The sequence below is a fragment of the Physcomitrium patens genome, chromosome 3, assembly GCF_059467195.1.
Source record: "Physcomitrium patens ecotype Gransden chromosome 3, ASM5946719v1, whole genome shotgun sequence".
NCBI lineage: Eukaryota > Viridiplantae > Streptophyta > Bryopsida > Funariales > Funariaceae > Physcomitrium > Physcomitrium patens.
In genome coordinates, this window is record NC_143412.1 from 1,224,202 (window position 1) to 1,289,269 (window position 65,068).

General features: G+C 35.7%; 7 protein-coding genes and 1 long non-coding RNA gene across 19 annotated transcripts; 2 read left to right on the top strand and 6 right to left on the bottom strand.

The window, feature by feature from the left end:
- Window positions 1-13,120: 13,120 nt before the first annotated feature.
- On the top strand, window positions 13,121-16,730 carry LOC141045133 (uncharacterized). The gene is made up of 2 exons (XM_073532433.2): window positions 13,121-13,432; window positions 13,546-16,730. Exons 1-2 carry the CDS (start codon window positions 13,171-13,173, stop codon window positions 13,653-13,655), a joined length of 372 nt encoding a protein of 123 aa, XP_073388534.1. The 5' UTR covers window positions 13,121-13,170; the 3' UTR covers window positions 13,656-16,730.
- On the bottom strand, window positions 14,737-19,353 carry LOC112279446 (uncharacterized). 8 transcript variants are annotated; one of them, XM_024513887.3, is made up of 3 exons: window positions 19,137-19,353; window positions 15,602-17,039; window positions 14,737-15,197 (listed from the first exon to the last, which is right to left on the bottom strand). In XM_024513887.3, the coding sequence occupies exons 2-3, from the start codon at window positions 16,687-16,689 to the stop codon at window positions 15,074-15,076; spliced, it is 1,212 nt and encodes a 403-aa protein (XP_024369655.1). In that variant the 5' UTR covers window positions 16,690-17,039; window positions 19,137-19,353; the 3' UTR covers window positions 14,737-15,073. The 8 variants fall into 8 exon arrangements, with proteins under 8 accessions (XP_024369655.1, XP_024369651.1, XP_024369650.1 ...); XM_024513883.3 differs by having other exon boundaries at window positions 18,889-19,148; XM_024513882.3 differs by having other exon boundaries at window positions 18,877-19,139.
- Window positions 19,354-23,712: 4,359 nt separating this feature from the next.
- LOC112279318 (nudix hydrolase 19, chloroplastic) lies at window positions 23,713-26,928 on the bottom strand. The gene is made up of 6 exons (XM_090248505.1): window positions 25,991-26,928; window positions 25,575-25,715; window positions 25,138-25,242; window positions 24,919-25,018; window positions 24,614-24,706; window positions 23,713-24,459 (listed from the first exon to the last, which is right to left on the bottom strand). Exons 1-6 carry the CDS (start codon window positions 26,441-26,443, stop codon window positions 24,185-24,187), a joined length of 1,167 nt encoding a protein of 388 aa, XP_090104631.1. The 5' UTR covers window positions 26,444-26,928; the 3' UTR covers window positions 23,713-24,184.
- Window positions 26,929-28,386: 1,458 nt separating this feature from the next.
- Window positions 28,387-32,877, bottom strand: LOC112280267 (uncharacterized). 2 transcript variants are annotated; one of them, XM_024515573.3, is made up of 6 exons: window positions 32,737-32,877; window positions 31,496-31,767; window positions 31,073-31,309; window positions 29,927-30,927; window positions 29,462-29,648; window positions 28,387-29,206 (listed from the first exon to the last, which is right to left on the bottom strand). In XM_024515573.3, the coding sequence occupies exons 2-6, from the start codon at window positions 31,676-31,678 to the stop codon at window positions 28,580-28,582; spliced, it is 2,235 nt and encodes a 744-aa protein (XP_024371341.1). In that variant the 5' UTR covers window positions 31,679-31,767; window positions 32,737-32,877; the 3' UTR covers window positions 28,387-28,579. The 2 variants fall into 2 exon arrangements, with proteins under 2 accessions (XP_024371341.1, XP_024371340.1); XM_024515572.3 differs by lacking the exon at window positions 32,737-32,877 and adding an exon at window positions 32,509-32,649.
- Window positions 32,878-34,366: 1,489 nt separating this feature from the next.
- Window positions 34,367-36,108, bottom strand: LOC149989458 (uncharacterized). The gene is made up of 2 exons (XR_016501959.1): window positions 35,771-36,108; window positions 34,367-35,440 (listed from the first exon to the last, which is right to left on the bottom strand). It is a non-coding gene; the product is annotated as an uncharacterized LOC149989458 (long non-coding RNA).
- A 6,521-nt stretch (window positions 36,109-42,629) lies between these two features.
- LOC112280418 (putative 12-oxophytodienoate reductase 11) lies at window positions 42,630-45,677 on the top strand. 4 transcript variants are annotated; one of them, XM_024515889.3, is made up of 5 exons: window positions 42,630-42,681; window positions 42,803-43,040; window positions 43,312-43,583; window positions 44,201-44,380; window positions 44,580-45,677. In XM_024515889.3, exons 2-5 carry the CDS (start codon window positions 42,913-42,915, stop codon window positions 45,182-45,184), a joined length of 1,185 nt encoding a protein of 394 aa, XP_024371657.1. In that variant the 5' UTR covers window positions 42,630-42,681; window positions 42,803-42,912; the 3' UTR covers window positions 45,185-45,677. The 4 variants fall into 4 exon arrangements, with proteins under 4 accessions (XP_024371657.1, XP_024371658.1, XP_024371655.1 ...); XM_024515890.3 differs by having other exon boundaries at window positions 42,813-43,040; XM_024515887.3 differs by having other exon boundaries at window positions 42,874-43,040.
- Window positions 45,678-49,070: 3,393 nt separating this feature from the next.
- Window positions 49,071-51,833, bottom strand: LOC112280419 (uncharacterized). Its single transcript, XM_024515892.3, has 2 exons — window positions 49,796-51,833; window positions 49,071-49,579 (listed from the first exon to the last, which is right to left on the bottom strand). The coding sequence occupies exons 1-2, from the start codon at window positions 50,506-50,508 to the stop codon at window positions 49,507-49,509; spliced, it is 786 nt and encodes a 261-aa protein (XP_024371660.1). The 5' UTR covers window positions 50,509-51,833; the 3' UTR covers window positions 49,071-49,506.
- Window positions 51,834-57,793: 5,960 nt separating this feature from the next.
- On the bottom strand, window positions 57,794-60,518 carry LOC112279612 (uncharacterized). The gene is made up of 2 exons (XM_024514229.3): window positions 59,656-60,518; window positions 57,794-58,971 (listed from the first exon to the last, which is right to left on the bottom strand). The coding sequence occupies exon 2, from the start codon at window positions 58,808-58,810 to the stop codon at window positions 58,064-58,066; it is 747 nt and encodes a 248-aa protein (XP_024369997.1). The 5' UTR covers window positions 58,811-58,971; window positions 59,656-60,518; the 3' UTR covers window positions 57,794-58,063.
- Window positions 60,519-65,068: the final 4,550 nt, after the last annotated feature.

Consider the following 65,068-nt stretch of genomic DNA (forward strand, 5'->3'; position numbering starts at 1 on the left):
TGCAAGTCCTAAGGTAACAATATTCGAGCATACTACGGCCAAGTGTAATTGCTTTGAGAGTTGATCCACAAAAACGACAACCGCAGTATGATTATAAGGCATTTGCAAAAAATACGTAATGAGATCTATACTCACTTACTCCTACCATGGTATAGATAATGAAATTGGATGTAATAGTCCATGAGACATTGTATTACATGCTTTATTACGTTGACATGACTTGTAGGAGTATACAAAAGTTCAAACATTACAATCCAAACTTACCCAAAATTATGTCCTTGAAAATCGTTCTAGAATCTTTTCTTGTCTCAAATGTCCAGATATTGGAATGTCATGTGCCTCTTGAAGTATACATGTCAAAAGTATAGCATTATTAGGTACATAAATCTACTTCTTAAAATAGACCAAGCCATGATTAAAACTATAAACTTGGTATTATATATTACCTATCTTTAGCCAATTGCTAACCATCTTGAAATAAGCATCCTAATGAATAGCTTCCTTCCATTCTACTTCTTTGGTTAGATTTGAAATAATACTATTAATGGTAGTGACTTCTACCTTATCTCCTAATTTGTCTTTCAAGTCTAGTCTTTGTGATAAGCTGTCTAGTACAATATGTTGTCACCTTTGCTTGTACTCAAGTTGGATATTAAAAAGCTATAACTATTCTTTTCAATGATAATGTCATGATTTCATATTTTTCAAATGCAAATTGTGTAGTAAGGATTGATGGTCAGTCCAAACAACCACTAGTTTTTCTGATAGATAGTATCACCACATCTTTCACCTTATCTTAGTCCACATGCACCCCTTCAAAAGACACCACATACCCTAAAAAGATGACTTTCAACTTCCAAAGTTTTATTTTGATTGCTTGTAATAGTAGCGATTATCTTGTAGCCAATGCAACACTTTTGGAAGGTTTTGTTCATGCTTTTTAGAAATTTTATTATATATGAGGATGTCATCAATGAAAATAAGTGCATATTTTTCCAAAAGATCCCAAAACAATTTATTCATGTGATCCATGAAAGAGACTAAAGTATTGGTGATACCAAAAGGTAAAATCAACCATTTGAAATATCCATAGCATATTCAAAATGCCATCTTTTTTACATCCTCTCTTGTAGTAGGTATCCGCCAATAGTTGCTCCAAAGATCCAATTTACTAAAGATAGTCACACCTCAAAGTTAGTCAAGAAAATTATCCATGCATAGAAGTTGATATGCATTCTTTAAAATCTACTTTTTGAAGTCTTGATAGTCAATATAAAGTCAAATTCCACCATCTTTCTTAGGTGCAAAGAGTATAGGTGCTTCCTATAGTGATGTATTTTCTTGAATGAGGCCTTTTTTAAGAGTTCATCTGATAACTTTTGCAACTTTTCAAGTTCTTTTGGTGCTAGGTAATAAATTGGTTGACTTGTTGATTTGATTCTAAGTAATAGTTTTATTTAAAAGGCATCACCTTGATCAAGAAACATGCCACTAAATAGATTGGTTGAAAAGATATCTTGATATTCTTGTAAAAATTGATTTGCTCGTTCTACTCCTTCGGTTGTCTTTCCTACTATTAATGCAAGATTTGGAACTACTATAGATATTGGTTGCTTATGTTGTATTTGCTTCTTCATAAAAGTCATTCCTACGAATAAATCTTTGATTACGGATTGTCTTTCTTCTTCAGTTGATATAGAGGTACAAAGAGTCACCTTGCATCCACCATCTTTAAAGGAAATTGTCCTTGCTATCCAATCAACTTACTTATTTCTCATCTTTAGCCATGGTATACCAAGGACAATATCATTTATTAGCTTTGTCGCCTTGAACTTCTCTTTTAAGATGTAAGTGTCACTCAACCTCAAGGTTTCTTCTTCTTAAGTCTCACTCAATACATTCTTTCGGTCATCTATAAAGTATATACTTCTTTCCTTGATTCTTTAAGTTTTAATTCCAAATTAATCAATAATTTTAATTAAAATATAATTTTTAAAGAGCCACAATCTACAAGCACTCGATATGGTTGTCGTCTTAGTAGTCCTATCACATGCACCAATTGACTCTTTTTATAGTTATCTAAGGCCATGTCATTTGTCTCTAAGAAACAATAGCTATTTTCAATATTAGCCTTCGGCACCTTTACTAAGAAGACTCATTTTTCTATTCTATCTTATTATCAACTTGGTGAATTTTAAAACTATAAAATTTTCTTCTTTTATTGGTACTTGAATTTTGATGTTTTAGACAACCTCCAATCTAATGGCCTACCTCTCGAAAATAGAAATACAATCTCTTTTGTATCAATATTTGTTATCTTTGTAGTATCAATGATTCTTGCTAGGCATCAATCTCCATTGGTATTGGTTGTTGTACCATGGTATTAGATAGCGGCATAGAACTTTGTGCTATAAGTCATGCTCTACAATTTTTGAAATCTATAGCATCGACCTTCTCTGCAATCCAAATTACCTCTTCAAATGTTTGTGGATCCTTTGGTTTTACCCCTCACTAGATCCTACATTTCAAACTTCATAAGAATCGACTACCATCTCTACCTCCAAAACATTGACAATTTCAAGACATAACGACTTGAATTGGAAGATATAATCTTGCACTGACCTAGATTGTGTAAGATTTGCCAATTGATTGCATGCTATCTTCTCTGCATTGATGGGCTGAAATTGATTCCTAAACTCAGTCTCAAACTCTTCTTAATCACAAAATCCACCTTCAGCTCTATAGCTTTGAATTCGATGTTGCCACCAAATGGCTGTCGCATCTCTCAATTAACTCACTACATATATAATTCCTTCAGTGGTATTTGCCCTAGATAGTTGGAGGTATTGTCGCATATTGATGAGCCATTGATAAATATCTTCTTATCTTGAAGTCCTAGAATATGTACTATGCTTATTCAATTTCAGCCTACCAAATGTCGTCTCCCTTGTCCTTGAGGCTTCTATTTGCCCTTGTAATGTAGCTATTTAGCCTGAGAGGTGGTATATTTGAGCCTCCATCTAGGATTGCTTTGTCATATCTCTCATTCTATAATATCTTTGTTGGACACCACTATTATAATGTAATTTTATCTTCCAGTTGATTTTTTTAAGAGTAGTTCCTTATAGCTTCAACTTATTATCTAATATGATAATAACGATTGACTTTGGATTAGATAATGATTAGCAATATATTACAAAAGAATAATCTAACACTTGTTCTAATACAAATGAAACAAAATTGGTCTATCTCAAGTGTCTAAAATCTTTTTAATCCAAAGCAATATAAAATCTAATAACAAGGTAGGACAAAATAGACCAAAACAAAACTAAATAGAACTAAAAAAAATAGGACACAAAAGATAAAACTGAGCAAACAAAAATAAAACAAAACTGAATTGAATTAAAAGATACAAAACCAAATTTTATTAAAAAAAAAAAAGATTTGAAGCTATATCTAATTAGATACCTCAAAAGGCCTTAGCCAGTTCTATTTATACTTTGTTCTACTACCCTGGACTTTCTAGAGTATTCTTAGATGATAGATCCTACTTAGATAACTACCTTAAATTCCTTCTAGAAGGTTCTATGGTGGATCCTACCTAAGTAACTGTTCTAAATTCTTTCAAAAATGTTCTACGATGGATCCTATCTAGTCCACTAACCTAATTCCAATTCTAGAAACTTCCATAACTTTTCAAACATGGTTTTAACTATCTATTCATATGTATCAATAATATAAATATCTTATCTATACCTTGTTACATTTTTCAATTGAATTCAATTAAGTATGTCTTTAGATCTTCTTATTCATGATATTAAAAATAATTCTTTTAAGTCTCATGATACTTCCAAATTTGAGTTCAAGAATAATTTATCATATTTCGAAGGTTGCTAATATGTTTCAGAAGGTGAAGCAAGATAATATATTATCCAAGCTTGTCATAATTTTCCAAAAATTATATATTTTAAGTACAATAAGTCTTTAGAACTTATATTCAAAGATTTTTTTTTTCTCAAATATGAAAGGTAGTTAAAGATCAAAAACTTGTTGTTATTAATCTTATGGACTTTTCAATCACTTCTTTTTTTAAAATAACCATGGTCTTCTGTTTCTATAGATTTTATTATAAATCTTATAATCTCAATTTCTTATAATTTTATATTTTTGATAGTAGATTCATCCACTAAGATGTGATATTTTGTACCATGTATAAAATCTATTATAAGTAAAAAAATAATTAAGCTTTTCTTTGATAATATTTATTATAATTATCGATTGTCAAGAAATATTATATTAGAGAGAGGGATTCAATTTGTCTCAAGATTTTTGAAAATTCTTTTTAAGATTCTAAAGATAGACATAAAACTATCTTTTACTTTTTATCCTCAAATTAATGGACAAATGAAGCAAATGAATCAAGTTTTAAAGTAGTATTTGAAGAACACTATCAATTATCAATAAGATGATTGTACAACTTATCTACTATTAGCAAAGTTTGTTTATAATAAAATAATATATTTTTCTACTTAATATATTTTTTTTCAATTATAATTATTCATGATTTAATAGATTTGACTTTTCAAAAGTTGATATTCTTATGACAAAAGATTTGGAAAATTATTTTTTAGAGTTACATGCAACAATGAAGGCACAACTGATAGAAGCTTAAGAATGACCAAAGATCAATACAAATGCCTATTCTTAAGGAATATCCTTAATTCCATGTTGGCAACAAAGTATGGTTATTTTGTTGTAATATTAAGATTATTTTTTCTTATAATAAGTTGGATTATTATAGACTTAGATCATTTTTTGTTTGTGAATAGATTAATTTAATTGCTTATTGATTATATCTACAAGAGTCTATGAAAATCCATCTTATATTCCATGTGTCTTTTTTTGAGCCATAAAAGATTATAGATATACCAAGTAGATGATAAATGCCACTTCTTCCAATACAAATGGACAATAATCAAGTGTATAAAGTTAAAGAAGTTTTAACTCAAGCTGGCATCAATATAGATAGGAGTATCTTCTTCATTGGTAGAAATATGATATTAATACATATACATAGAAGTTAGCTAAATTTTTTATAAATATAGTTAAAAAGGTTGATACTTTTTATTAACAACATCCATCAAAAGCAAGGTGAAGAATAATAAATCTTTTTTATAAAAAAAAATAAGATTTAAAAAATATTGTATTCTATTTTTTATTCTTGTTTGTAATTTTTTTGTATTTTTAGGGCTAAAGAAATAAAAAATCAACAACCAATATATTCAATTGAAGAGCTATTTTTTATTAAGTTATTGGACAAGACATTGCAACTATTACAACCTTTAAGACAACACAATAGAAATGAAGATCCTCCAGAACAATAAGTTTTTCATTGAATAGATGATCAAATACAACACGTTTGATATTACAACTTAAGAAGAGACTTTTAATGCTTGGTAATATTATTAGAAATAGAAATTATCTTCAACAATAATTCAAATATTTTATTTGAAAGAAATTATAAAGACCTTAATAATGATCAAATAATAGGGCACTCTTCTAGTTTTAATATAAGATACCATCAATGGCTGAGAAGACCTATCAACTACCTTCAAAGGGAATAAAAAACAAAATATGTAGCAAATACAATTCATTGTATGTTGAACTATCTCAACATATAAGTGCCACTGTTCATAGAACTTGTTCCTAGAAGGGAGATAATATCACAAACATATATATTTACTTAAATAAAAAATATTAAATAAAAAATAAATATTAATAGATTTGATATTATCTTATGGCATAGCTACTTAGAAGTTTCATAAGCAAAGATTTGACTTTAAACATATTTGTAATTAATTAATAGATTAAAAACTCAGTCAATAAGTTAAACATGTGTCTTATAAGTTAGACACATATTATAGGTCCTATAGAATGTTGCCACATAGGTCCTAGTTAGATAATATATATAGAAGCAAGAGTGAAGCGTTCTCCACTCTTGTCAATGTCTTTCTTATTCTTAGTCTTTTTTTAAGAAATTTTAGTTTTCTTGCCTTTGATAATAGCCATTTTAATTCAATATTATATTATCTTTGAGTGATTATTTAGTCTTTTGAAGTCATACAAGAGTGAATTGATCTTTTGATTCTTTGAGATTTATGTCCTTGACAAACTGTCTATTTGAATCCTATTAAGACTACCTCAATTTTTCAATATCATAAGAAAATTTCAATTCCAACATCAATACCATCAAGAAAATTAAAATTTATACTTTAGTCCATTATTCTACTCTTATAACTAGCTACACCTACAACATCACCACCAACAGATTTTTCATTGTAGCCTATACTTCTACCTTTGATGTTATCTATTTTATTACATAATCTATCTTTTACGTTCATAATATCCAATTTATTTTTGAAACCTCACTCATTTTTTTTATATACAATACAATCTCCTCGAATACACATATATCAATAATATGAACAAGCTTTATTTTTACAATTTATTATCTAAAGATATTCATCACTTTGACAATTTATTTATCTCTACAAATCTTCTATATTCTTATATAATTATATTACCAACATCAAGGACAATGTTTCATTATCAGAAGGATTTTAGGATCTCTTTAGTAATACCACCATAGAAGATGCAAATTTGGATATTAATCAAACTTTTACCTAGTGCTAAAAGTACTTCTTCTACTTGAGTCATTTGCAAGAAACCAATACAATGTTAGATTTTATGTAAAAGATGGTAAAAAAATGCCGTAGTATATATATTAACAAGATATTTGGACATGTAGCAAAATTCAGTAGTATGAAAGCCATCAATATCTTAACTGGATAAGTATGTTGAAAAATTTATCATCATAATGTCAAAATTGTATTTTTCAATAATGAAATTTGAAAAACTACTTAAATAAAATAACCCCTTAGCTTTGTAGTTCCAAGCAAAAAAGACCATATTTATCAAGTTCCTTATTCTATTCACAAGCTCAAACAATCAACAATTTTCTTGAATCAAAAACTATGCCATTTTTAATACAAACATTTCATGTGACTCTCAAGATGGTAATTTCTACTATCTTTATGACAACAATCAAATAGTTTTTTTATCTTATATATAAAAAATCTATTTATAATTAAAAATTATACCTCCAAAATCTACTAGCTACAAGCACTATATAATAAATTTGAAATGACATATTGTGGTCTTTACTCCAAATATCTAGACATAAAATTTAAATATTACAATGACAAATTCAAGCTCCATCAAGTTGATTATATCAAAAGCATCATGGAAGAATTCAAGCTAAGTGATTACAATTTTTTTGCTATTCTACTTCTAGCTAGCCTTTAATTGAATAGAAACATCCAAATATTATTAATTAATAATACTCTCTATCAATGCATGATAGTATTAGCAACAATCATTGTTAAGTTTTCTAGTTCTACTTTAAAGAATTTACTAGTTCTCTAATTCATATCATCATTGGCTTTCTTGTACACTAAGTTGGCAAAACAACAATCAACTCTTTAAATAGAGATTTAAGCAAACATGATCTCCTAGTGTCCATTAATGTTTGTGTTAAGGATACAAAGAAGATGCTGAAATTCTTCATCTACAATGAGCAACATGGTGGATGAAGAGTGACAACATAAATACATTGTGATATTGGCTCTATGTAAATACAAGTGAGCCCACCATAGAAAAATACTTATTGCCAAGAAGTAAAATAATGATGAGGTTGATAAAGAGGATTTGTATTCCATTCTTCATTTCTTATCTTGCTTTGAAGATTCCAAATAATTGGTCTTCTTACACAAGACTCCAAGTTACAACATTCTAAAAAAATGTTGCTATGAAACCTTAATATGTTTCTATTACATCTCTAATATACTCCAAAGTTTTTTCTTTAATAAGTGATGATGTCAATCATGTGTTCACTTTTTTCTTATTTTATTAAAAAACTTACAAAGGTGTCTTATGCATTGAGTCAAAGTAAAGAAATCAACAACATGATTCTTTTTGATTGGCTTCATTAATAAGAAATATAAGTGGCGTGCATCAATTTAGAAGTCAAACTTCTTTAATTATTTTTCTTGTTTTAGTACATTTCTACTCCAAATCAATAGTAATAAGAAGCTTAGATGGCACAAAAAACAGCCATTTACAATGACACAAGCTCAATGTTGCTACAAGACCTTTGCTACTAAAATCTACTTTGTCCAACACTAGCTCTTATTTTACAAGTCTTTCTTTTGTCAACCTATTTTGCAACAACTTCTTTTTTATGGATTGATGATTACATTGTTAGTTCAAGCCTAACTTCTTTGAACAATTTGAAGCATCCTTATAAGAATAGGACAAAAATTCTTTACCATAAAATCCATTCACTCTCTATTCTACAATTCTATTTACATTCATGAAGAAACAAAAATTCATCACCAAAAAAACATAATCCAATTTTGTTTTAATAAACATGCATGCTTAGAATAGATTTTAGAAACAACTAATTCAGGCATACAATATAATCAATTAAAACCATATTTACCTTATTTTTGAGTAAATACCAAATAGATTTATTTTTATTTCTACCTTTTTTTTATTTTCTATTTCTATAACTCTCATCCTCTCTTCATCCCTCATGATCCATTTTTTTCCACTACCCCATATCAATGCTTCAAATCAAAGTCCTGGTATATATTCAATTCTTGATAAACATAGAGATCATTTTTTAAGTATATACACTCTTCTCCTTGGAATCATTTATATTCTATCAATGCAAAATTGTATATTTCAAAATATGCACTAAAGATCTATTGAAATACAAAAAATTAGTCTTCATAATAGTGTATCTCTTGTTCAATTGCACTTTCACATATTCCACATTGTCTTCACTGTAATTTTGCAAAAAAAAAATTATTTCTCAAAAATTTCAATTGTTTAGAATCATTAAGACTCTCTATTACTTCTAATATATATTCAAAAATAGAATCATGGTTGAAAAAAAATCAAATAAATATAAAGGTGAAAATCTAAGAAAAGTCAATTGAAAGATATATTTTATTATATTCTAAAGTAAAAGATATGAAAAAAAAAGTTTCACAGAAATAAAAGAAAAATAAAATAAAAGATCAATCAAAAAAATAAAATGTAATAATAGAAGAATAAATTTTAAAATTAGTAAAATCTTAATTTTAGAATCAAAAGAATTTTAAAAATAAAAACGAATTAAAATATAAAATATAAGTAATCTAAATCTTTGGCAAAAAAAAAATACAACCTTATTACACACATAAAATATTTTCACATTACAACAACACAATAAAAAGGAGGTGTTTACTTATCAATTTTTAAATTTAAATCCTATTTAATTACCAAAGGCTTTATATAGGTAATTGACTTTTCTATATAAATTTATTTTTTCTAGTCTTGAAATTGACTTCAATTAGATTGTTATTTAGTCACTTAATACAATTTTAAAGCCTATTAATTGGGCTATAAAATTATTTTTTTCAATGACAATATAACTATATATATATATATATATATATATATATATAATTTAGATAATATGACCATTTTTCCTTCCAAATCAAATGATACACTTTTTTATTTCTTAAACAAATCTTTGTTAGATTTAAAACTATCCTTGCATGCATGATTTGTAGAACTATATAATTTTTATTTTATTTTATGTATTTCTTTCCATTAAAATAAATTCCAATATCTGCATAAAATTTAACAACATACATTTTGTTATAATAGTCATATATGTAGATGACTATATAATTTTAAGTAATAAATCTATATCTATTATTTTTTTAAAGACTTTTTTGTAAATAATTTAAAATAAAAAAAAGAAGAAATTTTAAATTATATTATTTATTTACAACTATATTGTGATTAATTTAATAAAATTCTTATATTAAATTTTAAAATATATTAAATTAGCAATCTATATTTAAAAGATATTATAAAAATACTTATAATAGAATTTCTACACTTCTTGAAGTTGGTACATTAATTATTTCACAAAGATTGTTTAACTAATTAATTTGTAAAAGATCAAATAGTAAGAATTCTTTATTTTGAATTAGTTGGTATTTAAATTTATTCTTTAATATGTTATTGAGTTAAAATAACATTTAGTGTTAATAATTTATTATAATATTTATTTAATCTTAGAATTATCCAATAAGAAGGAATTAAAAAATATTATGCAATATGTTAAGAAAATAATAATTTATAGTTTTACTTATAAAAAATCATCAAATGACCGTCTTTTATACGGTTAATCTAATGTCAATTCGGTCCATAATCAAGATACTTAGTCCTCCAGTAATCTCTTAGACTAGTAGCAAATCCAAAAAAATAGAATTGAAAGATGTAGAGATTTCTATTACCAAATTAAAATATATTGAAGCTCTATGGTTACAAAGATTATTAAATGATTTAGGATTTTCTCAAAAGAAATCTACTCCAATTTATATTGACAACCAAAGTATAATATCTTTATATCTTAAACTAAATTTCTATCTTTTAATCAAATCCATAAAAATACAATATTATTTTACTTATGAGGTTGTACAATTGAGACAAGTCTAGCTCTAGTATTTATCTACAAGTGAAATGATAGTAGATACTTTCACCATGAGTGTACATTGGCAAAAACATCATTAATTTTTAAATAATCTTGGTTTATATTCTTTTGATGATATTCAAGTTTTCTTAAAGCATTGAATTCACTGCTAAGACTTAATAACTACAAATTATTTGAGTTAGATATTTTCTATATTTTATTAATTAATAGCTTCAATTCTTTCATCAGAAAAGAAATTTTATCGTATATCATTGATCTAATATTAAGATTTAGAATATACAAAAAATAGGTAATATATAGTTTATATAATAATAAAATATTCTAAAAATATATCAATTAACTAAATACTTAACTTGTAGAAATATTAGGCATATATATATATATATATATATATATATAGTGTCTAATAATTAATTGTGTATTTAGTAAATAGTATAATAATGTGCTTCTTGGCAGAAGAGTATGATCCTTGATTATGTATTTAAGGTATTTCATCTTGTAGAAATTTAATTCAATCTTTTTTAATAGTATTATACTGATAAATAGCTCATATAAATAAAATTAAAAAATTTAGAAGTTTCTTAAAACACAAGATGTTCCTTGAATTATATATATTTTTAAAGTGCAAGGCATACTGTTAAGTTTAAATTTCTAAGCATGACAAACAATATTCATAAAAAAATATTCATGATCAATATTCATAAACAAGATGAGCTGCGAAGTAAAGTCTAAATTTCAAAACACATTTTGTAACAACTTAGTGGTAAAAAAAATAGTTTTTCTCTTTTTGATCAAAAAAGTTCAGCAATATATTTGAAAACTTTTTAGATAAGTAAATGAGTATTAGTTGTTAATCATTAGAACTCTCACACGTTAATAAAGCTGGTTGAATGACCATGTGTACAGAAATTTTAAAAAATAAAATGAAATAAAAATGAAATGTGATTTTTTTGATGTGATGGGTCACAACAACTGAAATTATATATTTAAATCGATGCTTAAATGATTCAAGCATGTTAAGTTACATCACAATGGTCTGAAGAAATGAAATAGTAGAGTTCAATTGATATAAAAATATCACCAAATGAATCTGCCCCTAGAGTCGAAGTTTACTCTAAAACCTAAAACAAGCTAAATACACAAGTTGTAAGTAGTAGAATTCCACTAAACAGTGTTAAAATCCATGACATTATGACATGAAAATCTGCTGTTCTACTGCAAGGCATGGATATAGTCACCTCGATATAGTTCTCATTTATCCAGTTTAATCAAAATCAATGGAAATATCCAACTTGACAAAAATAAAACAGACTGAAACTAAAGAACATTGCAATGAAAATTTAGATGAGCACTCATTCAAGAACCTGATCACAGAAATGTAACATTTCGCAAAAGCTTTTTCTATGCTAGATAAGAACGACGATTGTTGCCCACAAGTTACAAGCAAATAGTCAAGTCGATCATCAGCAATCAGCATACACAATAACAATGAATGCATTGGCAGCGTTGTGCTTGGAGTCCATGGCTTGCAAGGCAAAGTGCCGTTCTGGAGGTCATTCAGACCAGCCATGCTCGGGAAGAGCTGCAAAGCATTCATTCATCTGAGTTCTAACTTGTGGGTGGAGTAATACCTGCAAAATAAGGCTAGTTCATTGAGTTGTTTGTAGCTTGTGAAGGCTCCTATTACGTTTGAAATCAAGTATAGGCAGCAAATCTTTATCGTCCTGTTCAGAAAGTGTCAAGCACTACTGATATTAGGTGACTAGATAACCCGAAACCTGTTCGTAACCTAGCGTTTTAATATGCCACGGCGTATTAATATGCCTCTGGCAAATGTGTAAAGTAGCATTTAGGCCACTTTTGAAACCTTCGTGTGTGCATAATTTGATATTCTACTGCCTCGGTTCATCACCCGGTTTCAGAAAACACTGGCTTCACTAAAGTTTTGTTTGAAAATGTTCACGTGTTACCAGTTGAAGATCGGTTTAAGTGTCATACTCAAAGAGTAAAGTGAGCGTCAATAAACACAACAATTGTACCTGTAAGGCTTATCATCCTATATTTCTTAGCTTTCTAGACCTGCTTGTCGAGAGATTTCAGCCTCCCGCCTGCCCAACCTTCAGCTGTGCAGATGTTTCTTTCGCAAGGGGATTTCGGGAGGTTTTCCAAGTCGGTGATGATCAAACTTACCACCGGCTTATGAAGTTTACGCTATATTTACCAATAATTTTAAATACTAGATGTGGTGATTTAAAGAGGTCTAGATCGGATCCGATGGACAAGCTGCTCTCACGGCCAACAGCGTTCCGATTTTCAAAGCAGGAGGTTCTTCAAGCCCTTTCTCAGAAACGGCTGTTTCAGATATGATTTTACGCATCAGATTTGATGCAATACTTCACCTCTGGAGCCACCAACCCAAACGTCAAGTTTTACAAACAGACGCGCAGAGGATAGTTTCTAACTATTCATCCAGAAATTCTCTTTCTGAATCACTTCATGTTTTTGTTTTTTTGTTTCATTCTTTCCAAAACGGAGGTCTGTGAGAGAACAGGTTGAACATGTCACAAGCAATCATGCTATTTGGTCTATGGCTAGGAGGCTCTGATCAGTCTGACGTCTCAGTTTTGGTTGTACCACCTTCACATAGTTTGTGCATTCTGAGGGGCTGCAAACAGTACCGGATCAATCTTCCTCTTCTCCAGAAATTCCTGCGTGGGGTGAATTGTTCGCACCAGGCAATGCAGGGACCCCGACAGCACAACCATCCCAGAGAACAATCCCTATTCTGCCACCAGGATGTCGGAGTCAAGGAGCGTCCAGGTAAGGAAATGCCAATCCAATGCTAGCTTTCATGACCAAGGTTGCGCGACAGCTCAGGTCTTTGCAGCAACACCTCTGACATGGAAATCCTGTGGTAAACGACACTTGTGCAGCAGCACCTGCTTCCTGCAGCGAAGAGGCACACATTTGCGTTGTTACTCTCCTTCTCGTAAGAATCCTGAGGAGAACCACGGTAAAGTTAGTGAAGGTAACGTTAATATAAATGAGTTGGGGTTGAAAGTTTGGAGAAGATGATGACAGTTTGGAGGTTTGGGTGTTGAGGTAGTATCTGGACGGCAGTTTGTGGTGTGAGTGGATTGGACCCACGTAGAAATTATTTTGAAGCACATGCAAGTACAGCCAACTGAGACTTTGTCAAAAGTTTTGGCTCTTTCGAGGCCCACCAAGGGGTCATACAAATGAAGCGACTCTACGTCGGGACTTCGGGAGTTCCACTAGGCAACAAGAGGCAGGAACAACTTGAATTCGACAAATTTAACTTCAATCCATTTTATTCATATATATATATATATATATACATATATATGTATGTAGGTGTGTGTATATATCAAGCGTCATCATTTTGAAATCGGCAAACAATGATGAGTTTCTCCCGAAATGATGATGTTGAATTTTTGATGAAATTGATAGGACGTGAATATTAACTAAATTTTCTCCCTTTTTGGACACAAAATTTATTTACTACATGTAATTTACGTCTAAAGAGACCGATAAAATGGGGGGAAAAGGGAGGAGGGAGGAGTTCCGATATATTATAACCTCTAACTTATGGGGAGGTTCAAATTTTCACAATACATGTACTAGAACGTTTATAAGTGTAACAATAGGCAGGATCTGAGCATAAATGCTGTGACACTTCACATTGGTAACAACGTGAGAATTTTCATGTATGCTCAACGGAGCTTGTCACAAGAAAATAATTTCCTTGTCACACTTGGATGAAACATCCCAAGGTCTACTTCACCATAAGTGCTAGACAGGCCTGTTATTGAAAAATAATTATGGGGACAGCTGTTTGTGTGCAATCTTTCACGTTTTGTCCAACCACAAGACCTTCGTTCTAGATGTGCTTGAAATAAGATTTCAGTTCTCTGTGCAGCTTTATACAAGATGCCTAGGCTTGTAAAAACCCACGTCAGCAGACATGAAAAGCACTTGGCAAATGTATGTAGTTAGGTACCATGCACAGAGGCTTCTGGTCAGGATAAGGTTGCTTCTCTTCAAAACCTTGGGTTTAGGAAAATTGCTTTTGAAAAATTAACAAAAAAAAAAAAAAAAAAAAAAAAACCCCAAGAATGTCAGGCTAAACCTGACGTAGCAAAATTTTATCATTTCCTGATACCCGCAATTGACCTTTGTACAGGTTTACAAGCAAAGCAAGTATCACATGTGCCTTATAAATCTATTCCTCACATAATACCACATTTCTTTAGTAACATAAGTATACATGCCGTTGCTGCCCTTAATTTGGAATTTCAGCATTGCCACTAAACCTGACTACTTTCTCCCTTCGATCTCCTCGAGTGTTGCCCTAGCAACGGCCTCCATAGTTTGTAGTGGGAAAATGTGTGGCAGTACTGAGGCATCTATTTCATGGCGATGTTAAGTGGGTTGGGGTTCTTAAGGACTTTTTGGGAGCACTCCCAGACAGTTGCATAGTATTCCAAACCTGTTGGCACACAGGGCCGTGCTCACGTTCTCCTCTCTCAAGGACTTCACTTCTAGAACCTGAATTTTAGGTGCCCTGCAATGCATCAAGCCATTCCCTTCAATTCCCATGAAGCTCGTGCATCTAATTCAGTTATTTTTTTATCAATGTACTGACGTTGCAAGAGGACACAGTGACGAAAAGCAGGAGAACGTGAAATGAAAATTTCTGGATTCTTCCAATATCTAAGAGGAAATTAGGTGAGACAGTATGTTTGGTATGTGCGGAGGTAACATCTGAAGGCTGAATGGAAATTCAAACGAAGCATGTTCGTCCACAGAGCCATGCTCAAACAAACGATAATGTGACGAACCGATAGAACAGCAGATGTCTCCACACCAATCCAATGCGAAAACTGTCAGCTGATTCGAAGAAACAGAAGAAAGTCCAATGTAGCACCAATTGAACATGAAGGAATGAGAGCTGGAGTCGGAACAGACCTTGATCTTGCGTTAGAACGAGAAAGCTGCGGAGTAAGGGCTGGCTCCCCTCTACGTCCGGATTCTACTTCTGACGCATCAGCACGTTGATTCCGTCGAGCCATGTCCTTCTTCAACAACTCGCTCTTAGACTCCACTATTCGAGACTTACTGCTCGATAACTTCGAATTCCCTATTCCTGCTGATGCTATAGCCATGTCGGTGAACAGGAGATCTTTGAGCGTGCTACTCTGGTTTTGCTCCCACAACGACTGAGGTAAATCAGCATTTGTCTCCCCTCCCCAGGTCGAAGCAGAGGAGGATGACACAGAAGAAGCAGATTCGCTGGAGGAAAAAGCCTTCGAGGAAATACTACTGTCAGCAGCTGGATTTTCTTGGTTGAACAATCGCAGCGGCGAAAAGGACCTGGAAGTCGGCTTCCGTTCCTGGATCCCTAGGACAGACATCTCCCCGTTCAGAGTCTTGGTTAGCCGACACAGTAACAGCGACCGGGGCGATCGGGGAGAGTGTGGGTAGTGGTAGCTTTTGAAGAAGCCACCGCCAGATCGAACAGGGCTAGCAGAGTCCGAGTTTTCAGTATGTTTCGCTGTCTGCAATCGGGGAGGGAGAGGTAAGGGTGAGACCTGGCCACCAGAACACAGCTCTTCAGCTGTGGAAATGTAAGGAGCACAAGCTCCGTGCCACGGGAGAGGTTCCACAAACGCTTCAAACCTGCTACTAAATTCGAACTCTTTCATTGAAGAATCTTGACCAAAATTCTCCATCGCCTCAGACCCTTCCGAGCTTCCTGGTGAAGCTTGGTCCTGTGATCGGGTCTCTTCCGTTTCATTAGAGGATTCACGACCTACATCCACGATAACGCTGTCGAGGTCGCCCTTCGGTGTTCCAGGAACCAACTCCCAAACGAAGGGCACCGCAGCTCGGACCTCTCCCAGAGAAGCTTCCTCCACTTCCCTCGCAAATGCTCGTTTGGCATTCCTGTCGGGAGTTTGTAGGAAAAACTCTTCAGCATCCTCAAGGTAGCCGTGTGCAACGTTCTTACGCCCCCTTGGAGAAACGCTAAGCTTCAGAATCGCATGCATGTCCATCTTTCTGAATTTCTAGATTTAGAAGAAAGATAATGTGTCGATCTTTTTCCAAAAAACTTTGCTCTGCCCTGGCTAATGTATTGGGTGCAGGGGTACTGGCATGGAAGCAACCATACCCAAGAACTTAACCAAATTTAGCCAAACTTAACAGCAGACTTGAGTTTCTGGACCGCAAATCATTTATAAAGGGCCTGTATGCGAAGGATAATGTAAAGATCTAGCGATCCTCTAGAGCATGTGCGGTGCGCACATTGCGTCAGGTCTATTTGTTGCAATCAATGGCTCCTTGTTGGAAGCTAGTTCTCTCGTGCTCATTGAACAATACTGCTGCTGCAAGTGTGACCTGCAAACTGCATGTGGACGAAGCTGTGTGTCAATAAAGAGTCGGTTAAAGTTACAGACAACCCAAGGACCAATGCACGGAAATTGCCTGCCTGTAGCTGAGAGCAACAACCAGATAGTTTGACAGCGACCATACATGACGAAATGGCGATGTTGTGTAGTGTGTGAAAGTTGTCAATGACCCTTCTAAACACTGGCATCGTCATAGTAACGAAGAAGTCGCGTCACGAGAGGCTCAGGGGCCTGGAAGTGTGGGAGACAGGTTCTCACTATAAACCAGAAAACCAGGAATGGTCATTACCAGAGGACTACGCTGCTGAAAAGTAGAACATGACGCCTGCTCAAAAGCAGCTCTATGAATGCGAGGAAGTACAGATTCAAAAGAGATGTTGCGTGAGAGAGAGGGAGAGCTAGAAAGGATTACTAGTAAGCTGCAATTCACCAGCACCAGTTCAAAAACCTATGTGACTGACAGGGCTGTGTAAAAGCAGGTGTATGCCTCAATGACCAATTTGAGCCCCAACCTCAGATTGCAATAGGGGAAAACCCTGGAACGATAAGACGTAAACGAAACTACGTAGGATGACAGAATTGAGACTTCTCTTAAATAACAGCCGGAACTGCGCAGTGTGCTATAAGTGCGGAACAAGCATTGATGTTGAGACTAAGTAATAAAGAAAGAACAATTCTAAATCGGAACGGACGAGTATAAGTGCTGATAGATACTAAGGCTTGTGAGAAACCACCCGCCACATCTACAGGTCAAGCTTGGGGAGGATCAAGGGTTGAGCAACTAGAAAAGAAGAAGAAGAAGTGAAGCCGATGTTGAGAAGATACAAAATATTAATCAAGTTGCTTCATTTGGACTGGCATTGTCCCGTCCAAACCTACTTACGATCATATCCTTTTGCCTCCTGATTGCGTTGCCATAATCTCGAAGATGGTTCTTGTGAACATGCAGCAGCAGCAACTCCAAGGAGAGATGAAGATCAGAAGGAGAGAGAGGCAACCACAGAAGAAAGACTAAACAAAGAAACAAGAGCGAAGACAAAGTTGTAGGGCTACGAAACACGAGTCAACAAAGCCAGCCGCTGGTGCCCCACTCCTCGGGATCACCAGCACTACTTGGTATATTAAAAACAAATTCATCAAATATCCCGGAAACAGCATTCGCGAGCTAAGTAACAAATTCAAGAAGCTCTTATCCACAGGGACATGAAGATTCAACTGACGAGGAATTCAACTGCATCATAGTGGGCGAGCATGAGAAAATAGACATACAATGCACACGTTCTATCAGAACCTCAAACTGCAACACTCCAACCGCTCGACCCACGACCAACACCAACACCGAACTCCAGGTAGAGGCAAACGTTCCCTTCCCAACTCGCTGCAGAACCTCTTTCTTGCTCTACACCTCACCTCATTTCATCCCAACCTCGGAGCACCAACAACCACTCACAGCATCACGCATTCACTTGAAGATCCCAAGAAAATGCAATCACATGCATAACCAAAATAAGCACCCATCCCTCGAACATACACCCAAGATCACCACAACACACTGCCTCTTCACATTTCCACTCACCTCCACTTCCACGTGTGCCCATAAAGAACAAATACGAAAAAAATCCACCACTACAGAGCAAGAAAAAAAAAGCAAAAAAAGAAAAACACCCAAAAAAACCAACAAAACTCAAAGTTACATTACAACCACCTTGCTACAATCACTTCGTGTCCCTCAATCAAGACCCCAATAAAGCGCAACACACACTCTCTCTCTCTCTCTCTCTCTCTCACACACACACACACACTGCCGATGCAATTGACCCGCGCATAACATACCAAGATCTTAACCTGATTCAAACACCCCTCGTGCTTGAGCGCCCGCGCTCTATCACTCTCTCTCTCTCTCTCTCTCGCTCTCACTCGCTCTCTCCCTCAATCTCTCGAGGTCTTGTATTACCATCGCTGCAACATCAACACCCTGGCACCATATCCTCTGGGGCCAGACAGCTACCGCGGATCCCCACCACCAGGGGTATCAAATCGGGTGGGAATTACCACCGACTCACACAGAGGAGGGGGTTGAGGAAGGGACTCACTCATCCCGGCCCCACTGCGGTGGTGGTGTGCAGATCATGCATGATATTATGGTGTAGGCGATGCCGTGGATGCAGCAACTGGAGATAGGCAATCGCATTGCATTGCATTGCAAATGCATCGCTGCTATACGAGAATCGAGCTCTCTGGCTCAGATTCTTCCCGTCTCGCTTTTGCCTCGTCCTCTTGCGTCCTCCTCCTCGGACTGCGTCGCCCAGGCTTTGCTGCAGCGCCCTTCACGCCGCGGTCCGCCGTGCCACCTCAGCTCCTTTCCCGCTTGCCACGTCGGTTCCACTCGTGCCTTTCGGACGGGTCCTTGAGTCATCAAATGGTGGGTTTGTATTTGTTTTGGTTTTGATTTTGGTTTTTTCTTTTCCATTATTTAAATGCTTTTTCAGGGGGAATTGTGTGTTTTTTTTCTAAGAGTGTTTAAGTTGGTAACGTTAGCGTTTTTAGGAGATGGGTTTAGGGTTGAGCATGATTTTTGAGACTTTGAGAAAAAGGTGAATTCATTCATTCATTGTATCCTTTTTGCATGAAGAATTTCTTTATTCCCATTTCAAAAGCTTGATGTCTTGTTGTAGAGAAGAGTTTTCATATTGTTGTTATTCTTAATGAAAAAAAAAAAAAAAAAAAAAAAAAAAAAAAAATCATTGAATTAAGTTGAAATTTGTTTTGCTTTTGGAAATGGAATTGTAAGTTCTTCTAAGCACTTGCTTTATTTCATGTTTCCAAGTTGTGTGTGGACAATAACATTTTGATATTTTTATTTTTATTTTTATGTTTGTTTTTTTGTTGTTGGCTTCACTGTTAATACTTCATCAAGTATGTATGTATAAAATCTTAGACTATATATATATATATATATATATATCCAGACATGATAGTTTTGAAATAGCTTTTCAAAATAATTGTGTTATGAAAAGAGTGAATTTGTATTTTATTTACAAATTAATAAAAAGAAGAAATTCACTTCATCATAATCTTTAATGATAGCAAGTTGAAAATATTTACAACATGAATAATAGATGTATTATATATGAGATTCTTTCTTAACTATCAAAGAACACTCTTACCAACAAATGATTCTTTGCGTATATACACATACATGAATACATATATTAGATTTATTCACTAAAAATTAATTTATTAGATTGATCTTTAGTTGCATTTGTTTTCAAATTTCATTATACAAAAAAGTAAAAATAATAAAATAACTTCATATTTGTTGTAAAAAATATATGACGTAAATATTTTGTAATTTTTATGCTTTTAATCACAAAGCCTTACAGTGGATTAAAAAATTGCTTAAATTAAGATGATGCAAGAATTGAAGGGTAGGAATGAAACATAAGGGAATATTATGCCAAAATGACCAGGGATTTGATAGTAAGAATACATTGATTTGTTCATTTGTTCATTTTTTTCTTTTTCTTTTTCTTTTTCAAACAATAAAAAGTAATAATCATATGATTAAAAACTTATAAAATGCTTGCACATTGTAGGTGATGTTGAGGTTAACTGGTAGAGCAATGAAATTTATAGTAGATTGTGAGATGAGGGTGGTGACATTATTAATTGTAATTAGGTCAAAAACTTAGTGGTACTATTGTAACATAATTGCAATATTATTTGGATGCTAAATTTACATGTCAATAGCATGTCCGTGTGTTAATGAGGTGTGAAAATGATTAAAATTTTAATACAAACATAGTAAGAGTCTCAAAAGTTGCAATTGATTTTGAAATTGCTATTTTTTAAACATATTATTTTAATTTATAACCAGTATAACTAGTTAAAAAAATCGTTTGAAATTAGTTTCAGAGAACAAATATTTGATCCATGGTTTACACACACAAATATATATATATATATATATATATATATAGAATTGTCAAGAATTGTTGGATTTTGGCATAAAAAATTAATGAAGATTCAAATTACACTACAATATTTGTTATCTTAGATGAAAGAACAACATTAGATGATTCAATGCAACAGAATTCCTGGCGAGAAAATAAGTTCTAATTCAGTTGTTGATCTTTGTTCAAACTACCAGTTATCTTTAATGATGTATTTTTCATTGTATATAATATTTTGACAAAGAATACAAAATAGAAAATACATTTCATGCTTGTTTATATTGCATGTCTTTTAATATGGTTGAGTCATCTTTCAAAAAATGATGATTAGCCTGGTGATTTTTAAAATGTTTACATGATGCTTCTCGTTTTTGAAAACCAAGTGTAACTCCAAAGTGTGTTTAAAGTATGATTTGTAATTGCTAGTGAAATGCTATAGTCATATTCATCAGCACAAAAAATGCTTAAATGATTGATTTTAGATAAGTATTTTACAATTATCTTATTTTAAAAAATTACATGTATACAAACATATAATAAAATCTTATTTTTTATAGAAAATTAGTGTGAATTTTTCTTTTAAATTCAAACAAAGAACAATATCCCAAATTGCAAAAGCAATATGTTAGCAAGATATTGGGAAGTTGAGAAACAAATATCGATTTGTTAGTTCATGAGTATAAATGTATTTTTGGTGTTATTAAAATGAGATCTAAGAAAATAAATTTATTTTGAAAAGAAAAAAATACACAACCACAAAAAGAAATAAGAAAGAAAAGAGTATAACACAAAAACAATTTCCATAGTTTAAAAAAACCTCGCAGTTTCACTAAGTTTTCAAAGTATTAATTTTCACAATCGATGTCAACAAATAACACCAGAATGTGAAACAACAACAACATCAAAAGAAAACAAAGATCGCTATAGACCACCGACAGAGTGTCCAAATGCAGATCAAGCCCCCGTAGTCGGCCGACACGCCACCGACACAGCCTCATGAGTAATCGCCGAGACCCACAATCTCGACAACAGATCGATCGGTCGATCTTGCGGGTACTTGTCGTCGCACGATGCCGCCTCGCATCCACTACTGCAATCGCCGCAATTCGACCCTTTGGCAGAGCTCTGAGGGAAAAAGGAAGTGAGGGAGGGCGGCGACGAACTGGGATGTCTCGAGTGCGGTGCAAATTTGTGCAAAGGGTGGCGAGAGGGCGCAACAGTCGATGCGCATGGCTGTCACACCCACCCCGCTTTTGAGAAAGGGTTCAGTTAGTGTGTGTGTGAGCGCTTAGCTTTATGACCGAGTCGCGGAGTAAAACAAAATAATAATAATAATAATAATAATCGGGGCTTCTGCTACCAATCCACTACTCCCGTCTCCCTGCAGCATTCGCTGTAACGCCCCCCCGCCCATCAATTCAGTTTTTTGCGGACGCTTTAACGACGTGGATGCGACCTGTTTGAACACCATGTGAGCAAGATTTCAACTTCCCCTCACGATGTTGCATTCTGCTTCGCATGAAACCGTTTGTTGCATTGTATCGAAATCGATGATTTTTACAGAAATCTCATCATGTAACTTCTGTGTTACTTTCCATTGTGTGATTGTTGTTACCGTTGTTTTTCTACTTTATTTGTTCCTTTCCTTCCTGTAGTATTATCATGAAATTTGTTCATATCTTTATATTTGTATTTTTTCAAGTACAATATGTCGCATTACTGATTTATTTATTTAACATTTTAAAATTTTTCTCTTTATCTTGATAGGTTGTCACTGTTGAATCCTCATTTTGGAGGACGTTTTTCTTTGTCTGCAAGTTTGAATACACTATCATATTTCAGTTACTTTGAAAATGGTCTTTTCCATGGCCTTTTTTGACAAGGTTGTGATAAGGGATAAGTTGGAGGAAGAAAGAATGAATAATTGGAATCATTAATATACTTGGTTCCTTTGTAATATTATTTACAAAATTTAATGGATCTATGGGAGGTAAACTGCCAATCTAGCTAATAATATGCATGTCCACTGCATTTCTACCATATTTATTACAGTAATAGAAAATGTTTTTTTTTCCATCTCACCATTATCATTAATATTCTACTAAACAAGTTTTAATTTCCAATGGTGTCCACGTTTTATTACAGTATTACTCAACAAAAGCATTTATGTTTCAAACTTTATCTGGTGCCTCATTTGTTGTTATTTTCATTATCAATACAGTTTCTTCATCTTCATTTGAGACTAATATATACATTGTCAACAATTTTCATTGAATGGATATTTAAATGTTCAATATTAAAAATACTTAGCTTCTCCAACCACTACTCTATTTCTTCAATGACAGGATAAAAGTCAATTGAAAACCGACATGAGTACACATTAAAAACACAACTTAGTTCAGTATTTCTAGGCTTCTGATTTTCTAAGACCAATGTCAAACTTGAAAAATCAATGTTGTTAAACAAATGTACTCACTAGCATATATATATATATATATATATATATATAAAAATACACACACATACACACATGTAAGTTGGCAACAATACAATTTCCTTCCAATCACAACAAATAAAACCAATCATCAGATTTGAAGTTCTGTAATCATGCATGAGTGGATTAACAGCTTATTGACGCAAACAAAAGCTAAAAATCAAATTGTAGAGCCAATTTTAAAATTCAGGAAGCTGATAAACATAGATCGGAGATACACAATTCAACTCAGAAAGATATTCTTCATGTTCACAACGGAATAACTCATTCTAAACAAATCCCAATAATAAAACTATTCTTGTCCTACCATTTCCACCTATTACCAACAACATTCATAATAACATTCAAGCTCTTGTTCACACATCGCAGGTTTGAAGGTTTCAAGAGGTTGGCAAAGAGGACGATTCTAATGAAGCCACAACGCGAGGTTGAATGGGGAATTGCCATCAATTTGAGAGCAACGCCGCCAGATCTATCCACTGCTTCATGCTATTGAGAGATCTATAAAACTCAAATGGACAAGATGAGAAGATGGAGAGTGCACCAACGTGTAGAATATAGACAAAGCGCTTTCCATTGAGTAGAGACAATTCGAAAAAGAATCACAGATTTTAAGGCAGAACTGGACCCTAAAGTGGTTATGCATGCTTCGAAATGCTTAACTGGGCGTAGCAAGTTTCGGGTGGATTAGAGATCAGTAGTTGGAGAGGCCCACAACAGGATCTTGGTTAGCCCAGGTGGAGATCAAGTGGTGTGCAATGGCGTAAGGCCCGGGCACAAAAGGCACACTGCTCGTGTCGGTAGAGGGCCTCCTTACATCCGACGGAGATTTCGACGGTGGTTGTTTGGTGAATGCGCTGTCACCGCTAGCTGCCTTCTGGATCTTCGAAGCCGCCTCCAGCTGATCGCTTTTGTATCTCGAAGTCCGTAACATGTTCCTAACGTCTTCACGTCGATGCCATTGGGCGTCTGACCAAGCCGCAAACAGTGAGATTTTGAGTCACAAGGACCGATCAATAACCTCAATCACCACTAGTTGGAAACGAAAGCTCTAGTTCATATCCATTTGACTAATTTTTTTAACAATAACTAGTTATCAAAGTGTTAAGGGTTCAGTCATTACCTTCGAGCTCCTTCTTGTCTACCCGAATGTCAAAAGTTTTGGCGTAAGCAAAGAATCCAACCATTAGCTGACATGACATCGAGCTAGGTCCCACTGCAGGTCAGAAAACAAATAGCAGTCATTATCTTTCGTGCCTGATTTGAAAGACGATTGAATCCATTGAAAGAAAAAGAAAAAAAAAAAAAAAAAAAAAAAAAGAGAGAGAGAGAGAGAGAGAGAGAGACAAAAAAAAGAGCCTAGTGGGCAATGAACACAATGTTCAACGAAAAACAGAGAAATAAGAGATGACAAGAAAGAGAGCACACCTGGCCATGGCTGTGAATTATGATAAACTATTTCTTCAACTTCAAGACCTACTTCCTCCCGAGTTTCTCTTCGGACAGCCTCCTCTAAACTTTCGCCGGGCTGCAGGAAGGATAAAATTATTCAAACCAGACACGAGCAGTCTTCATGCAATCAATTGACTGTGAACAAATTTGTTCAACCTCCACATGGTATGGGAACGAACGGGAGAGAGGTTTCACCTCAATGAAGCCCGCTAAACAGCTCCACATGCGCGGGACAAAGCGGGACTGTCGACCTAGAATTGCACAGTCACGCTCCTTGTCAATCACCAGCATTATAACGACCTACACAATCATCCACTCCCCGCAGAGCTTGTTTAGTCCAACCGATATCAAGGCATTAATCATCCCACAAGCGAGCACAAGGAATACCCACGAAACAGTTCCGTGTTAATGTATTCTTTCCCATCAACTTTAAAAACTGAGGGAAATGGTAGAATGGCGTCTTTCCGAATGGCCTTGATCTGGTATCCTTGCCCTTCTTTGCAATTCAAGGGTGACTAATACTTTGAGTTAATACTATCAACAAGTGTTGATTCGTCTCATGAGCTAGGAATTCAAACGTATGCACATAATGCCGTCAATGTTCGACCTCAATGGAGCAAGTGAAGACTTACGGGATCTATTCTTGGGTACAATTTGCTATTGCACTTAGCATTAGTGCACTGCCTCCTCTGCCCACACGAGATGGGTCGAGAGCTAGTGCCACAGCGTCCACAATACAAAGCTTGCTTGTGCCACTCCATCATTGCCCTCGCCTGCATTTTCAAGTCATCACCAAGTCATCACCAATTCCATCTTCACTAACGCCCTTCCATCGCGGTGCCACAAGAGAAAGTCCCAGTATATCTCAATGTAGGAGCCGATTAGCCTGGTACGCACGACATGGACGTACGGGAATCTCCATGCACGAGACCCAACTCAAAAATATCTACCTGCCCGAATTTAAGACCTAGAGTGTCAAGAATTTCGGTTGTAATAGAATCTAAATCCGAATGCAAGGAGGGGGGCTGACAGATGAGGAAACACGCACATGGCCAGCTATGGAGAGATCGCCCATGACGTCGGGGCTTACGCAATCTACAGCCTGCATGAGAGACCGCAAATCGTAGAATATAACCCCCGGCTGCCCAAAGTCGTCCGCCATGGTCTTGAGCTCCTGCCTATCGCCAGCGTCCTTCGCTGGCACGCTGATGGCAAAGTACGAGAACCCATCAGCATCTCCAAGATACACCAAAAGACTGTGCAGCTCCTCGGTGGAGCTAGCGTGGCGGATGGTAACGAGAGGTTGCCACGCCAATTGCCAAGACACTAAGCCCTCGCGCTGGGCTGCAACCAAAGGCTTGCCATCGCACAGAGGCAGCACTTTCACCTTCGAATAGGCTTCAGGAGACCGCAGCAATTGCTCCAAATCCTCCACTTCCCGCTTCCCACCCACTATAGGGTTCCCCGCGAACGCATTCTTTATCTCGCTAGTTCTCATCATCGCACCCAAACTCAACCCCAATCTCGTTCGACCCAATTCCAACAACCCAATTCACAAGCTAACAAACCGAACACCCTGAAGCAAAACCACCGGCGTAAGGCAAATTCGCTTGGTGCAGAGACAGCCACGAATCTCAAGGCTCACAACCCCACCACCGCAAGGAACTCATCCAACGCCCAGAAACTCGGCATTCTGCAAAAAAATATCAGCAGAAGTGCAAATCAAAAACCCAACTGAGGTTTGACAGGCCGCTAGGTCGGGATCTCTTTCTGAAATGGGATGATTCGAAGGGATTGAGGGGCTCATGGTGATGAGGAAAGTGTCCATAAAGCACATACTTCGAAAGAAGCTGTGCCAGTGACTAGACAAATGAGCAAACTGGAAAAAAAATTCGACGTAAGTTTCGTGCAATGAGGCTTCTGCATCGGCCAAACGGCAGCCCCACATGAGTTTTCTTTTTTTCTATTGCGCTTTGCTGTGCTTTGCAGTGACAATCGGTGGTTCACGTTCCGAAATTCGCCGTGAAAGCGCAGCTTCATCGATCCACTGCGACAAGCCCCGTCGCTACCGACACTCGCCGCGGAGTTCGTTTCTGCAAAGTTTCCTAGTTCTACCACATGGTTTGAATTTACTTATTTTTATTTTTATCGTTTATCGTCATTGTGGACTATTTCATGGGTTGGAATTTTTATAATAGATATTGTGGAGTTTAATTTTTATGTGCTAATATCATAGTTACACAATAAAAGTGGAAGAAATCTAAAAACATTGTAAAACAGATGCTTCAAAAATCTCAGGAAAATGTAATTATTTTTTTCTTCTAAAAAAAATATATATTTTCTAACTTTACTTTGTTATATAATTGGCATAGAAAACATATTGTAAAGTGTTTAGTTATATACTGTAGAAATTTTTGTTTATATTAGATTAATTAAAAACTATCAAATATTATAAGAAAACAAAATCATCTTTGAAAATTTGTGCCTTAAAATAATTGTGATTCAAAAACAAAAGATAGACAAAGTTCAAGTTACAAAAGTACACTTATTAAATATATTAAGTTTTCAACAATTTTATCAATATCTATTAACATGTTTACAAAATTCAAGTTGCATAGAATAAAATCTAATATATATATATATATATATATATATATATACCTTCTTCATATGCACTATCAAAACTACCATTAGATAAGGTATTTTACATGATTCTTTCAGACAATACTTTTGTTATATTGCAAGGTGTATTCTTCTTCATTTATTTAGAGGAATATCAAATCAACCCACCTTTACTCTTATCAAATCAATCCCACAATTTTACATCTTTGGAGTTCTTTTCCTCAATCAGAACTGTGTTATTTGTGCCTAATGTGTGCACAATGAGTGGCTAAATAAATGAATATCCTCACTAAATCTTTTGCACAATATACCTTGTACTTAACTTCCTACACCATATTTGTAACACAATGTAGCCTGATTGATGCTGAAATAGTTATCCTTGATTGTAGCCCAACCACTCAGTCTCTCAAGATGGTAGTTCTGATTTACCTTCTGTTGGGTATAGTTGTGGTGGACTCCACTGGCCTACTCTAATTCTGCTCATGATTTTACCAGATAATTTGTGATGATTGATTCACCAACAATTGCTGATTGAAGTTGGCAAAAATTTAAATGGTTCCATTTTGTGCGGATTTCTTTTTGAAGCCCACATCAAGTTAACAGTATGAGCGTGCCAACATGATCTCCATTTCTCACAGCTTCATGATGGATTACTGGTCTGCACCAGCTTCAACTTTGGAAATCAAGATTTTGGCTGTAAAGAGCTCTACAATTGCAGCACAAAATCTATGCAAGCTTCAAATGATGCATGTAAGCGAGAACTTCTTGGACCATGACATAAAAAAGTGATTGAAATAATCAATTGCACGTGTACGTAACAAATTGAGGCCTTCGACGAACTTTAGAAGAAGGCAGACAACAAAGTTTCATGTACAAAAAATATTATGAACATTGAACATTTCGTCAATTGAAGCTTGTTAGTCTTAGTGGACTAAGGAAACAATGTGTACTGCTCACCTAACACCTCACTATTTACTGCATTGCTTGATAAAGACTACTGTGCGGTCATTGACTCCTAATGGACCAAGTCAATGTGCTGGCTGAGATCTCTCTCACTGTGCACAGCCATGCCACAAATCGGGCACGATACGGTCAGACTTCGGAGTGAATTCTCTGGCACAGACGTGGTTGGTGCAGGAGAAAACAAACCATCAAGATCCATCGGAGTTGGAAGCTGCGTTTTGAAGTGTTCGTCATCCAAATGCGAATTGAGTTGTTGCTCGCGATCAGCTCCTCCGAATTTGGTTGAACAAATGGGGCACTCAACTTGGATGCTGATGGAACTGTCTGTCACCCTGTTTGCTCCTGGCTGATTCGTAACAGCACCAGATCGAGCCCCCAGTGGTTCATTTGCAGGCAAAGTTGCTGCAGGCGTTGCAGACCCCGTAAACAAAGAATCACCTCTGTGCATAGACTGACCTCCACTGTGGGCTGCAGCTATGTGAATGTCCATCTCTTTCAACATAATAGCGCGCCCACACGCATCACAGTCTGCCGTTCGGGCACCGCATTCACTTTCATGTTGGGTGAGATCTCTCAGTCTGTCACGGACATTGTCAGCGGGAGCACCAGCTTGAACCATATCTCCACAGAAACGGCAGCTCACTAGTCGCTTCGGACAAGAAGAAGCACGATGCTCAACCTACGAGTGCAAAATGAGACGTAAATGTTAGCTGCAGTTATTTCTTCCACAAATGGGTGAGAATCTAAATGTATCCAAGAATATAGAGACCATGAGAGGACATTGAGGAAACTAAAAACCCACAGTCTCAGAAGAACAGGCGGTAAAGATACAAAGAGAACAATTCGAATCACTTGTATGGCACAACCTAATATTAACTCGGTAGGTGTTTGAAAATATTGCGCACAAACGGAGCTGAACAGTTCAAAATCTTACCATAGCTTCCATCTCAAGCTCTACTCCGCATTCACACTTGAGACGCTCATGAAAGACTTTCATATGCTTGGCCAATTCCTCTGAAGTCAATCCTAGCCCACACTTCGAGCAATGTACGTGCTTGTCCTTGTCTCCTTTGCGTAACACCACGCCGCAGCCTGGATGTTGACACGCAAAATTATGACGTCTGCACCACACAAAAAATTGATAGAAGTAACATATGATTAGCATATTGATCCAGAGACTTGCATGTGAACTTAGTAACTTGAGTGGACTTGACGAGTTGCTGTTCAAAATTACTTGGACGCGGACAACCAACTAAGCGGCATAAATAAAGCAACAGGAAAAAATGACGACGTAGATTGAAGATCACCTTGCCAAAATTATTCGAAAAGAAATAAAGATTGCACGCATTCAAAGAAAAAAACGAACGAAAAGGTGGTCGATTACAGTGAATAAGCTTACCTACAGTAAGCTTCATGAAGCATGAGAGTCCTTCCAGGTACCAACTGCTTACAGTTCTGACAAAGGCTAAATCCATCATCAGATTGCGTAAGCTGAGATGCGCTACTAGAAGCCTCTTTGTCTCCTGCATTTGCACCCAACCTCTGTCCATGGCTGACCCTAGCTTCAGCAGCTCTCGCTTCAACCCACAACCTGAACCTCGTGTTTCCTTGAAAGCCAAAAACGCCAATACTATATCCACCAGCACCCACTACCTTTGTAGACTCTCCTGTACTCGGTGAGGCAGTCATGCATATAACCTTCGACCCCACGTCATGGGATGACCATTGATGTTGATGTTTGGTTGGGTAAAGGAGAGGATGCGCAGCGACATACAGGTCCGCATCAGCGTCACTACCTCCCTTGGTCTCAACTTCTAAATGCACCAAGATATCCAAGGTTCTTGCCTCTATACCTTTCTCGGTTTGCGGATCGATGGTGAAGCGGTAGTAGGTGTATTTACCTTCCTCTACCAGCCCAGACTCCGCCTTACCCAAAGTGAGAGGGGACAATCTGCTCTGAGGACTTGATGTTGTTTCACCAGGTCCTACTACATCAACCTCCAGATCTGTTTCCAGTACAGAAACATTGGTCCGAGGTTTGAGTTCCAGAACTCGCAAACCATAATCAACCCCCCCATGGTGGACTGTGAGCAAGTCACCTTCTGTCAACGATGCATGCTGCCTAAGCTCTGTCTCCAAGACTGCCTTATGATTAAATACGTCAGCAAAGTCACCCCCTTCTGGCTGCAGCTTTGCATATGTGCCTTTTGGAAGCCTAACATAGCGTACTCTAGCCTCAGGTATACCCCTATGAATGTTTTTCGATAGATACTCTGGGTCCGAAAATCCAGCATTGTGCCAAACGTGGGGAGGAAGCTCAACAACCCCCTCTTCGGCAGTGAACTCTAGAACACCAGCATGAGTTGACCTTGGTTTTGAACTTTCCCCGTTGATTTCGTGCTGCATGAAGAATAAAACGGAAGATTAACATAAATACAACGAGTTATAGACCAACAATGAAAATATGATAACATGATATAATGTGACACCAAAAAAACAGATTAATACACATAGTTATTTCAATAATAATAATAATAATAATCACCTGTTCCAGATGGGATGCAGCGGAGCTTGATGTACTTGGACGACTCCCATGATGCACAGCAGACACTTCAAAAAACATGGGACCTTTGTCAATTGCACTTTGGGAAGAGAGCTGTTCAAAAGATGAGGCGGGAAGCCGAATTTTGTCACCTTTGCCTGCGACAAGCAAAGCCTTAAATACCCGGTTGAAAATAATCCCATCGCCAGCTTCCAAATCCTCCAGCTCTTGCGCTGATGCCTGAACATGTCAAGACGTGTGAAGTTGATGATTAGAATTGAGAGAGTCGTTCGAACAACCAACACCAACAAAAACGCACTCACAAACTGAGAGCAAAAGTCTATTCTGGAACACAATGAAAATAACATCACATCAAAATGCTTTCTTTGATCGATCCGTCATTGAGTGCAAAATTCGGAAACGCACAGCGATAGCTGCAGCCGTTTCTTCTATTCGGCGGATGCGTTGCGCAGCTTCGATAGCTTCCTGCCGCTTGGCAGCTTCTTCTCTGGCCTTTCTTTCTTGCTCCAACCGCTTCCTCGCCTTCTCCTTCTTCTCCTTCTGCTCTTTCTCCCATTTTGCTTTCGCAGCTCGCAGTTCGAAATCCATTGTCGTAAGCGGAAATATATGCTCGGTTTTGTCCAAGGCTCATATAAGATTCACTCTGTTAATAACTTTGAACAAAGGAAAGCGCGTTCCTGCAAATCAGGAGCAAGACACCAGGTGTGAACAATTGAAAGGGCTTCAAATTGTGCTGAAGACGGAGCCTTAATATAATATTTGTGCGCATGTAAGTGTGAATGCGAAACCCTAATCAGACGGGGAACATACTGCCCTGCACCCTGCCTTGTAAAAAGTAATGAATCGAAATTCTTGTGTGCGTCGCGCACTTCAAAGCAACACAACTCCTGCATCGAGGACAGGGAAACTCGGAAAAGCCAATCTACTGGATATTTCTCAAAGATGTGGAGGATCTGACAAATAGTACATTAACCTAAAACTTGTTCCTACCCTACTTGCAATTCCTCATCGATAGATGGTGGACCAAAAGGGGAGAGAGAGAGAGTAGACCTTGGAGTACGATACATAAGAGGCTAATCGCGATTGGCCTCTTAAACACCCGACAAGAATGCGGAAAGTAATTTATACGAATACCAACTCAATTGGAGGTTTCAGGTCGTAATTTCAAAAAACAAAATCAGTACTCCTAAAACAAAAGAAAACATAACGTCATCTAGACATTCTGCCACCCAGTTGCTTTAAGAAATCCGAACCTAATATTCCATTAACAGCCCACTCGCAGGCCTCCGATCGATGACAAACAACCGCAGCTCCTCGTCACGAAACACTCGACCCAGTCAACCCGCGACGTGCAATTCGGGGAGGTGACAGACAAAAATACAAGAGGAAAGACGTTCGGTTCGATTTCAAAAACACACCTCACAAGAACAAAACTGCCGAATCTTGCCCCCTCCTTCAACTTGTCACGGAGCAATCCCAAATTTGATAACACCAAGAGCGCAATATGCCGGAAACACCGCACCACGGTGCGATCAAGGGTTGATACATGCAGGACGAAGAACTTCTATGAGGCAGAAACCTAATTTTCAAAATATGGGTTCAGAGGAGCTAATGAGGCAAAAACGAAAATCCTCTTCAAGACTTACAAAGACGGGCCGCAAAATGGGAAACGGGGCACCCAAAACGGATTGTAAAGAAACTCAGCGAGCGCGTGTGATGAAAAAGGAAAAAGGCAGTGGACGATTGGATGGGAACCCAATTGAGCGCCGCAGCCTCCGACGCAGGAGCGCGCTCCTCAAGCTCCAGAAGAATCGAGGGAAGGTGGGCAAGAGGAGGACAGAGTTGACACAATCAATCAATCAGTCAATCAAGCAGTGCGCTGCTGCTGGATTGCTCCTCACCCTCCTCGTCCTCGGGCTTCTTCCAGGTCGGCGGGTGTTGTTGGTTCGTGAAGCTTCTTCGTGGTGTTCGTGGTGTGTATTGTTGCTGAATGACGAAGTGTCGGCCGAACCCCCCCCCTCCACCCCACACACCACCGCGAAGCTTCTCCCTCCACTGCTATGGAGTTGCACCATTACTCCGAGTGAGGTTTTGGATTGTCTCATTTTCTGATTTACAAACTTCATTTTTGAATGAACATCATATAGTTGATTTTACTTTTGGAACACTGATTTAGAGTGAGAGAGTGTGTGTATATATATATATATATACATATATATATAATTTGTAATATAAATTTGTTGCATTAGAATTTCTTTAATTAGTTTATGGTTGTAATCTTAGAGTATTGATTTATTTATTTCCGTAAAAGGTACAATTTATGAGTGAGGTAGTTTAGTGTCACGTGATATTTTCATGATGCAAAGAGGAATGCTAAAGTGGTTCAACAATAATTTATTAAGGATTTGAGATAATTGAATTCCACCAAAAAGAAAGGCTCTTATTATTACATGTTACTTCTTCTAAAGTCCTCTATGCTTATATATATATATATATATATACACACACACACACATAGTTATTACTATGTAAAAGGTTTTATGGTTAAGCATACACATGTATATATATATATATATATTATAGATATATAAATTGTAATTTAATTTTTATTTTAATTGTTGTAAAAATGTAATTAGTTTTTTATTTTAAAATATTCTTTTACTTAATTTGATTGTATTTCCATAAATGTGCATCACAAATTAGTATTTTATTTTGAAAAGTCATTTAAACAAATAGATTGATTTATTCAAGAAGTTCTCCTTAATTATAAAATTTAATACAAAATAAGATTGTGGAAAGTTAATATATGGATGTATTATGACTAAAAGATAAAGTTATATTAGAGCTACATGTCTTTTTAATAAGTTAATATTTGATATAGTTTTTGTTGCAATATATGCAATGTATTATTTGTCAAACTCAAGATACAATTAATAAGGTATTATCTGTATACACACGTCTTAAAAAAATATTTGATAAAAAATATTTACAAAAAAAGAAATATATATTTATATTACATTGTTTATTTTCTCTATAGCAATGTGCATGATACTTTGGATATCTAAATAGAAAAAAAAGTAAATAATCTTGCTTAAAGTTGATTCAAAAGAAAAACTTTAAAAACTAAAAATACACTTAGTAGAAAACACTTATTTTACATCTTCGTTTTTCTATTCTTTACTATTACTACAAAAAAAAAATTCAAAATAATACAGAACTTTTTTTCTCATTTTAAGTACAAACTTCTTTTTATTCCCAATGATAAGACAATAATTATAATAATAAACATAAAAAAAAAAACCACCCTACCACCGACAAATACTCTTTGGTGGTTATAAATCTGAATGGAATCAATTATTTTGTCTCAATTCATTTCCTAACCTTCGTTCTTCATATTTATAAGGGTATGTTAAAGCAACCCAAACTTTTACTAAAGCACCAATTTGTAATACAATTGCACCTTGTCATGAACCGCTTTGAATTAAAGAATTGACTTATACAATGCCAACGGTTGGAATGAAGCTGTTTTTTTCTACTTGTTTGCATTGCATTCAACTTGATGGCACAGCGGGCTTGTTTCAAACTGTAAGATAATGGCCATCAAGTCACCGTGCATGAATGGAAGGATGGCGATACAATGATCATCACTGTTGACAGTTTCAAGCCCGACGTCATTCTGTGTCTTTCTTCCACAAAACGTATTCCTAAAGCCATTTATGATGGCATTGTTCCTTGACTTGTAAATCACTCTGGAATAGAAGGCAATTGGGGCATGTTGTCAATTGATTAGGCACTGCAAGACTCGCAAGAAGAGTGAGGTGTGACAATCCTGCAAGCTAAAGAGGAGATGGAAGCTGGACGGATTTGGGCAACCGAAAACTTTAAAATCAGTTGAGATTTTGGAGAGTCGCCAACAAAGTCAAGCCTGCTATAAAGTGTTTTGACGAAGTTCTTCATAATTTCAAATACGACATTGTGCCTTGACCCTTGGATTACACAAACCCTTGTGTTAGAGAGATGTTGTGATCAAGAATGATGCAAGCAAATCGCAGACTAGATTAGAATCTTCTTGCCGACGAGCTCGCTAGGATCATCCACGCCTCAGACTATCAACCTGGAACGTAGTCCGTCATTTCTAGCAAGAAGTATTTGTTTTTTGGTACCCATGTCGAAAGAAATCCGCTGAAGTTGCATCCTGGATTATCTCCGATGGACTTACTCGGACAGTTTATCTCGAAAAAACCAAACTCAATGGCGTCCACTTGAAAGATTTGTACAATTGGCAAAGGAGATCTGGAGGCTATGCCATCTTGCCTCAACTGATGGAGCAGTGCTTGATTGCAGATCCCACTGTTCGTCATAGACAACCTAATTGTCTTAACAACAGTGCAGGGTAACAATAATGGCAATGGATATACCGATACGGACGGCGCAAGGTCAAGCCTCCACATAAAACTAACAAACTAAAAACGAAGACACACTCACGAATCATCAATTGAAAGATTAGATTTGTATATGCCGCTTGTTGCCAGATGTGCTCTTCTGCCTAGATCTATCAAGAATGTTTTAGGGGTTTATGCCTCTGCAACTCGCCACTGATCCGCCACACACCTGCCCACTTCACTAGTCTCTTTTGTACTCAATCATCACTCAATAACCTCCCCTTATCAGAATCCATACCAGCGTCTTGCAAGTGCAGGACCGTCCATGCCTCGCCTCCTCGCTCACACAACCTACTTCAACCCTCCCCTGTCGAACCCTTTGAGCATCAACCCAGATTTAACAAGTCTTCCACCAACCATAATCTCCGCTCTCACAAACCCAATGCTAGCAACAGCGAGTTCGCAACATCACCGCGAGCACCAATTCACAAGATGCTACTCGTAATTCCTACCGAAACGCTACCTATCTCCGTAAAACAGTCCCAACGATCACTTCATACCCTGTGTGTCCCCGACGCACCTCTCCACCGATCCATGCCAAACTTCGCCCTCTGCTTTCCCTCTGCATAAAATATATAAAATTGATATACAAAAAAATAAAATTATAAATAATTTTAATTTTAATTTTAAAAACCGGTTAAATGGTATAAAATTTATTTTTTGATGATGCTCTTGTGCCCGCTGGTAACTTGAGTATTAGGGCGTAGAATGGGTTGTTAACTCTCATAAGACAAACATCTCTTACAATCTAATTTTTATATATTTATAAAATTACAAAAACCTCAAAGTGATTTTAATTACAATATTGAATAAATTTTTTTCTTTTAATTTAAAAATATTTAGAAAAGTTCCTTATAGATGTGTTTTGTGGATAGCAAAGTTATAAGGATATTGTTATAGACACACATTTGTTTTTTTGAGATATATGTTGAAATGAAAGAAATAAATGATACACACATAAAATATATTATTTGGATAAAGATAGATAAACGACTGCTTGGTATTTGAATAAAATGGAAATGCATGCAAATAATTTTGTTATCTAAATTTAAGTCCATTAATCAATATTATTTGTTGCAAGATAAAGTATCAATTATCAAAGGTTATTAATTAACAAATGTGGTTTGTTGAAGGCAAGATAGAAATTAATCTTGCCATGGCTTTACCATCTAGACTACTTTATTTTGCCTTAGTGGCCCCATGGCCTTGCCTTGTCCAATCACATATAAGTATTTATTCTTATTAATCACAAAAATCATTAAAAATCAATTAATTATAAGAAATTATATATTATTAAATGTTTAACACATAATAGAATAGGTTTTCAAATTTTTCATAAGTATTAGAAATTATTAGGTTTAAGGAGATTAATTATTGCAAAAAGGTTTGAATTAAGCAAGCTAAATGATTATTAAATCTTAAAGGAATTCTATCTGGTAGTAAAGACTGCTGTCATAGATAAACTATAAAATTATATCATCAATATAGATATTGTAAAATTTTGATATTCAATTTGACGAATTATTAAAACATTTTTTTCATTGATAATTTTAAAAAGATTTAAAAAATTTTGTAATACCCCTTCGAAAAAAAATCAAAAAATATTGTAAAATTTTGACAAATATTCAGTTATAGATAGATGTATAATTTTAAAAATCATCAAAGATTAAAAAAATTAAAATCTCAATCATATTCATATATACATCAATTAAAATTTATCCAATAAAAGAATTCAATGAAGTTAATGGTTACTCTTTGTCAAATGGAATTTATTTACTCAAAAATCGTAGGAAAAAAACACAAATTCGTATGTTTAAAATAGATGTGTATTGCAACTTTTCTATAGTTACAAGATTTTATGCAATAAAAAATAAATAAAAACCATATCAATGGTATTGAATAATATTAAAATAAATCTATATATATATATATATATATATATATATATCTTTGAATTTTAATCTAATTTTTTTATTTTTTATTTTTTATATATGAATAATTGGTAAACTGAACATATACTTCAATATAAGATATATATATATATATATGTATGGATTAGAACATGGGATTTAATGGAGCAATTAATTGCCACATATTAGTTAACAATGATCAAACTTCAATATCAATGACATGGATTTTAAAGGGCAAGACTATGACATAGAAGGATTAGTAATAAATAAATAAAATAAAATAAAAGATACAAAGTAGGCTAGATTAGATTGGGCTTATAAATCCTAATTATCATCGTTGTACTCTTTGACTATCATATCCTTATCACAACCATTGTTACAGCTTGTCTTGTTTCCTTTGATTTTTATTTGTTCCATTGGTAGTTGTGTTAATAATTTTGTCTACTATTAATTATTCAACCTATAGAATAAAAAACTCTATTACTTTACTAAATTCAAAGACACAATTTGAACTAAAATAGATATCACAATGATCATCTTGCAAAATATAATGTTTTTCATCTTTTGCTATTTGTATAAATTGGATTTGATCTAAATTTTACTTTCTCCAAACTACTCATGTTTATATTTATTTAATATTGATTAAATATATTTTTAATTTAAAAAATATTCTCATTGTAGGTTACATTTTGACTTTACTGATTTTTTTTCCAAACATGTGGTAGTTGTATTCCAATAGAAATACTAGAATATCAAGAAATTGCAAAGCAAGAATTATTTTTTATTTTGATTGTGAAAAATTTAGAATGCATAATATTTGGTTGGAAAGAAGTTTGGATGTTTTGAGCTTTTATTGATAGAAAAAAAATTAAGAGTTTAAAAACAATATATTATAAGTATATATAGCCTATTGCAAACTTGCTCTAATTACTTCAAAAGAATTGCAAAACCTTGAGATGCTATGAGGTGTATATTTATGCTCTCACTTATATTAAAATTAATTTTCTATTAAAGCTTTTCAAAGTTACTTTATCAATTCTATTATACTGTATCACTTTAGTAAATAGCTTATGAGCATAATTTTCTTGACCATAGTTATTTTTTGTTGTTAATATCACAATAAATTTCATATTCTTCATGCTCCAAAGTTTTTTTTTATTGAATTTAGTTTTTTTAATTATAATATAATTATTAATGATATTCTATTAGAAATAATAAATTTTATAACAAGTTTTTTTAATTGACAAGAAAGATGTCTAGTTGTTTTAGTTATAATTGATAATATATTTTAAATACTATTGTAATATTTGATTTATATGTACTATTTGTTTATTGATATGAAATCAAAAAAAATCAAGCTAACTTGATATCAAATTTGAATCTATCAAAAAGTATCTTTTAAAATCTTGATATAAATTTGAATCATCAACTATATGTATTATTACTTACAAGTATATAACATTAATAGATATTGTTAAAAATAAATTTATTATTTCTTCACTTGTAATATACTTTATAAAAGGTACAAAATATGTTATTTTTTTTAGATGATCTATCATGACAAAAATAAAGTCTAAAGAAATTGAGATTAAAAGATCATTAATAAAATCTATTAAAACAAATAGCCAAGGTTTTTTTGGTAAAAATGTAATTTTTTTAGAGTCTCTAAATTTGGATTTCAAGAGACAATAAAGGTTTCTTTGATCTTGAGCAATCTATTTGTAAGATAAAAAAAATAATTTAAAAATATATATTATATTTATTCTAAAATATTTATGCTAGTTTTAAAAGCAAGTAAATGATTCAATAAGGAGTTATTGTTGCTAATAGATTCACATTAAGGTTAAAGAAGAAAGATGGTTGATACCAAAGCAAATTATTAGTTTTTTTTATATCAATTGGTAAGGTTGATTTTTCTAAATTTTATGTGATTTTCTTTTTTTAATTTCTAAAGTTAAAATATGTATTTTTTAAAATATTAATGTTTTAATTTTTAGTTATTAAGATTTTAAGATTGTTATAGAATTTTATTAAGCTTTTTTAGGATTTATTTGAAATTTGAATAGATTCTTTTTTGTTATTTTTATTATTTTATTTTTTTTAAAACTTTTTTTTATATAAATATAATAAATTTTTGTACCTTCTAGCCTTCAATTTTCATAAAAAGCATCTTATAAGTAAATCATTTTATAAGTATTTACATATTTTGCTAATAAAAGATAGAAATTGGTGAAGACCTAATATAGAAGTGGTGATATATTTAAGGTTTTTGGTCTTTGGAAAAAAATAAAGTACTGAACTACTTTTCTAAAAATATTGAATGTATATTAAATTTTAAAATGTAGATTTTTTTGGATTTTGTATTATTTCTATTAACATTTCAATATGATATATCTTCTTATATATATAGTTAGGTTTGATTCATTACCAATTTAATCACTATGGATATATATATATATATATATATATTTATTACTACTGATGATATTTTTATTTAATTATTGAATAAATCTCACCTAATACTTAAGTTTTGAAAGAATTTGGATTTAGAAATTTTTTGATTTTTGATTTTTGATTTTTTTATATTAAAGCACTCCATAAAATTTATTCTGACAATTTTTATGTTGGTGATGTTCATTTAACATAATTTTATTGTAATTAAATTTCTTAGATTTGATAAAACATAATATCATGTTGAAGGATTTTGTAGCAAAGATTTATATATTATACACATAAAATAGTGCAAATATTCAGCAAATCCAAAGTTTACTTATCTTAGGTTGAATTATAGAGATAATTTTGTAGAGAACCAAGAATCTTTTATTGTTCTAAGAATAAATTCACAACAATTGCAAGTGATAGGATGTCTAGTTGGAAGATAGAAGAATTTCTTACTAGAGGCCAAACTTATTATATAATTATTGTTAATGATAAGATAATGAATATAAGCAGTATATATTGCAATCTTAAAGAATTAGTTAGAGAAACAAAGATTTGCATTTAATAGTTGAAGTAACTCATAGATTATGTAAAAAGAACCAATAGAGTAGCCATAGTTGCAAAAAAGAATTGCAAGACAATCCACAAAGTTGTTCATGATTAACAACCTTATCTTATTATTGGACTTATAATTAGTCAATCATTTGTTAAACACTTTGGCTCTTACTCATATAGTTCTTATTTTGAACATTAAATAGTGGTTATGTGCTTGTAAAGAAGGAATGGATGACAAGGTAGTGGGTCCCAAGTTCAAACCTCCATGTTGATAGAAGAATAAAAGGGAGAATTATATCTTCTAAAAATTTCAATTAAATTATCAAAGATGATTGGAGGGTTTTTTCTTGCAATGCTTACATTAAAGAAATATGTTGAGTGACTTGTCATTTGTTGGTGGGAGCAAGAAATTTCCATTAATAGTAGTATGATGGTGATTCCTATGCCTTCTATATATTTATCTTTTTAATAGATTAATGTATGCCTTTTCTAGAAAAAGGAGGTCACAAGTTGGTAGTGATTAAAGTGCAATGAAATCAATCTTATAAAATCCTCACTTATTATATATATATATATATATATATATATATCAAAGTGAAGTTGGAGTTTAGGATTTATAGTTTAGAATTAGAATTTAGAGTTTAGGACTAGAATAGGATCTAGAGTTTAGGAAATAACAACCTCATTTGGATAAAAATATAAGAATCCTAGAAGGAGACTTTTTATTTTTGTTTTTTCTTCTTTTTTTTGTACACTTTTAATACAATGTATAACAACTTATCCAAAAGCAAAAAAAATTAGAAACAACTTGAAAATTAAAATCATCTAATTTTTTTGGTTCTAACATAGTTGCTCAACTGCTACAGTATCAACACATCTCCTTAAAGAACCACTTGACTTAGATGTGATACACGGCCATGTGTGGAGAATAAGGTGTAGTTTCAATACACTAGTAAGGGCCCATTGTAAAGATGGGTTCATTTTGCAATAATAATGATAGCAACATGTAACTTTGTGTTGAAAATTGTTGTGATAGCTGAAATGCATCTCTGTAATATATTAAGATTAAGATTATGATTTATGATTTATTTATTTATTTATTTTTAGAGTATTGGACTTTTGATTAAATATTTGTATACATTTTGTTGCATTTTCTCATTTTTATGATCTAATAAAAATTTATAATCAACCACCAATTCTGATATTATTGTTTTCATCAAAAGATGAATATATATATATATATATATATACCTTGCAAAACACCTTATTCACAAATCCCAATGTTTAAATTAATTATGAGACCACTTTATTCTTATCATTTTTTATTATTATATTGTATGACTATTTCACTTCTTAAATTACAGCCTGACAACTACTCACACCCTACAGTTAGAAATATCGTAAATCTGTATTAGGTCTTTTATTTTATTTTACTTTTTCAGGATGCTGTCATAATGAAACACGCTCTGCATTGACTGGAAGAGAAAACCTGACAAAATAGAAACTAATGGCTCATATTGCACAATACATTGCAGTTAAGATCATGGATTAATTAAACCACACACATATATTATATATATATATATATATATATATATATAGACACATAATTAAAATAAAATTGGAAATTCATGTGATCGAAATTCTGTAGCGTTTCATGCAATTTACCATCGTATCATGCAGTTTACCATCGTGTTATGCAATTTACGATCATGCACATGTCACAGTTCATTAGGAAATGTACTAGGAACTTTCCACTGTATGAGTACAGTGTAGGTTGGTTCCAACGAACAATCGTTACGAGAAAAAGCAACGAAAGAAGCAACGAAACACACAACAAAACATTAAAAAACTTACTCATAATCGAGGATGTTGTACTGTGTCGGCATCCAGTAGACTCATCACCACCGAAGGATGAGCAGAGGGAGCTAGAAATGTGAACTTTCTGCAGAGCTTTAAGGAACCTTGTGCCCAGAATCAAATGCGGTGAGCATCTGCAAGAAATTACAAACGAAACAGCACCTCTTCACATGATACTGGTGGGTATAAAAAAAATACTATTTTGTTCTGAAGGCAGTGCAAGGATTGGAGCGATGCTCTGCAGGATCATGTCCGAACGATAGACGAGCTGTGGACAGTTTTCTGAGACATTTATTTGGTGTTCATCACGCACCGTAAGATAGAAACGGGAGTTGAACCTGGGGTGACGCGTTCGTGGCGACGTTGGCTCGACAGATACAAGCAGGTTTGCAGATTCTGGGCTAATTTTAATGGTGCAGTGCATTTTGTGTAGCAGAATGTGTGTGTGTGTGTGTGTTAAATGTTAGCTAAAGGAAGACGTTGACATCGTGAAGCGGTGATGCTAGACATGGCCAGGAAGTGCTTGGAATACTACACGCATGTGGCTCATTGTTGGGGGTTGGTTTGTGACCGGAAGGAATCAGAGAAGCTGTTCTCAAAGGGCTTCGAGTGAGTCATGGATTGTTACTGGTCTTATGGCAAGCGTGTCTGCTCCAAGGGAAGTGGGTTGGAACACGACGAGAAACATGAAAGGTCTCCACTGGCGACACCAACCAAGCTGGGACGCTTCGACTTGTGTCACAGGTAGAGAAGCAAAATTCCTGTTTTTGTGTTGAATTATGCTTGCCTCAATTCGTAGCTGAACTACATCTGCTTGTGAACTAAAATCTTTGATGAATTTTGTGACCGCAGCGGTGCCATAACTACCATGCCTGCCGTTGTCGATTGTCAATCGCATGCTTGATGAATTCACGTCCAGTCTGGTACGCTAGTAAAAGTGTTTGTCTCAAGTGATTCAAGGAGCTGATCGCGAAGTGATGCACTGAATCTGTGTGAGCAATTGGGGTTTGTGCAGAGTGGTGCTTGCACCTCTGACCAGATGCCGATCCTACAACCACATTCCGCAGCCACACGCTGCCCTGTATTACTCGCAGCGTGCGACTCACGGGGGGCTGCTCATCACTGAAGCTACGGGAATTTCAGATTGCAGCTACGGGTATCCACACACGCCAGGGGCCTACACCGACGAGCAAGTGGAGGCTTGGAAGCCGATTGTTAAAGCTGTGCATGACAAGGGAGGGATCTTCATTTGTCAGCTTTGGCATGTCGGCCGCGCAACTCACAATTGTACGTCTTCTCTCTCAAATTCCGGATTGCAGTTTGTTGTGTGTTTTGAGTTCTTCTGACATTTTTCTTTTGTCACGCACATTTTCATGTTATTCGTAGACAAAGTGTAAGCTTCCATAGCCAACCACCTCAGAGAGTATTGTAGAGGTTTGAGAATGTCGGTAATTCTTCGCGGCCTAAGCCGAATGAATCAAGTTGAGAAAGGATTGCATGCTGGTTTATGTTGAATGATGAAATTAAAGTCTACGAAGAGAAACCCAATTGAGTGAAAAACAATGACCTTCACATACCTACAAACAAAAGCATGTTCTAGAGGGGCTATATTATTTCAATGGGTTCAAACTTCCATGAAGCCTCCATGTAATTCAATGCTTTGGCTTCATCTGCGTTGCGGTTCATGAGATGTTATATCGCTGAATGTGAAATTTTACAAAGAAGAAAAAACAAAAAACAAAAATAAACAAAAACCTTTGGAAGACCTTCCTGTTGAAGTTCACTTTCCCTAAATCTTGCCATTCAGAGTTTTCGTAGGGAGTGTAGATTAAGGGAAAAGACATTGGCATGTTCCATCATAGAAAAAGTGAAAATCTTTGAGGAATCTGCCAAATGTGATGCAGCATATCAGCCAGATGGGGTATTCCCAGTCTCTTCAACTAACAAAGCCATCAATGGCCAATTGGTACTACCGACGGGTGATGGAACGGCAGAGTTTTCAACACCTCGAGCATTGGAAACCGAAGAGATACCTCGTTATGTGGAACTGTTTCGAAAATCAGCTCGTAAAGCCATCGAAGCGGGTAAAAACTAGCGCCAAACGTGACAACATTCTTCGTCTTCTTGTAACAAATTGTAGTTTTCCTTCTGGCTGTGCCAGAAAAATCGCAGAATTCACCTTGAATTAGGGTTTAGAACATCTAACCAAGGATGTTATCAATGTTGCAGTTACATCCCTTTTCTTACTTCCCACGCTTTAGCACTGTGTCTGGGCTTATGCAGGATTTGATGGCGTCGAGATTCATGGTGCACACGGCTACCTGATCGAGCAATTTTTGAAGAGTTCGGTTAACGACAGAACGGACAAGTATGGAGGATCTGTGGAGAACCGGATGAGGTTTTTGATCGAGACGGTGGAGGCAGTCTCGGAGGAGATTGGTTCCGACCGTTTGGGTGTTCGAATTTCCCCCTTCACAGACTACAACGACTCCAAAGACGACGATCCAGTCGCTCTCGGCGTCAGCATAGCTCAGGCTCTCAACAAATACAATCTCATGTACTTGCATTGCATAGAGCCCAGGTTTTCACCGCAGGAAACGCCCCACATCGAGACCGACAAAACGTTGTGGCCAGTGCGCAAAGCTTTCAAAGGGAGCTTCATCTGCGCTGGAGGTTTTAATCGAAAAGAAGGCAACGATGCAATCAGAACAGGCCGAGCCGACGCCGTGGCGTTCGGTCGGCACTTCCTCGCAAACCCGGATCTGCCCAAGCGCCTCGCATCCTGCGCTCCCCTCAACAAGTATGACCGCAGCACTTTTTACACGCAGGATCCAGTCGTTGGGTATACTGATTATCCATTTTTGGATGAGACAGCATGCCAGGCTTGAACGAAACAAACAAAAACTAAAACTAAAAACCCAACACCCCAACTGCACAAAGTCATCATTCGGAGAGTGTATGCCTTCGTGATTCGCATCTCATGTACTGTGCGTTTAGTTTTTAACTACCATCACAGGGAACTATGTGCATGGACTGTAGCACTTGGTTGGCTCTTAAAGTATTCATATAGATGTGTAAGTAGCACTTCGGCGTTTACGCTGCTCGCTGTGTGTTGTCAGACGTTCCAGAATCTGAGATCGGCTCCATATGATTTCTGAATCCATGGAACATGGTCCCCGCTGGAGTTACTTTACCCAGCTGGAACCCGGAAGGTGTCAGGGACGTCGTCACGCTAGAAAAATAAACTATCCTCGACTTGAATACATAGACCGCACTCTCACTGAAAATGTTGCATTGTGGAACATTAACATTGCCAAAAGTAGTTGGATACGTAACTAAGCATGTACGTACTTTTTTTAACATCAAGTACTGTTAATTGTATATTAGTCCTTGCATATTAGTACTTTTATTTTTATTTTTATCACCAAGCAAGTTAATTGAGCAAGCCCCGGTAACGGGGGGTATGATTATACCGGGTCATGTGACGGCCGCGGGGGATAGGGGGATAGCGGGGGGCAGCGGTGGCCACTGGACTTTCTTTAGCCCGCGCGAGATGCGATCGCGGCCCCGCCAGCGCGAGTCCGCGAGGGTGCGGGATCCCTGACGCAGATAGAAATGGCCACGAGATGGGTGTCAGCATCATAAATTGTGCGAGTCCCTCTGTCCGATTCCAGCTCCGGGGCGCTCGTGGCGGTGAGACTCCATTTCTATGCCGGCGTGCTTTCGAGTCACCGAAGTTCAAGTGCATCCAGGCAGGCAGATTTATATTAAGCCCCCCTGTTGCGTGTGCGCGTCTGCTAGCGTTCCTGCCGTTTTGTTCGTTAGGCGCCTGATCAACCCCTCAGCCTTTGCCGATGTATGTATAGCTCGCTTCTCTGCCTCTCCCTTTCTTCGGAGTCCGGAGAAGGAGCCATGAAAGGATTCTATGCCCGGAGCCCTGCGCTCGTGGGTCCTCCTTCTCCTGCACTCGTGGGTCCTCCTTCTCCTGCTCTCGTGTTTTCGTCGACTGGCGCCGGACGGTTGCAGCGGCGATGGTTCGGACATGTCGGAGGATTCGTCGTGGTGAGCGCTCTGCGAGTAGTGTTGTGAACGTGCCTTGGTAGGATTTTCGGAGTTGCCCCCCCCCCCCCCCCGTTTCTTGCGACTTGAAGTTGTCTGTGCTCTGCTTGTTGTGGACCTTTGATTCATAGCGATCTCTTCGAATACGTGACGCGGATTAGTTTCCCGCATCACTCCCTCAGACAGTCGGAGTTCATGGTGTGGGGAGTATTGCAAATGCAGCGCAGATCTAGCTAGATCAGTCACTTTGGTCAGGTCGTCGGGTTGAGAGGGAGCGCTTAGGACTTGATCGCAAGGCAATCTACTTTTGGAGTCCCTTGATGCCCACATTACGAGGATATATCATGCTCCTTAACTTTGAAGCGACTGGAGGCGAATACCAATTTGGTTGAGAATCCATGTACTCGCGGAATGGAAAGGAGAAATTGTTACTGCTGATGGGATCATCGGGCGTTTGGCAAGGATCACGAGGGGCTGCTTAGAACCGAGGAATCCTTGTGAGTGGAGGATCTACGTTCCAATGGGGCTCACTCCGTTTTCCTGCGTCACGGCTCGAGATTGTGTGCGGATAGTTTACCCCGATGGGCACGTGGAACATCGCAGCAGACGCTGTAGCGTGAAGGATCTCCTTTTGGGAAATACTGACTACTACGTCTGCGGAAGCACCCCGTATTCCATTACGAATCGCATGGCGGGGAATGAGATGCTCGAGTGTGGATTCACTTACTTCGTCAGCGCGACTCCGAATGCCCAGCCATTCCTGGAGCGAAAGTCGAAGAAAGTGCATCGAAGAGCCAAGATTTTCCCTCGACTATCCAGACACGGGGCTCAAGGACAAGATTCGCGAAGCTCCGTGCTCGGAAACCCGCAGTCACGGAAGGTTTTTGATTATGACTCAGCCACGATGCAGAGGCTCGAATCCATGCGGGGCGAAGGCGAAGAGCAGAAAGTCGTTGAAGATGGGACCCCGAAGCACCTCAAGCTTGTCTTCATACGGCATTGCTTGCAACAACTTCGACTTCACAGAAACTCCTCCGGCGTGGTGAAATCACATGGTAACCTCCCGGAAGAGGTTTCTCCACCACCGTCAGTTATGGATGACAAGGTGATGCAGATGATACTGAAGAGTTCTGCGAGATCCGAACTAGGAATTTACGTTTCGAGGAGGCAGGAGTTCTATCTTAGAAGAGCACGGAGGCGCCGTAAAATCGCGTGGAAGCCTGTTTTGCAGAGCATCTCCGAAATGAAGCCTGTCGTGGAATTTCACGCTCCAGAACAGCAGCAGGAATGTGAGTTTCCTCCTAAAAACACCCCACCCGCTCTATCAGCTCCGCCGAAAAATATTTCACCGCCGAGGCGACAGGTGAGTGGTATGCCGAGATCCACTCCCCCAACAAACAATGTCTCACCACCTCGGAGTCACTTCTTTGTACCACCCGTGGCACCTGCCGCGCTGAAATACTCATCTGCATCTCAGCAAGCTAGGCGAACTCGAAGCAACGGGAGATCTCTTTACATGGCATAGTCCAGGTTCAGACTGGACTTCGATGTGAAAGCGATATTCGTACATCATCAAGAAAACTACATTCACCTGGATACTGATTTCCTTGGACATTCTCGCTCGTCGTCTTCGACCAGCAGCTCTTTAGGGCTTAGCAAAATGCCTTTTTTATGGTGTGCCCACTTCGACGACCCAGCGTTTTTGAAGAATGGAGTGCTCAGAACTGGATATCACGAGAGAGCTTGTCGCACTGGGATAATCAGTGGGCATTCCCTTGAGCGTATATCCTGCTTTCACCATTTAAGTCGGAGCATTTGGTTCGCAAGTTTCTTCGGAAGTCACTGCCAAGCAGTGGAAAGTATGTGGATTTGACAGCAGTGTTTTTTTTTAAGGATTTTCATTCTTTTGTTGAATATAGCAAGGTCTTGGTCGCGAACGATTCGCATGACCAGCCTTGGATGATGTTTCATTTGTTGCACCAAACTATGATAATAACTTCTCCCAACTGGTATCTAACCTTTGTTACAAGTAGTGATGAAAATAATGTGTCAATTTATGGAGTGTAGTGGACGACAGATGGCAATTGTACAGTAGTGTAGGTGCTATTTTCTAGCTAGGGGTAGCTTGAATCCAGCTACCATGTATTATTTCACGAAGAGAATGTCTATGAAGACCTTCCTTCTTGCATAGATTCATCAACGCTCATCTCCAGAACTTGGCTCTCGCCACTCATCCGCGTGGTTGCAATTTCTGTCATTAAGAGATGTAATGAATTGGATAAGCCACTGAATGTTAACAGCTTTGAAGTCCCCATTGTCGCCTTCCTTCCATAGAAGGCTGCCATGTCGCAGAATGACCTGAACACATAATTGTTTACACTGGAGTATTCCTTCGCTTCACCTACATTATAGCCACTGTTCGAGATGGAGACATGCATCAATACTTACTACTGACACTGAATAATTATCGAAAATCCCTACTTATCATTCACACAGTGATTAAGATGTCATTGCTACTGACATTCATTCGATGCCCTCAGTTGCAATGAAAGATCCCAACCGTAACAGAAATCCAAATGTCCGATTTGAGCTGCTGCCGCTGACATGCATGTTGGCTTCGTCGCAGTTAAGCACTTCGATGTCATGAAGATAATGAACTTAAGAGGTTAGCATTACAACAATTATGCAGAGAATCAACCACATGCACATGAAATGTGATTCGTAAGCTCTCCACGTTATCTCGTCTGCATTAAGACCTCACAGCTTGCGCAACTCTATGATGCATTTCCTCACCGACGGAAAGCCATATCGAAATACTTATGAGTGTTTGAAAGCTACATCTTTCTTTGAAGAGCCAAGCTTGCCCTTTGAAGAACACAAGGTCTCATGTCACTAATGTGGAAAGGCGGCAGAAACTAACGTCAACCTCTGGTTGGCATATAGTACGAAGTTCCTAACTTGGTTTCCGAGGTAAACCCTCTCTTAGTCCAGACTAAACGGTCTATGATACAAAGAACACCATTCATGGAAGTGGGATGACATGAATCAGGAGTAGCAGTTGTTTCCCTCTAATTGAAGTTCAATGGCGATTGGGAGGTTCCTCAATGGCAGACTTTCGAGGGGTGCGTGTCTTGCAGTTGGGAGTTCCATTTCAATATGTAGCTACTAATGTTGGAACTCCTGCTGCCACACTCGACCATCCAACCTCAGAGCGTGCTGTTACCCTGCACAAATGTCAGATATCGCTGGTCAATAACAGAGATGACACTGGGAACTGTGTCTATTGCCCAGCAAAGTTGCTGGACAAGCTCAGCTACTTAAATGCATGGCATGGCCAGACGTTGACAATTGTCGACAGTGTCAAGCATACTCGGGGGAATTCATCGAAGAACATATCTTGCACAATTACAAGAAAAATGGGAGAGTGAGAACTAATTTACTTTGCAGACTTCAGTATTGGGGCAGGTCTTGGAGGAGGAGAAGGAAGCTTGGGAGGCAATTTAACGGCAGTAGAGATGGATTCTCGTCTTAACATAAACCCGTGATATCTAAGCTCCTCCAACGCCATTTCCAAGCCATCTTCCTCGCTAATGCACCCTAGCCGAGGCCGCCAAGGGCATTTTCTCCATGCTGGCCTTGGTGAAGATGCCATGCTTTCATCCCTGTCAGCGCTGTACAAATTTGATTCTGGAAGCACTTTGCTCTTTGAGCTTCTGAGCATTTCTCTTAACGATCTGTGTTTCGGAGACCGCAACTGGGGGCCAAAGCCTCCAAATCTTTGAGGGGAGCTATATATTCTCAACGGTGACATGTAAGACTTGTTTTCCAAAACTCCTTCTACTGCTGCAGTGGACGCGTTGTTAGCGAAGCATCTACATTGGCAAGACGTGGACATTGATCCAGGAAATAGCCTTGGCACTGGGAGGAGGAAATAGATGCAACCGCTTTGAAGCTCGTCTTCTAAGGACATCATTTGATTGCCGCGGCTTCCAGAGTCACTGCTTAGCCCAGGTTGGCATACGAAATGGTGAGGGTAAGATTGGAGCACTTCTTCCACTGTAGTTAGCGGGGGTAGGTGGAGCACTTCACCGTCGCCGTAGATTACCCTGACGGGCTGCATTCCGCAGACATGTTTAAACAGTCGCCCCTTCATTGTTGATTGATGGCGGCAAAATTGTGATCCAGGACCTCAATTCTCGCCGATAAAGTTTGTCCGTTGGAGAACCAGAATCACGCTCATCTAATTCCGCAGAGGCGAAACGATAGATTTCACAATCGGAGGCACAGATGCCGATCTCACATTCCACTCCTAGCACCAAATGCCACTCTTTCTTAAAAAACAAACAAAAACAGGCCCAACTCGTACAAGTGAAGGAACTGTGCTGAAATGGAATCTTTCAATTTTCTACCATGCTCGTTTCGTTAACCAAAGTCTAGGATGAATGGTCGAGGGATGCGCTGCTTGATGAGGAATACATCAAGTTCTAATCCACCCCACGACTGAGGGAAAACGGCAACGAGGAGGTCCCTCGTCAAACAACTCGAGCTGATATGTATACAGCACAAAACATTCCCGGCCGCAGTGAAAAGCCCCACAGCGTATTGGGTGTATGAACTGGTAGGGGCAATACAGCTACAAGCATACAGAGCCACACGAACTTGCTGAACTTCAGAAGAAATGAGTTGCAAAGTACAAACAACAACTGTTGTTGCGACTCAGGGCCAAACCATATAATTATCGCGGCAGGTGGAGCGTGGACACGAATGGTGTGACCCGGACGGTATTCTCAGGAGTATATTACGCCTCGCACCTAAAAACTTATTCGTCGAGCAGCGCTATGAACACGAAGACGAGGATCTCGCTTACCAGTCGGCAAGAGAGAGGGACATAAAAAAACACGTTAACAAGTAGTCCGTTCACTCTAACACTGCTCACTCTTAAACACACTCCCCCTTCCCCACCACTTGCTAAATCGCTATTCCTCTCCGCCTGCCTCACTCCCCACACAACGAAGATGCACGACAGCAGAGCGATTCGTCACAAAAATCCACACTCACGTGCAGCTCCCAAAAACTTGAGCAAGGACTACAGCACCGAATCTCACACTACCCCAACTACAAATATCCTTCAATTTACCAACACGATGACAAGAGCCGACAACCCTGAAACCCCGTGGAATATCGGCGAAGAGCAGGAACGAAGAGGGAGACTGTAATGCAGCAACTGGAAGGGACTTATTGGGGCAATCCTGGACAATGCTCCACCATGCTGCAGTCATGAAATGCAGCAACAGGAGCACCAGCAATGAACGAAGACGGAAGTACAACAGAATGTAAGGGTTGCGCTGCCACATGGAAGGGGCGATGAAGACGGCAATAACTCCGTCGACGTCCTTGGGGTGCAGTGCGGGCTCTCGCTACCACGGCAACACCGAGCGCTGCCAGTCAGTTAAGTTACTGCTGCTGCTGCAAAAGCTGGGTTCCAATTCCCACACGGCAATTGCAGTCCTTGCATACAAAACCCAATTCAGAGCTCGTCTTAATTTTGCTTCAACTGAATTGGGTTTGGTGGATTTGATGAAGCCGGCGAGAAATTGAGCGACACACGCACACAAGTTTCGAACTCCGGCCCTCCTGGCGGGCCCGCGTCGCGTCGAGTCGCCTGTACGACGCGGACTAGTGACATGGTTTAGTTCTGTATTAGTGATGTGATTAGTGAAGGATTAGCCACTGATCTGACGTTGGGAGTGGGGCGGGCCTGCGAGGATGGGGGCAGCTAGGGTAGGGCAGGAAAAGTAATTTCTGAACAGGAAAAAACGCTGACCGGTTCTAATGAGACAAAAACGTAAAAGTCTCATTAGTGTCGTTTTGATGGTGGGTATGGGTCCCCTTTTTCTACAAAGAGTGCTGCAACGATATTAGTATTAGTAATAATAATAATAATAATAAGACGGTGGTATTGTATTGAGTATGATGATTAGAAAGGTGTAACTCACCGACACCAAGCCCGAAAAAGTTGGAAAAAGCCATGAAAAAATTGCCGCGCGGTGTGAACAGGACCAACCCCGACGGTGTGAACAGGACCCAGTTCGCCTCTCCAAACCAAGTCAACGCCCGAACCCGGATTCACTAAGCCAGGCCCTTTAAACCCGATTAAGAAATACTAATCGTGATTAGTGGACCCGCTTAATCTACTGTAATTAAGTCCCGTACAGTGAGAGTGGAATGGGGATTAAATGAGGGCCACTAATTAATTTCTTCATCCAAATACCTGTTCAGAGAGGAAATCACTTTCAACTTATTTATATTTATAAATTGCATAAGATAAAGTAAATGCAGAAAGTAGAAAGTATTGTCTTTTTGCTTTTTGGGGTGGGTGATTAGAGGGAGCATTAAGAGCCTGGTTTTGAAATTTTGAACAGCAAAGTTTGAATGAGGATAATTTTTTTTTTTTTTGCTTTGTTTTTCTGAAGGTACCCATCTGATTGTTTATTTAAGAAGGGGGTTTGTTTATGAAGCTGAAAATGCTGACAAATAATGAATGGTATCAGTGTGTAATCACTCAGTTCTTTTCTTGCTTTTAAGGTATAAACAAAAATAATTAAATTAAATTAAATTAAATGAGTTCTTGCGTAATGTCACTGAAATAAACAATAAATTCTGATGTAAAGTTTTCCAAAACAATATGCAGGATTATTTACCATTATTAAGGTTATTATTATTATTATTAATCTTACTATTATTGTTGTTGTTATTTCTTGTAGGATGGCTCAACATAAATATTTTAGCATTGAACTATAAATGAATGAATGAATAAATGAATATAACACACCATGAAGGATTGTACTAAAACCAAGAGTAAAACTTTCTTTATTTCGTTTTGGTTGCTTGGATACAACTTTTATGTCACAGGGAAATTCAAAGCGTTTTAAATGTTTTGGTTACAGAATATCTGAGGTAAAATAATGAACAATATTAATGACAATAATTCATGATGTAATTAAGTAGAATTTCCAGTGGCATATATCTTACAAGATTTTATTTGATTGTTGTGTGAATCAGTTCTATGAAAATATACGTACCTTGTTTTGAATTAAAATTTGAATATTATGAATAAAGTGTAAATTCATATCAAACCTATAATTCTCTTGTTCATCTGCTGTTTAAAGTTATTTTATGAGTGATTTGTTGAAGCGTTATTAGGTGAGAAAAATGTAAGATTTGTTAGAAATTTAATGGGATTCTATTTACTTTGATTAGATTATCAATCCCAATCAATTGAAGTTTTTAATAGATATAAATAACTGCGTGTGTTTAAGTTAAAGTTTGAAGTTGTATTAAAAAAAAAACGTATTTTTTAGTACAGGGAGCAAAATCAACAAGTGATAAACTCAGCATTTTTATTTATTTATAGGAATACAGATCTGATGGTAAAAAAATTAAAAAATTAAAAAACAAATGAACAACCAAATTTATCCCACCAAAGCTTGATCGCTTAGAATAATCAATAATACAAAACTATAATATATATATATATATATATATATATGAAGAAATTCTTAGACATAAATAAAATAAAATAAAATAAAAAATAAATCTAAGTATTTACAGATTCACTTTCAAAAACATTCACACAAATAAAGTGTAATATAGTTTGTATGTATATATGTATATACAGACGATTTGATGGTATTGTAATGTACATACAATTGCACACAAAAACCAGTTGATTCTCATGAATGTGCTTTATTAAAGACTAGATTGTGTTTTTAACACGTTATTGATGCATTGCAATTAAATGATTTTATTGTATTTAAAACTTGATAAAAAGAAGAAGAAGAAAAAAAAAAAAATGAATTGGTTGCACAGAAATGTTTTCTTCTTGAAGTGTAATATTGTGATTATGGAAATGTTGTAAGATATGTTTGACATTTATACTTTAATTTTTTTAAACTCATGTTATGATAAATTTGTATTATTTTTAAAAATAAACATTTTGGGTTTTTAATTATGAAAGAATTAATCCTAAATCAGTAATTTGAAGTTAATGGTAAAAAATAAAGATGTAAAAAACCTAAAAATTATATATGATTTTGGACAGGTGATGAAAGACTGAGAATTATTTTGTGATAGCTGATTGTGTTAGCCACCAATGATAGGCAAAATATCTTTGATTAAAGGGTCCTTCATTTAATGTTCACGTCATTTAAAATATCTATCATAAAAACTTTCTATCTCTGTTTATTTAACATGGAAAACCAATCTATTCACATTAATGCTACATAATTGATACATTGATTATTCAACTTTGTGGTGCGAAACACTGCAAAAATGTTTTTAGATATTTATTTTTTTCCGAAAGCTAAAAATATTTAATATTATAAAATTTTCTCTTGAAAAGCTGTTTAAAAATATCTTGATTACTCTTTAAAAAACTTCATGTTACAAATATATATATATATATATATATATATATAGATTTTTTTACCATACAGCTTATAGTTAGATGTCCACATAAATGTTATGAAAAAGATTTAAATTAATATCGTATGTATAGTAAATTAGATTAGAATAAAGATGGTTATTTTAAATATTTAAGCATAATGTTTTTAATGTATAGGATGGAATGTGAATTTTTAATTAAAAGTTTCTATTTCATTGATTTTTCTATTTAAGTTTATTTTATATATCTTAAAAATGATAATTTAATTTATTAAGATATTATTTTAAGTCATGGATGAATTTCATTAAGATATTAAAAAATAAAACTGATGATGTTGTAAAACATATTTAAGCACTAAAAAACTAAAAGTTATTTATTATAAATTTTTATTTTTATTAATAGATTTTATTTATAAAATAACGTTTATTTATAAAATAACGTTTATTTATAAAATAACGTTTATTTATAAAATAACGTTTATTTATAAAATAACGTTTATTTATAAAATAACGTTTATTTATAAAATAACGTTTATTTATAAAATAACGTTTATTTATAAAATAACGTTTATTTATAAAATAACGTTTATTTTTTAAAATAGTTATTTCCAAATCATTAGAACTTAGTACATTTTTTATTCAAATTTCTATGAAACAAAATACACAAATAATGATATCTTTAAAATAAAACTTAAGAAAATAAAAATAAAACAATTAATTAAATATTGCATGTCATTTAACAGATAAGGCAAATTTGTGCAAAAAGTATTTTATTTTAATTTTAATCTTTTATTCATTAGTATTTTATTTATATTTATTTGACTTGCATGTAAGAATTTTACTCAGACAGGATACTTGTATAGTGGTTGTACGAAATTAAAGCCATATTGGATCTTTAAAAAAACTCAAACACTGTGTTTATTGTAAAGAAATTTTAAAAAATGATTGAAATGTATAACTACTGAAGAGTGAATCAAACAGTTGTATCTATATATTATAAATAATCAAATTAGTTGTATCTATATTTATGATTTATGATTTTTAGAATAAAATTTCAGAGACACCAAAATATTCTTCAACTAATTTAAATAGTAAAATTATTATTATCATTTGTAGTATGGTCATGCTTTGGTAAAAGAACTTTATTTTTGTTTTTTTTTTTTTTATGATTTTTAATTTATCTTTTCAGGAGTTCTCTTACTCATGGACTATCCCATAGAGATTACTTGGTACTACATTATAAACATAATGATAATCAAGATATGTACTTGTTTGATTATATTCTAAATTTATTTAAAAAGTAATCAAATATCATATAAATTACTTAATTTATTTTTTACATGCCATCTGATATACTTTTGGGTAGATGTGAGTTTTGATATATATATATATATATATATGCACACATAAAAAAATAGAATAAGAACACTCCATGTAAATGTTTCTAGTAATTTATCTTCAAAACATAAATTACTTGTATGGATCTGAAGTTCTTAAAATAATTTATCTCCGAATAAAGATCATATTTGTGTTGGAAATCTATCAAAAATACCTATCATTAAAGTATAAGCATAGAAATAATACTAATAATATTCATAATAATCAAACATATTATCCATGTTATTTTAAATAAATAGAAGCAGATTAGGCGTGCATTGACTTAATATCGTGTGAATCCAATGTTAAGATTCAACCCACACATGCTCAACATAAATACACAACATCTTCTGACAAAACCTCATCACTGACAGCAAACAAAAATTCGCACACAACACCCACATTCTAAATCTAAACATTCCATTTCCACTAAAAAAAACAAAGATGCCCAAGTGGCAGAGTTCATCAAACCAGAGGACGTAACAACACCACTTTCAAACCTTTTAATAATGCAAAAGATAATTCCTCGCCCAGTATCTGAAGAGCTTAACATCCATGAAGTGCTCAGTTTCTGAGAATGAGAATTAAATCCACAGTACGTATAAAATTCAGTTGTAAAGCATCACCAACATCACCAAAATTATTAGAGCATCAGTTGTAAATCATCACTTCATGTATAGAAAACAAGAAAAAAAGTGAGGTGTGCAGAGAGTCAGTTACTGATGCTTTACTTTACATGACTTGATACAACAGAAAAATGGGTCCTCAAGCAGCCGAATTGATGTCTCACTGAGTGTAGAAAAAACCGACACTTGTGAGGTGGATTTGCGTTGAAGAGTTGATTTGTTGTGTAGTTGTGTGAGTGAGTGAGTGTGTGTGTGTGTGTGTGTTTGTGTGAGAGAGTGATTTTGCAGCATTAATGGGGTCAACGCCATGTGGCCATAATAACTGTGAGTAGCAGTGTGGGGTGGAGCTCCGTGTGGGTGTTCGTTGCATCCCATGTCAACAACTCCAACTGGCTGCCTTCACACGTTTGGTTGACAAACAACGAAGTGTTAGAAACTGAGAGCGAACGAGCGAGAGAGAAGGAGGGTATTGAATGATTCTAGCTCCGGAGCTTCGCTGTTTTGCTGCACTTGTGAGTGTTTATCACGAAGCTTGTGTGTGTACCTGTGGTTTTTCTTAATGGTGCTCAGCAAGCTTGTTCAGTGGCAGTGCGTAGACTTGTCTTCTCAGTCGTGTCTGGTGTCATTCAGGCTGCTTAATAGAGACTTGACCTGGTAGTTAAGTGAATTTACGAAACGGTCGCATCTGGGTGCTGGTTTCGTGTTCTTCGTTGGGGAGTTCTCTCGCACAGAGCATCAACTAAAACATTACCGTTGAATTACTTTTTTTAAGCAGCAGAGATATCGAGGTTGAATTTCCAGCTGGATTTGTTGTGGGCTGACATGACCAATCGCACGTGGAGAGGATTACTGGATTTTATTTATTTTTAATTTTTAAATTGCATTTTTCATCTATGTAGTGCCTCACACCGTTGTGGAACAATGTACAACACGTTGTGGTAGAAACTGAGGAACAAGGAATTGCCAAAGTGTCACAGAGAGGGAGATGTGAAATGAGTAATTGAAGTCCAAAGCATTGCGTTGGACCTGTTTTATTGACAGTTTGTGTACATCTTGCTATGGAGCCCTCATCACCTGAACCCTTGAGAAATGCAAGTTGGAACGGCTAGGTGATACATGGGGACTATTTTACCAGAAATCACAATGTTTTGTAGCCTTTTATTTAAGGCAAGGATAGATCGTGACAAGATGCATGACCAACACTCGAAACTTCTCGTTCTATGGATGAGGGGCATACTCGTACAAGAAGATTTTCTTGTCGGCTTATCTATCATTGATGTTAGAGTCTCGAAGCAAGCCGGTGAGGAAATCAACCTCTGAGATGCATTCCAACCCTGGCCTCCACCGGTTCCTTGAGCAGTACTGCACCGACTTCCCTATAGCAGACGACGATGACGGTTTCACAAGGGAATTATCTTCCCGTTTCAGAAAAGGGAAGCGAAACTGCAGCCTTTGTGGGAGCGTTCTTTTGCTCATGCGCAGCAGCGATTTCACGAGCTTTGACTTGGCTACCCTGTGTCTAAACTTCCGCATAGCGTCGGCCGCCATCAGAAATTGGCCTTGGTTCTTCGCAATCCAGCACTTGAGCCTCGATGGGTCTCCATTGAAAGATTGGGAATCAAGACCATCGTCGTCATACTTGTGAGTTGAGCCCGAGCTTGAGAGTGTGGCCTCTCGGTACGAGAAGCAGGGGCAGGAAGGGGGGTTAGAGAAGGTGCCGCCAAGGTGAGGCAGCAGGCGGGGAAGGGGGAGGAGCAGGTACACTCTACCTTCCTCAAGCTCCATGTCGAAGGGTAGCATGCCACTGTGGTAAATAGGCCCGTCTGAGGTGGGCTCGCACACGAAGTGATGAGGGTGGCATTTCAGCAACTCTCCTACCGTTACAGTCCGAGTAAAGCTTCGGACTTGGCCATCACCATGCATTACACGAACAGGTTGCCATGCGCAGAGGTGGTTACAGAACATCCCTCGACCCTTCATGGCCAAAAGATTGATCTTCCCGGACTTCATATCATTTCATTGGTCATTGGTCCCCACAGTCATCTGCTTGTGCTGCAAAATTCGCTTTTCGAACAAGCGCTTAAAAAACCGTCACACAGCTTGGTTTCCATCGCGACTGCAGGGCTTAGGATAATTCCTCCGTATTCTCAAGTGCATTTCCATTTCTCAGGCTGCCATTAGAATTCCACAACATCAGGTTCAAGAGATGTTAAACTTCATCAACCCATGCATTAAGAGCAAAAAAGTCTAGTTAATCTGCAATCAGTACAGTTCATCCAATTTTGTCCAAAGCTTTGCGTCTAGAAACACTACAAACAGAATTCGAGATTTATCACTAGGGAAAACGATAGAACCGGAGTGTTATTTTCGTTTTATTGACCTAGCTCGAGTGTCTCTATTTCCCGCTGATTACCCACCTCACACGGTCCAGATTATTCTTCAGAGGAAAACGTTTCGACGCCATATTGCCTACCAGCTATTCTACGGCAGCTATAATCTTCTGGAATGTGGACTCGATCTAAATGCACAACAAACTTCAAATCTGATATATTACACACAATGTCCCACGCACTGAAATCCAGAAGCGCAATACCAAGGCTCCATTCGACTCAAAGCTGATCAACCTCAGTGTCCTACGAAACTTCAACGCCATGTCGCTCAACTCATCAACTCGGTTAACAATCAAGCATCACAAACTAACAGCCAGTAAACTTGGTTTACTCAGAACACAAAGAAATTCAACAGTGCATTCGCAACCACGACTCTGAAGAACCACATAGAGGTGCCAGAAACGAGGACCCAGAAGCATATTATTTTTATTTTTATAAAGAAAATGCAGAGAGCACAGTACATACCGCAATGTGAGCCCCATGTGAATGCTTCAGAACCAGCATTCAACATCGCCAACGGTTAGCGAACAAGGCCAACCTCCACACAAGCCTCGAAGACCACGAACAACCCAAAAAGATGATACACGACGATGACCAGCTCATTGTATCCTCGGGGGAGAGAACTAGCTACAACGCAAGAATCACCATACGGTCTTCTTGCACAATGTGTATGCGAATGCTACAGAAAAGAAAAGAAAAGAATGCTACATTCCTCGCCTGCAAGTTAGGGGGAAAAAACGATCCTACGCTTGGTTTGAAAAAATGCTGCTGCAAACACTGAGCCTCCGAGGGACCAGGCTTGAGCAAGTACCCTTAAGGAAGTGGGAGAGGATGGAAAGAGGAACGCCAAGTTATCCTTCACAAAAAACAGAAAAAGGGAGAACTCTCTTCTGAGCCTCGTTACTCCCAAAAGACTGTAAAAGGGTAAAGAGCAACACTGAGGAAAGTACTGGCGTGTGTGAAAGGAATTGCACTATCTGTTGCAACCCAGGTATCAATGGCATCTGCATCCTCCTCCGCCGCTTCACATGATAGTGGGTGAGAGAGGACATGTGCCGCCAGGGTGCTCTGCTATCATCCTGGCCTAGCTCTCCCCCCCACCTACGCCTCCTTCCTTCCTTTCCCACAGTGTGCCTGAGCTGGTGCTGTTTCTTCTGCTGATGCTGTTGCTGCTACAGCAGCTGCACCTTCTGGCACAGCACAGTGCAGACAGACAGACCAGCAGTAGACATTGAACCTCACACAACTGACCTCTAGCCCTTGGGACTCATCACCCAGGCACCTTGCACCAGCCGCTTTGTCGTTCTGGCGTGCCAAGCGAATCATGTCACGGTGAGGCAACAGAAAGAGACCACGGCCAAGAAAACAACCCACACACACTGACACTCGAACACTCTCTCACACTCTCTCCCTTACCCCTGGAAAACAAGTACAAGAGTAAATGTTGATCAGTAGATGGTGATGGACACAAAAATAATCAAAAATTATTTGAGAAAAAAAAAAAAAAACTGAAATGACTTTAACCATTTGCTGCAGCCTCAGCTACATCTCCAGCTCAAAGAGTGTGCGAGATTGGTGGCAGTTGCCGCAGTCACTCATGTTCACAGACTGCTACAGAAAATGGCATTTTTCTCGTTTTTCTTTATTAGTTTTATTTGCTCTCTTTACTTTCGTTTTTTGCTCCTACTCATTCCCCCTTTCCTCCTACCCTCTTTTTAATCATCCTTATCAGCCCCAATCCAGGATTCTGACTTGCATGATGTTCCTGCGAAGTCTGGTGACCAGAGCTTGCAGAAGTAAAGCACGAGTCGGAGTGCGGGACCCTCCTGTAGGTCGGCATCTTTGCAGACCACCCTCCCTGCCAAATTGGATTTCACCCTCATATTTAAGCCTTCGAAAACAGCTTCATTGTGCGTCATTAATATACGTAAGAGATGATGTCTCTGATTCCCTTGCAGCCCATAAAAACGCAGCCGTTTCTTCGTTTTATCTTTTTAGTTGCTTTTGTTTTATTCCTCAACTGTAACATGAGGATTCTGGCTCATGCAAGGAATCATCCCCCCCACCTCAGTATCTGCCTCACCATTTCCTCCAAAAGCTTGCAAAAAGCAGCAAACATATGCAAGTTGTAGTGGTTTTTGTAGCCAAGCTTATCACACATACACACACACACACCTCCAATGTGAGGAGGATGGGAGCTATGGCTATGGAGATGGGGGTGTTTAGGGTTTTGTGACAGTCATGAGAATTCAAATGCCCCCAAAACACCCCACAAAGAAGGGGTCCCCATCAAATCAGTCCATTTTTTGCAAGCATTAGGGTTGTCCCGTGACGAAGACCCATCTTTCACTGTCTCATTAAAACTATAACATGTGTGACTATGCTGGCACTTGTGGGGTCCTTCTCATGCTGGTGGTGGTGGTGAGGAAGCTCCACTTTGGCACACTCAGTGTCACACTGTTGTTGAGTTTCTATTTCCACATGTTTCTCGTGTGTTTTTTTTCCACCTAAGATGTGGAAATGAGTGTGTTTGATGTTGATTCTGGTGTGCCTATTTTATCATGGTAATCCAAGGATGAGAATGACAAGAGTTACCTTAATGTAGCATTTAAGAGATAAATCTGATCAAATTGTTTAGTGTTTGGATTCATACTTGGCGCTTGATGTGCACAAAGACTACTCTTTGCTACACACACCAAACTTTTCAACGCATTCTTCACTCTTAACATTCAGAAATAAATATTCAAAGAAGGCTTATGTTTTATTTACTCACTGCCCCATGTGCTATCTCTAAGCTTAAGGACAAAAGGCATGCAACAAGTGGCAGATAGAATCATTTGCCCAAATTCAATGCCATAGTTGATCATCCAAGGGATGATATTTATCTACAAGGTTGAATCTAGAGATAGTTTTGTAGAATTGAATTTTGAGTTGTGTCAATTTTGTAACAGTAAATGTTAGTTGTGGAGATATAATTTGGTTTTTGGGCTTAAATATATATATATATATATATATATATATATATATATACTAATTTATTGAGGTTTGCAACCTCACTTTAAAGATTTGAACAAATATTTTGTGTCCAGATTTTGGTACATATGCCAAATATATGAATATTAAAATTTGTCATTTAGTGATTTTTAAAAAATATTTTTAAAATCTTATAAATTGATAAAATAAGAATGATTCATGTGAAAAAATGATTGCAAAATAAAATAGTTTTATGATAAAAAATAAAAATAAAAAAGAGTAATTTTTTTCATTACAGTTGTTGGATAAGAAAATTTACACATTGTTTGGGTTATTATCTTCAACTTGTTTAAAATATTATTGTATAAGATATTTTTATTCTTATTTTTATTCATCTTTATTTTTTTAAATCACGTTTTATTTGTATTTGTATGAATTTGATATATGTAGTCAATACAATTTTAACATCACAAACTTTATAATAAGATCAAATATAGTTGAAAAAATAAAAAATATATTTTTTAATTTTGTAAAATAACACTTTGTACAGATATGATATGCACTTTTTATATTCAAATACCATGTTAAAGATGACTATTTCATATATACAAAGAATATTTAATACTTGATTAAAATAAAATATTCCTATTTATATTTTAAAATGTCTTACATAACTAAATATTAACCTATTAAAAATATATATGTTAAGTATGAATTCTATCATCTATACAAGTTGAATTTTTATGTATTTTAAAATAAATAATTTGTAAAGAGGACATTTATTTTATATTTTTTAAAACTCTCTACTTAATTTTGATATTTGTTAAAGCCTTTTTGAATGATATCCAATTATTAAAATTAAGCCTTGATTTTTCTTAAAATTATATTATAAATATTTAAAGTCTTTTCCTACAAATTTGATCAGAATCTACAAATAAGAAGTACTTATAACAAAAATCATTCAAAAACTCAGAAAACACATATTTAGAATATTAGTAACAATAAATAGATCTTTTATAAAATATCATCAAGACTATTATCAACAGCATTAAAGATATATTTTCCTTTAATTAAAAATGTTAAAATGCACGAATTATTACTAATAATTATATTAACATTATATTCTAAAATAAATTTGAAAAATTATAAATCCATGATATCATGTATTTGGATTAAACTATAAATTATTAGTAGTTAATTTTTAGCTTGATAATTAATATATACAGTTTACATTATTCTACAAGTTTCAACCAGGTTTTCTGGTAAAAAAAATCAAGTATTCTAAAAGAAAGTCTTTTAAAGCATAAAATTTAAGATTGAACAACATTTAAATATAAAAAATATGGAGAATATATATAATTATATATAAAATTAAATGTTAAAAATAATTTATTTGAATGTGTTTTAGTATAGGCTATATTAAATTATAAAAAATATATATATATATATATATATATATATATATATATATATATATATATATATATATAGTATAGATATACATACATATAACCAAAAAAAATATGTTTAACTTATAATTTTCTTTTAAATTTAATTACTTATTTATTATCATTTAATAATTTTTTTGATAGAACATATATATTAATTTGGTAATAAATTTTTTTTTTACTTAAAATATTAATTACTTTTTGATTTTAAAACAAATATTAAGCTTTCAAATATGTCATAATAGATTAAGACATTTAAATTTGCTCCAAAATTAAATCATATGTTTATTTCAATTATTTAGACTATATTATTAAGTGTAATTTAGACTTAATTTTTGTTATATGTATATGTTTATTTTTTATCTTTTAATTAAAAATATAAGATACTATTATATTTTCCTTCAAGTTTTCAATTTAAATACTTTAATTTTAATTTTGTATCAAACATTATAGTTTAAAATTTAATTTTTTTTAATTATGTCAGAAAAATTATATAATTAATGCCTATATTATATTTAGATTATTAAAAATATAAGGTAGTTTTAAAAATTTTAATACTGTAATATTTTTCTTATAAATAGTATTTGTATCCAAGTTATGATTTAGTAATTTTTTTACTTTTTAATACTTCATGTAGATGATAATTACAAAAAATAGAAATCTATAAATATTATAAATGCTATCACTAGTAATCAAACTAACAAGTCCTAATAATCTTCTGATTTTCAAGATAGATTAATATTAAATACTTATTTGATAATAAATAAAAAAATATGTAATTTATTTTAAATGATACTATTAATTAGTTTGCATGTCCTATTTAATATAAATTGACTTAAAATTTAGATTAAAAAATCAGAGTTTAAAATATTTTGAGAAAATTTGTTTCTAATAAATTCTTATTTAATTTACTAATTGAAAACAGTATAAATTTGGTGCTTGATAGGTTGATATAATAAAACTATGCCATTGATTAAAATAAATTATAATCATAATTTAGCTCTTTATATGTAAAAAAAATAAAGTGATTAAATTGTATTGTATTAATTTCTTTTATTTCATATAATAGATTATGTTTGGTAAAAATTAAAAGAAAAGAAGAAGATACAACTTACTAGATATATTATATCTTTTATTTTTCTGATAATAAATTTATTTTTACATGTCCAAAAAACTTCATGCTATGCAAAAAAAAAAATCTAGGTCAGTAATATCCTCTTTAAAGTAGAACCTTTCAAGACATGAATTAGATCTAAACTATCCGTAGACTTGTCATATAATTATATAAATACTCCTAAGAGTTTCTTAGACCTTGGAAGTTAATATAGAAGCATTTTGTAACTTGATTACTTATACTAATTAAAATCTTTGAATTTCTTTGTACTTAATAATGGTAATTTTAAATCTTTTATATTTTATTTTATTTTATCTTAAATTATAAATAAGTAAATTATAAT

What these genes read in the sequence shown, in the direction of transcription:
- LOC112280267 (XM_024515573.3), bottom strand. Translation starts at nt 31,678, where the DNA reads ATGGATTTCGAACTGCGAGCTGCGAAAGCAAAATGGGAGAAAGAGCAG. An exon ending in CTTCATGAAGCTTACTGTAG is followed by an intron (nt 29,649 to 29,926) that starts GTAAGCTTATTC and finishes TGTGTGGTGCAG; the next exon opens with ACGTCATAATTTTGCGTGTC. An exon ending in AGCTTGAGATGGAAGCTATG is followed by an intron (nt 29,207 to 29,461) that starts GTAAGATTTTGA and finishes TTGCACTCGTAG; the next exon opens with GTTGAGCATCGTGCTTCTTC.
- LOC112279318 (XM_090248505.1), bottom strand. Translation starts at nt 26,443, where the DNA reads ATGATGAGAACTAGCGAGATAAAGAATGCGTTCGCGGGGAACCCTATA. An exon ending in GTTTAGCGGGCTTCATTGAG is followed by an intron (nt 25,019 to 25,137) that starts GTGAAACCTCTC and finishes TCCTTCCTGCAG; the next exon opens with CCCGGCGAAAGTTTAGAGGA. An exon ending in AGACAAGAAGGAGCTCGAAG is followed by an intron (nt 24,460 to 24,613) that starts GTAATGACTGAA and finishes CGGCTTGGTCAG; the next exon opens with ACGCCCAATGGCATCGACGT.
- LOC141045133 (XM_073532433.2), top strand. Translation starts at nt 13,171, where the DNA reads ATGTCACAAGCAATCATGCTATTTGGTCTATGGCTAGGAGGCTCTGAT. An exon ending in CGGAGTCAAGGAGCGTCCAG is followed by an intron (nt 13,433 to 13,545) that starts GTAAGGAAATGC and finishes ACACTTGTGCAG; the next exon opens with CAGCACCTGCTTCCTGCAGC.
- LOC112280419 (XM_024515892.3), bottom strand. Translation starts at nt 50,508, where the DNA reads ATGAAGGGGCGACTGTTTAAACATGTCTGCGGAATGCAGCCCGTCAGG. An exon ending in CCAATACTGAAGTCTGCAAA is followed by an intron (nt 49,580 to 49,795) that starts GTAAATTAGTTC and finishes ACATTTGTGCAG; the next exon opens with GGTAACAGCACGCTCTGAGG.
- LOC112279446 (XM_024513887.3), bottom strand. Translation starts at nt 16,689, where the DNA reads ATGGACATGCATGCGATTCTGAAGCTTAGCGTTTCTCCAAGGGGGCGT. An exon ending in CGTTCTAACGCAAGATCAAG is followed by an intron (nt 15,198 to 15,601) that starts GTCTGTTCCGAC and finishes GATGCATTGCAG; the next exon opens with GGCACCTAAAATTCAGGTTC.
- LOC112279612 (XM_024514229.3), bottom strand. Translation starts at nt 58,810, where the DNA reads ATGAAGTCCGGGAAGATCAATCTTTTGGCCATGAAGGGTCGAGGGATG.
- LOC112280418 (XM_024515889.3), top strand. Translation starts at nt 42,913, where the DNA reads ATGGATTGTTACTGGTCTTATGGCAAGCGTGTCTGCTCCAAGGGAAGT. An exon ending in CGCTTCGACTTGTGTCACAG is followed by an intron (nt 43,041 to 43,311) that starts GTAGAGAAGCAA and finishes GGGTTTGTGCAG; the next exon opens with AGTGGTGCTTGCACCTCTGA. An exon ending in CGGCCGCGCAACTCACAATT is followed by an intron (nt 43,584 to 44,200) that starts GTACGTCTTCTC and finishes AATGTGATGCAG; the next exon opens with CATATCAGCCAGATGGGGTA.